The sequence below is a fragment of the Pristiophorus japonicus genome, chromosome 1 (assembly GCF_044704955.1).
Source record: "Pristiophorus japonicus isolate sPriJap1 chromosome 1, sPriJap1.hap1, whole genome shotgun sequence".
NCBI lineage: Eukaryota > Metazoa > Chordata > Chondrichthyes > Pristiophoridae > Pristiophorus > Pristiophorus japonicus.
This window is the reverse complement of record NC_091977.1, coordinates 159858904-159930992: the sequence shown is the minus strand read 5'-3', so window position 1 is coordinate 159930992 and position 72089 is coordinate 159858904. Positions and strand designations below refer to the sequence as shown.

At 45.9% G+C, this 72089-nt stretch overlaps 1 protein-coding gene across 6 annotated transcripts; it reads right to left on the bottom strand.

The window, feature by feature from the left end:
* Positions 1–22840: 22840 nt before the first annotated feature.
* pdzph1 (PDZ and pleckstrin homology domains 1) lies at positions 22841–54933 on the bottom strand. Of its 6 annotated transcripts, none has more exons than XR_011593750.1 (5): positions 54311–54784; positions 50247–50433; positions 43929–44170; positions 25890–26025; positions 22841–24782 (listed from the first exon to the last, which is right to left on the bottom strand). XR_011593750.1 is itself a non-coding variant. In XM_070884156.1 (5 exons), the coding sequence occupies exons 1-5, from the start codon at positions 54849–54851 to the stop codon at positions 24683–24685; spliced, it is 510 nt and encodes a 169-aa protein (XP_070740257.1). In that variant the 5' UTR covers positions 54852–54933; the 3' UTR covers positions 22841–24682. The 6 variants fall into 6 exon arrangements, 4 of the variants coding, with proteins under 4 accessions (XP_070740257.1, XP_070740258.1, XP_070740259.1 ...); XM_070884156.1 differs by lacking the exon at positions 43929–44170 and adding an exon at positions 54808–54933 and having other exon boundaries at positions 54311–54353; XM_070884157.1 differs by lacking the exon at positions 43929–44170 and having other exon boundaries at positions 54311–54353; positions 54493–54783.
* Between the last annotated feature and the right edge of the window lie 17156 nt (positions 54934–72089).

Genomic DNA, 72089 nt, shown 5'->3' with positions numbered 1-72089 from the left:
CCTTCTGTGTCATCTGTCCATCTTTTAGGGAATTGTCACTGTGTTGACTGTGATTAGTCTGTTACTAATGAGAAAGCTGAATCCAAACAGTTAACACAACATCACACCCAAATGACAATGATTTCATTCTTTATTTAAATGCAAGTCATGTCCTTACACCAAATCTTTTACAAGCAAACAAGAAACATTTGTCGAACGGTCTTAATAAAACAGGTATTTTTAAAAATATATATGACTTAATAAAGGACAATTGCGATTTTGACCTGAGATCTCTGCACTGAAGTCCTCTATACAGTACATTTGATATCCAAAATATGCAGTGCTGCAATTTGAATGGAGAAAGCTGATCTTGGAATTGGGGCAATCTAAGCCAGTTTTTAAACATAAGTGACAGAATAGGTATTAGTAAAGATAATTATGCAATGCTTTGCGTCAGCACTTGAACAGCATAGCCAGAGGTAATTTAATTTATAGGTTATATTGGGAAGTTCTATTAATTGATCAACCACATTTTATTTCATAGTTTTGATGTGGAGAGTTTTACACACATTTTACAATGCCAACAGCAATAATTGAGCCAACAATCCATACAACAACAGCTTGTATTTATATAGCACCTTTAACATCGTAAAACGTTCCAAGGTGCTCACAGGAGTATTATAAAGCAAAAATTTGACACCGAGCCACAAAAGGAGAAATTAGGCCAGATGACCAAAATCTTGGTCAAAGAGGTAGGTTTTAAGGAAATTCTTAAAGGAGGAAAGAGCAGTGGAGAGGTTTAGGGATGGGAATTCCAGGGCTTAGGGCCAAGGTAACTGAGGGCACGGCCACCAATGGTTGTGATTATAATCAGGTATGCTCAAGAGGGCAGCATTCAAGCAGTTTTGGGGGGGGGGGGGGGGTTGTGGGGCTGGAGGAGATTAGAGGTGAGGCCATGGAGGGATTTGAAATCAATATGTTGCTTAACCGAGAGCCAATGTAGGTCAGCGAGCACAGGGGTGATGGGTGAATGGGACTTGCTGCGAGTTAGGACACGGGTAGCCGAGTTTCAAATGATAAGTTTACATAGGGTAGAACATGGGAGGCCAGCCAGGAGTGCATTGGAATATTCAAGTCTAGAGGTAACAAAGGCATGGATGAGGATTTCAGCAGCAGAAGAGCTGGGCAGGGTTGGGCGATGTTTCAGAGGTGGAAATAGGCGGTCTTCGTTATGCTGCAGATGTGTGGTCGGAAGCTAATTTCAGGGTCAAATGTGACACAAAGTTTGCAAACAATGTGGTTCAGCCTCAGACAAATGCTGGGGAGAGGGATGGAGTTTGTGGCAGGGTCCGAAAACAATGGCTTCGGTCTTACCAATATTTAATTGGGGAACATTTCTGCTCATCCAGTACTGGATGTCAGTCAAGCAGTCTGACAATTTAGAGACCATGGAGGGGTCGAGAGAAGTGGTGAGGTAGAGCTGGGAGTTATCAGCATACATGTGGAAACTGACGCTGTGTTTTTGGGTGTTGTCACCAAGAGGCAGGATACAGATGAGAAATAGCAGGGGGCCAAGAATAGATCCTTGGGGGACACAAGATGTGACGATGCGGGAGTGGGAAGAGAAGCCTTGACAGTTGATTCTCTGGCTACAGTTAGATAGATAACTGGAACCAGGCGCATATAGTCCCACCCAGCTGGATGACGGTGGAGAGGTGTTGGAGGAGGATGGGGTGGTCAACCGTGTCAAAGGCTGCAGACAAGTGAAGTAGGATGAAAAGGGACAGTTTATCTTTCTCACAGTCGCAAAGGATCTCATTTGTGACTGATGAGTGCCATTTTGGTACTATGGCAGGGACGGAAACCTGATTGGAGGGATTCAAACATGTAGTTCTTGGAAAGAGATGCACATTGGGAGGCGACATTGCAAGGATAGAGGTGTCAAGGTTTGGTTTTTTGAGGAAGGGGTGATGACCGCAGATTTGAAGGAGAGGTGACAATACCTGAGGAGGGAGAGGGGGACATTTCTAATGTCCGCTAATGTGGGAGCCAGAAAAGGAAGTTGGGTGGTCTGCAGTTTGGTGGGAATAGGATCAAGGGAGCAGGAAGTGGGTCTCATGGACAAGATGAGCGCAGGGAGATCGGAGAGAAACTGGAGAAAGATGTGAGTTCAGGGCAGGGGGGAACCATAGGGGAGGTTTGGCCCAGTGGGTTATGGGAAGGAAGGGACATGGCAGAGGCAGCTGATTGGTCATCTCTATCTTAGCAACAAAGAAGCCTATGAGCTCCTCACACTTGTTGGAGGTGAGAGTGGAGGAGACGGGCGCGGGGTTTAAAAAGATGGTTAGCAGTAGAGATTATCTTTGTGTTCCAGAATGATTCCGGAATAGTGAGCAGTTTTGACATACCTAGAGCAGGAACCAATAATGTTTTATTTGGTCCAGCCAGATCTGATGGTGAATGGCTAAATAAATTGTCCACTATATCCGTTCAAGTCTCTGTCCCTTGGACTTAAGGGAATGAAGATGAGGGCCGTGCAAGGGGGAACAGCCAGGGTGAGGGAGAGTAATTGTTTTAATACGGATTAGGGCATCAAAGGTGGTGGTCAAAATTAATCGAGCAAAACGTCAGAATATTAATCATAGTTTACAACCCACACTATTAAGCTCTGACTAATTGCATTCTACAGATGACTCATTCATCATACCAGTAACCATTGTGTTCCATAAAGCCTTTCATCATCTATATCAATCTTTATCCTTATAACTTTGAGTACCATCTGAACCAGATATTCATACGGTTCCTTTTAAAGGCATTGCTTCACATAACTTATTCCGTTAAAGTCCTGAGTATACATTCACTGCTAGAGGGTTTCTTTTCATCTGCAGTCGTATTTAAGGTTTATTAAATTTGTACACGCATTCTATAGTTCTGTGATGACAGTATAAATTAAATAACCTGCTCGCACCTGCATTTTCCAAGTCTCATTATTTTAATGACTCGAATCATGTTCCCTCTCAATCTATTTTTGTCTTGTGTAAAAACATTCAGTTTTTCTTCAAAGCTTAAAATTTGTTACATTTTAACGGCTTCACTGAATTTTTTTCTCATATTCAGCATCAAAGATTATTTCAGTGAGTAAGCCACCTACCCACTCTCCAAATACCAATGTGCCAATGTCTGGTAGTAAAACAGAAACCCCTCTTGCTATAATTGGCTTGCTGAATTGGCACATGCCCATCTTTTGGATGAGATGTCAAACCTGAGGTCCCATTTTCTTGTTCTGGTGCATGTAAAAAAAATCCTGTGATACTATTCAAAGAGCAATGCTGCTGGCATCTTGGCCAACATTTATCCCTCATCCAACACCACCAAGGACAAAACTGATCAACTGGTCATTTATCCCATTGGTTGTTGTGGGTCCTTGCTTTGTGCAAATTGGCTGCCATGTTTGCCTATACAACAATGACTATACTTGACTGCGAAGATCCTGAGGAAGTGAAGAGCATTATTATTAGAAAATCTGTCAGTATTTATTCTTCTGCTATTCAAAGACTAGAAAGACAATCAGTCTATATGACGGGCATAAACTACAAATTAGGTTAATAAATCATTGGTTGAAAATCAATACATCAGATATCACTTGTTTACAGAATTTTTAACATTTGCTCCTTGGATATATAAAAATAATAAAATATAACACTTCACTAACTCCCTTAGTAATACTGCACTTAGATCAGCAGCTCTAATAAACTTATACATGAGGTTTCATCTGGCCACCATGGAGCTCTAGCCTCCATCTTAGTGACTTGTCTGCAGCCTTTGACACAGTTGATCACTCTATCCTTCTCCAACACTTCTCCACTGTCATCCAGCTAGATGGGACTGCATTTACCTGGTTCCATTCTTATCTATCTAATCGTAGCCAGAGAATCACCAGTAACGGCTTCTGTTCCTGCCCCTGCATCGTTACCTCTGGTGTCCCCCAAGGATCTATTCTTGGCCCCCTCCTACTCATCTACATGTTGCCCCTTGGCGACATCATCCGGAAACACAGCGTCAGTTTCCACGTGTACGCCTGGCACCCAGTTTTAACTCGCGATCACTTCTCTTGACCCCGCCACGGTCTCTAAATTGTCAGACTGCTTGTCCGACATCCAGTTCTGAATGAGCAGAAATTTTCTCCAATTGAATATCGTGAAGACCGAAGCCACTGTTTCAGATCCTGCCATAAACTGCGTTCCCTAGCCACTGACTCCATCGCTCTGCCCAACTCCTGTCTGAGGCTAAACCAGACTGTTCGCAATCCTGGTGTCATAGTTGACCCTGAAATTAGCTTTCGACCACATAGCCACAGCATGACCAAGACTGCCTATTTCCACCTCCAAAACATCATCCTTGTCTGCCCTTGCCTCAGCTCATCAGCTGCTGAAGCCCTCATCCATGTCTTTGTTACCTCTAGACTTAACTATTCCAACGCACTCCTGGCTGGCCTCCCACATTCTACCCTACGTAAACTAGAGGTGATCCAAAACTCGGCTGCCCATGTCCTAACTCGTCCCCCTCACCCATCACCCCTGTGCTCGCTGAGTTACATTGGCTTCAGGTTAAGCAACACCTCAATTTCAAAATTCTCATCATTTTCAAATTTCTTCATGGCCTCACCCCCTCCCTATCTCTGTAATCTCCTCCAGCTCCACAACCCCCCCCCCCCCCGAGATGTCTGCGCTCCTCTAATTCTGCCCTCCTGAGCATCCCTGATTATAATCATTCCACCATTGGTGGCCGTGCCTTCTGTTGCCTAGGTCCCAAGCTCTGGAACTCCCTGCCTAAACCACTCTGCCTCTCTACCTCTCCTTCCTCCTTCAAGACGCACCTTAAAACCTAACTCTTTGGCCAAGCTTTTGAAGACCTGTGGTAATTTCTACTTATGCGGCTCGGTGTCAAATTTTTATCGCATAATACTCCTGTAAAGCGCCTTGGGACATTTCACTATGTTAAAGGCGCTATATAAATACAAGTTAGTGGGTTGCGTAAAGCTGGGAACACATTGCCTGAGCTACTCCTCTGATACCCTTTGAAGTTCAACCTTAGAGATAGGAAAACAAAAGGTGTTCTCTACAATTGAGTACAGTTCATCAAATTAAACATCAAGCAGGTAATAAGCACAAAATAATTTGCATATGTTACAAAGCTCTTCACAAACTTATTCAGGACAAAACAAGTAGCCTGTGTTAGCTGGTTTCTACTTGCTAAACATATTTGCATATGAAAAGCGCAATGTCTCTCTGAGTTCTCTTCCACAATCGCAATTTCCAGAGACCCGTAAGAAATGTGGATTCTACCCCCAACCTAACCTTGCAGTAGAACAAATTGTAAGTAACTAGGCTCATCTCATAAATATAGATATTTTAAAATAAGGGGATTTACTTATGATTGAGAATAACATTAATCTCCCTGTCAATAGGAGGTGGGTGGGGGGCTTGACCCATCCACCTCCATGGCACGAACCTGGTATTGCAGTACTTCCAGGAACGGTGCTTGGGCTCTAGGCCTTTTGGCTAAGAGCAAAAACATTGGTGCAGAGTGATCCTTGAATGGGCCCAAGGTGACCTTTGGCGTTTATGATCTGACAAAGAATTGGAAAGATTGGCAACGAATAAAACATTTAAAAAAAAAATTAATCTCCCTGTCACATTCTAGGCCCTAGAACGACCATGCTTTTGTTATCTTTGGTCGTGATTTCTCCAACATCCTCATTACTGACCTTCCATTCTCCTCCTTCCATGTTAAACCTACAATATGAGTAACCGTCTGCAAACTCCTGTTAACTCGGGTCGATTATGCACAGAGTAACTTTAACGATCGAAAAAAGAAAGACTTGCATTTCTATAGTGCCGATCATGACCTCAGGACATCCCAAAGCACTTTACAGCCAGTACGCACTTTAAAGTGTAGTCACTATTGTATTGTAGGAAACGCGGCACATCTCACAAACAACAATGTGATAATGACCAGATAATCTGTTTAGTACTGTTGGCTGAGGGATAAATATTGGCCAGGCCGCAAGGCTGATAAGTGGCAAGTAACATTCGAGCCACACAAGTACCAGGCAATGACTATCTCGAACAAGCGAGAGTCTAACCACCGGACCTTGACCTTCAACGGCATTACCATTACCAAATCCCCCACCATCAAGGTCGAGGGACATACAGGGTAGGATAAAGAAAAAAAAGAGAGGCTTATGACTGATACTGAGGGCTAAATACTGCAGAATCTCTAGAGGAGTATAGAAACTCCAGGGGTGAAATTAAAAAGGATATTCATCTTCATCATAGGAAGTCCCTCGAAATCGAGGAAGACTTGCTTCCACTCTAAAAGTGAGTTCTTAGGTGACTGAACAGTCCAATACGGGAATTACAGTTTCTGTCATAGGTGGGACAGACAGTGGTTGAAGGAAAGGGTGGGTGTGGAGTCTGATTTGCCGCACGCTCCTTGTTTTCTGCATGCTCTCGGCGACGAGACTCAAGGTGCTCAGTGCCCTCCCAAATGCTCTTCTACTTAGAGCGGTCTTTGGCCAGGGATTCCCAGGTGTCGGTGGGGATGTTGCATTTTATCAAGGAGGCTTTGAGGGTGTTCTTGAAACATTTCTTCTGCCCACCTGGGGCTTGCTTGCCGTGTAGGAGTTCCAAGTAGAGCACTTGCTTTGGGAGTCTTGTGTCAGGCATGTGAACAATGTGGCCTGCCCAACGAAGCTGGCCGAGTGTGGTCAGTGTTTCGATGCTGGGGATGTTGGCCTGATCGAAAACACTAACGTTGGTGCGTCTGTCCTCCCAGGGGATTTGCAGGATCTTGCGGAGACATCGTTGGTGGTATTTCTCCAGCGATTTGAGGTGTCTACTGTATATGGTCCACGTCTCTGAGCCATATAGGAGGGCGGGTATCACTACAGCCCTGTAGACCATAAGCTTGGTGCCATGTTTGTGGGCCTGATCTTTGAACACTCTCTTCCTCAGGCAGCCGAAGGCTGCGCCGGTGCACCTTAATATCCTAATAAAGGATATTAGGAAAGCAAAGAGAGAGCATGAAAAATTCTTGGCAAGTAAAATCAAGGAAAACCCAAAGATGTTTTATAAATATATTAAGAGCAAGAGGATAACTAAAGAAAAGATAGGTCCTATTAGAGACCATGAGGATAATGTGTGTGTGGAGGTGGTATATGTGGATATGGTTCTTAATGAATACTTTGCGTCTGTTTTCACAAACGAGAGGGGCGATGCAGACACCACTATCGAAGAGAAGTGTGAAATATTAGATGAAATAAACATAGTGAGAGAGGAGGTATTAAAGGGCTTAGCAGCTTTGAAAGTGGATAAATCCCCAGGCCTGGATGAAATGTATCCCAGACAGTTAGGCGAAGCAAAAGAGGAAATAGCAGAGGCTCTGACCATCATTTTCCAATTCTCTCTGGCTTCAGGTGTGGTGCCAGAGGACTGGAGGACTGCTAATGTGGTACTTTGTTTAAGAAGGGAGAAAGGGATAGACTGAGTAATTACAGGCCAGTCAGCCTAGCCTCAGTGGTGGGAAAATTATTGGAAAAAATCCTGAAGGATAGGATAAATCTAAACTTAGAAAGACACAGATTAATCAAGGACAATCAGCACGGATTTGTTAAGGGATGGTTGTGTCTGACTAACTTGATGGAATTTTTCGAGGAGGTAACCAGGAGGCGATGAAGGCAAAGCGTATGATGTAGTGTATATGGATTTTAGCAAAACTTTTGATAAGGTACCACATGGCAGACTGGTCACAAAAGTAATAGCTCATGGGATCCAGAGCAAAGTGGCAAGTTGGATCCAAAATTGGCTCAGAGGCAGGAAGCAAAGGTTAATGGTTGATGGGTGTTTTTGCGACTGGAAGGATGTTTCCAGTGGGGTTCCGCAGGGCTCAGTATTAGGTCCCTTGCTTTTTGTGATATACAGCAATGATCTAGACTTGAATATAGGGAGTATGATTAAGAAGTTTGCAGATGATACTAAAATCGGCTGTGTGGTTGATAATGAAGAAGAAAGCTGTGGACTGCAGGAAGATATCAATCAACTGGTCAGGTGGGTAGAACAGTGGCAAATGGAATTTAATCCAGAGAACTGTGAGGTAATGCATTTGGGATGGGCTAACAAGGAAAGGGAATATACATTAAATGGTAGGATACTGAGAAGTGTAGAGGAACAAAGAGACCTTGGAATGCATGTCCACAGATCCCTGAAAGTAGCATGCCAGGTAGATAAGATGGTTAAGAAGGCATACGGAATGCTTGCCTTTATTAGCCGAGGCATAGAATACAAGAGCAGGGGGGTTATGCTTGAACTGTATAAAACACTGGTTAGGCCACAGCTGGAGTACTGCATGCAATTCTGATCAACGCATTACAGGAAGAATGTGATTGCAGTGGAGAGGGTACTGTGGGGATTTTCAAGGATGTTGCCGGGAGTGAAGCATCTAAGCTATGTGGACAGATTAGATAGACTGGATTTGTTTTCATTGGAACAGAGGAGGCTGAGGGGAGACCTCATTGAGGTGTATAAAATTATGAGGGGCCTAGATATAGTGGATAGAAAGGGTCTATTTTCCTTAGCAGAGGGGTCAACAATCAGGGGGCATAAATTTAAAGTAATTGGTAGAAGTTTTAGAGGGATTTGATGGGAAATTTCTTCATGCAGAGGGTTGTTGGGGTCTGGAACTCATTGCCTGAAAGGGTGGTAGAGGCAGAAACCCTCACCACATTTAAAAAGTACTTGGATGTGCACCTGAAGTGCCGTAACCTGCAGAGTTACGGACCTAGAGCTGGAAAGTGGAATTAGGCTGGATAGCCTCTTGTTGGCCGGCATGGACACGATGGGCCGAAATGGCCTCCTTCCATGCTGTAAACGTCTATGATTCTATGATTCTATTTACAACCTCAGCATCCCATTCAACCCTAAACTGAACCTGACCCTACATCCTCTCCCTCACAAAGACCGCCTCCATCCACCTTCTACCATTGCCTGCCTCCAGTCTATCCCATCCCATCTGCCACTGAAATCCTCATCCATGCCTTTGTCACCTTCAAAACTAATTATTAAAATGCTCTCCTTGTTGGCCTCACATCCTCTTCCCTCTGCAATCTTCAGCTCATTCAAAGCTTGTGCCATTGACCTATTGCCAACCAGTGTCTCAGTGGATAGCACACTTGGCTGCAAATCGGAAGGTTGTGGGTTTAAATCCCACTCCAGGGACTTAAGCATATAAATCCAGGCTGACACTCCAGTGCAGTGCTGAGTGAGTGCTGCGCTGTTGGCGGTGCCGTTTTTTGGATGAGCCATTAAACCGAGACCCCGTCTGCTCTCTCAGGTGGACGTAAAAGATCCCATGGCACTATTTTGAAGAAGAGCAGGTGAGTTATCCCTGGTGTCCTGGTCAATATTTATCCCTCAATCAACATAACAAAAACAGATTATCTGGTCATTATCACATTGCTGTTTGTGGGAGTTTGCGGTGTGCAAATTGGTTGCGGCGCTTCCCACATTGCAACAGTGACTACACTCCAAAAAGTACTTCATTGGCTGTAAAGTGCTTTGAGACATCCGGTGGTCATGAAAGGGTGCTAGATAAATGCAAGTCTTTTTATTACCCCCATCGAGACTCATTCGACCATCATCCATGTTCTTGTTGAAATTTCCTAGACTGCCAGTCCACCAATGCCTCAAATTTTAAATTTCCATTTTCCTCTTTAAAACCCTCTCTGGCCTCCCCTTCCTTTCTCTATAAACTCCTCCAGCACTATAATTCCCCTGAGCTCTTCATTCTCTGACTCCAACCTCTGGTACATCCTCCTCTCTTCGCCCCACCATTGGCACCTGTGCTTTCATCACCGAGGCTGCACACTCTGGAATTTCCTCTGTAAGCCCTTGTTACTCCACTCCCTTTTCTTCATTAAAAGCTATCTCTTTAACCAGGCTTTTGCCACCCTCCTCATATCTTTTTCTTCAATTTGACACTAATTTTTTTTCTTTACGTCTGAGTTCCAGTCTTTCAGATGCCTTGGGGCATTCTCTATGTAAATGGCACTATGTAAATGCAAATGTCAGATTTGTATGCAAATTCGGCCAATACCAAAGTTCATTGAATCATTAAACATGACAATAAATGCTACTTAGATTTTTTTTAAACAAGGCAATTTCAGAAAGAAAGGATGCTTTCCTTAAAATTTCAGAGCTCTGCAAATCCATACTTCTGTTATGTTGTTTAAATACTTTTTAAAATGATTGAACTCTGTTGTATAGCAAAGAGATTATATCATTTCCTGGTAATTAACCATCGATTAATTTGTCAATAAATTTCTAGTTATTGTCTCAAGATCAAAATCCTTTATTATAGACATTATCATACATCACTGACTGGGCAGTACACTGGCTAACCTTTTGGTAAGAAGTAAAAACCGAAGCTCAATGCATCACTGGAATTTTCATGGTATAGTATCATCTTAGAATTCACCTGTTAAATGCTCAAGTATCACACTCAGGTTTCATGATATTCCTTAGCATCCAGTAGACATGATCATTTATTCTGTTTCTCTCCCCTTTCTCATTAGGCAACTTTTTTATTTGTCTGCAACTCTTATTTTTTTAAATGTTATTTATTTCTTCATTTATTTTTTATTTTTCTTGCAATAAAAGCACAACCTGTTGTGTGGAGTTATCTCTGAGTTTTTGAAGTCTGTATCTGTGTTTAATGGATCTAAGTTGTGTCTGGACATTTCCTGTGTCAGCTTTACAGCTTTCGTTCAGCACTCAACTGGCCACATCTGTTTAACATGGCAGATTCACAAAGAAACATGTTTAATTTTTTATGAGATCGCTCTTCAAGTTAGCTGGAAAGAATGTTTTATTTTTAGCTATCCATGGCTTGAGAATTATGTACGAACCAATGTAACAGTGTATTATTATGTACAAATTGAAATGGATTTTACCGTCACCAATTTGTAAGAAAAAATACTTTATTGTTTTGTTACAATTAATGCATTTTAGCTCCGTGTGCTATCTTTAAAAATGATTACAGTTCCAACTTAAATAAAATGAATATTATTTTACATCAAAGTCTGTTTTAGTTATGCGCTGTGAATATTGCACTAAACCACACTGTTGAGCAATATAAGAGAAATAGTTCTAATGGGCTCAATTTCCCCCAATGCCGTTTTTTAGCATATTGCAAGAGTTATGTCCGTTTTTTTTGGCCCCGACTACTCCAAAAAAAAACTAGCAGTTTCCCTGTTCTAGTTTTTGAAATTGGCGCCACCCAGCCTTTCCTTTAGTTTCGGGGGTGGAGCCTAATGTCTGCTCTGAAAAAACGATGCCCCCCCCCACCTTCTGCGCATGCACGGGAAAGAAAAATGACGTTTTTGACGTGACTGCTATGGGCGTGCATGCCCAGTACACCTCCTGGTCTGCATTCAGCCATTTTTAAAGAGCCAATTGTGTGTGAGAACTTTAATTCTCATTGGAAAAATCAGAGCTGCAATACAATATGCAACGCGGCTCAAGGGCCAAAAATTTCTCACAGGATAAAGTGGAGGCACTGGTTACTGTAATTGAGGCCAGATGGCAAGAGCTGGACACCAGCAGAGGTCACGTAAAAGTTTCACCAAAAGAAATGAAGAAACGCTGGAACCAGAAGATTACTGTGCAATGGTGACCACCCGAGGTCTGGAAGCCAGTGCAAAAAGAAGTGGCAGGACCTTGGTCAAGTAGTTAGGGAAGTAATATTTTCATTTATTCAATGGAATTGCAATTGTAAATCTGACCATCTGTATATGTCTCACCAAGCAGAAAAGTTATATTTTCATCTTTGCAGAAGAAGGTGGCACGCAACAAAAGGGAAAGAACTCGAATAGGAGAAGGCCCGGAAAATCTGCACCCACTGGCACCCTTGGAAGACAGGATCACTGCTTTTATGGGTCATTTGATGGGTCATTGATGGGTCACAGCAGGCCGGGGCCATTGGAGGGAGCAGCGTGCAGCGGCCCGGCCCGGAAATCGGCGAGGTCCCGGCCTGCAAGACCATCAGTAGGCTGGGGCCATTGGAGGGTGCAGCGTGCGGCAGCATACCACTAGAGGGAGCAGCGCGTGCTACTGCGTGAAGGCGACAGCTAGGAAGCCAGGTCGCTGATTGCAGTGTGGGCAGGCACAGCAGGAGGGGTGAAGGAGCGGCAAGAATCCGTAGAGGGAAGTGACTGGGGCCCAGGAGAGGCATGAATCTGGGGCTCAGAAGAGGCGAGGGCCCAGGGGCAGCATGGGCCAGCCCACACTGCGATGTGTGTGCGCGCTCGGTCTGTGCAGTAAAGCTGGTCTCCAGTTAGTCTTGGATTATCCTTATCACTGGACGAAGACCTAGTTTTGTCAAACCCGTGTGGTGGCTGGTGTGCAACGGCCACCACAAGTTAAAAAAAATCCACGCACAGGCATCTTCCACCCTTCACAATGTAGTTCAGGACCTGGAATATTAGGTCCTTCATTGAAACACCTGTGAACTCAACCTTTTTTGGCGTGGAAACAAGTCATCCTCGTTTCGAGGGACTGCCTATGATGATGATTTGATGGGTCCTGCCTGAAGAAAAGCAACCACCACTGCACAAGCTGGGCCCACACTCGAGGAAGAGGATAAGTCCAGTAAATTCCAAAGTCTGGCTTTGCTAAATGTTAAATACTTCGCAGGGCTAGCCATGCTTCTGTTCCTGGGGATGTCTCCGTCAGCTACGCTTCGGTTGATGCAATGTGCCATCATCAAATAAACCCGATGCCTGTGCTGTGTGAGCCTACTCATGCCACCCTGCCCCCTCCTCTGCTGCTAACCATTTTTCTGTTCTGTTATATTTTGCAGAACTTGAGGCCAACCCCGACGAGGCTGAAGCCGATGCAGAAGTAGATTCAGACGCGGACAAGCCTGAAGAGGAGAATATCTTCCAATCCCACCTTCCAGACCAAGAGCATGGGGGTGAGGGAGAGTGGAAAGAGGAGGTGATAGATGAAGCCCCCACTGTTGTACTCACTCTGGAGGAGATGCTGGTGCCGCCCATTGAGATGCCAGGCCCTTTCCTGAGTGGTCCGAGTGTTGGGACATTCCATGGTTTCTCACCGTCCAAGGCTGCGGGTCCCGGTGCGATGAGCACACCCAGGGCCCCACTGTCTGATGCTGTGCGTCCCAGTGGGGTGCAGCGAACCACAACCAGGGCCCCACCGTCCGAGGCTGCAGGTCCCAGTGGGGTGCAGCGAGCCACACCCAGGGTGAGGAGGGGAAGGAGAGCTCGACAGCGCTCTCCTTAGGTGCAAGATCCAACAGATGTGGTTCGGATGATGGCAATGAATGTGGAGACCATTGAACTTACACAATCACTCCTGGACACCATCAGTGCGGTGGGTGTTGAGGTATCGGGACTGTCGGGAGAAGTAACAACATTCTCATGAGAAATGGGAACACAGTCTGGGCACATGAGGGAGGGAATGTCACAGGCAGCTGATACAATGTCAGTGCACATGAGGGAGGGACTGCTGCAGGTAGTTGAAACACTGTTGGTGAACATGAGGGAGGGAATGTTGCAGGTACTTGACACACTGTTGGTGAACATGAGAGAGAGAATGTCGCAGGTAGCTGATGCACTGTCAGCGAACATAAGGAAAGGAATGTTGGAGGTAGTTGAGACACTGTCAGGGCACATGAGAGAGGGAATGTCGGAGTTAGCTGCTGCAATAAGGGAACACGCCCAGACCACGCGCCCATTGACATAATCAACTGCCACACCCACTCCAAGCTGGGCGTTCCACATTACCGCCTGCTCCCCCCCCCCCCCCCACCACCATCAAGAAGTGCGCATTACCCGAGATGTTCGAAAGAATAAGCTTGGTACCAACCCAAGAAACGCTGCGCCACCGCCTGCGGGCAGGGGTGGAGTCACCAAGACCAAGCACAGTGGGTGGTCTTAGAATAAGGTGGAGGAGAGATGGGTGCAGCCTTTCTTTGCTGCTGTTGTTGTGGTTCTTACTATTATTGTTGTTACTGTTTTAACTGTTCTCAAATTAAAAGTTTTTTGTAAGTTATGTAAATTTACAAGTTTAAAAGTTTGTAAGTGATCTTAAAGTTTGTAAGTGATCTTAACTGAAAACTTTAAAGTTCGAAAGAAGAATATTTTAATTAAAGTTAAATTAAGTACAAACAAGTGTTTGTTAAACTTTTGAATAAAATATAATTTAAATTATAACTGAGTCATTTCCAGTATTTGTTCCATTAACACAACACAATATTACGGAACAGGTCCAAACAGTAAACATGGTCCATTTGGAATAGTTGCCGCTGAGCCTTCAGGCAGCAAAGCGTTGATGGATGATCTGCTGGTACAAGGCTCGAGCAATCGTTAAAGGGGCATGATGGCCTGTCTTCCTCCTCCGTCGTGCTCCGGGTTCAGGTAGTTGCATGGCTTTCTCGTCCTCCTCCTCATCATCTGCATCTTCCTCATCATCATCAGCCACTCTCACCTCAGGTGGGTCTTCTACTACCAGCTGCTGCTGCCTCATGATGGCTAAGTTAAGCAGCATGCAGCAGACAACAGTGAATTGATCGACAATCTCAGGGGAGTACTGCAAGTAGCCTCTGGAATGGTCCAGGCATCGGAAATGCTGTTTCAAGATGCCAATGGTCCTCTCTATGATGCTGCACATCGCAATATGCGACATGTTGTATTCCCGGTCAGCTTCCGTCTGGGTTACGCGTAGGGGCGTCATGAGCCAGGTGGTGAGGCCGTACCCTTTGTCTTCCAGCAACCCTTCTGACTGCTCCTGAAACATGGCAGATATAACGCTTTCGCATAAGATGAACGCATCATGGGTGCTCCCAGGGTATCTCACATCAACTGACATGATGTGATGCATGTCGTCACACACGAGTTGCACATTCATGGAGTGGAAACCTTTTCTGTTCCTGTACATCTCGGAAACCTCCAAAGGTGCTCACAAGGCGATGTGGGTACAATCAATGCAGCCCTGTACCTTTGGGAAGCCAGCAATCCTGAAGAAGCCCACAGCCCTGTTACGCATTGGCTGGGTGGTCATGGGGGACTTTATGTAGTCATTCCTCCGGGCATATAGTGCAGCAGTGACCTGCCGAATGCAGATATGTGTTGCATGTTGAGAGATGGTGCACACATCCCCAGTTGTAGCCTGGAATGATCCAGATGCATAGAATGAAAGTGCAGCTGTATCCTTCACTTCAACTGACAAAGCCGCCCTCCTGTCGTTTCTAGGTTGCAGGTCTGCTTTTACTAACTCACAGATCTCGGTCACAACTTCTTTGCGGAAAGGCAGCCTTATGACACAGTCTAAAACTCAGGTGCAGGTATGAATGCCCGATATACCTGATGTGGGTATGGCCTCCTGCCCATCATTCTACGTGCTCTGAGGTTCCTCATGGAAAGATGTCGAATTAATCGTCTCCTCCGCAGCACCACCATCATCATCATCATAGGCAGTCCCTCGGAATCGAGGAAGACTTGCTTCCACTCTAAACATGAGTCCTTAGATGGCTGAACAGTCCAATATGAGAACCACAATCCCTGTCACAGGTGGGGCAGATAGTCGTTGAGGGAAGGGGTGGATCGGACAGGTTTGCCGCACGCTCTTTCCGCTACCTGCGCTTGATTTCTGCATGCTCTCGGCGATGAGACTCGAGGTGCTTGGCGTCCCAGATGCACTTCCTCCACTTAGGGTGGTCTTTGGCCAGAGTCTCCCAGGTGTCAGTGGGGATGTTGCATTTTATGAGGGAGGTTTTGAGGGTGTCCTTGTAATGTTTCCTCTGCCCACCTTTGGCTCGTTTGCCGTGAAGGAATTCTGAGTAGAGAGCTTACTTTGGGAGTCTCGTGTCTGGCATGCGAACAATGTGGCCTGCGCAACAGAGCTGATCAAGTGTGGTCAGTGCTTCAATGCTGGGGATGTTGGCCTGGTCGAGGACGCTATCGTTGGTGGTCTCTCCTCCCAGGGGATTTGTAGGATCTTGCGGAGACATCATTGGTGGTATTTCTCCAGCGACTTGAGGTGTCTACTGTACATTGTCCATGTCTCTGAGCCATACAGGAGGGCGGGTATTACTACAGCCCTGTAGACCATGAGCTTGGTGGCAGATTTGAGGGCCTGGTCTTCAAACACTCTTTTCCTCAGGCGGCCAAAGGCTGCACTGGCGCACTGGAGACAGTGTTGAATCTCATCATCCGCAGCACAATCATGCAGAAGGCTTCCACAAGGTATGGCATTGTCAGTATTGCCCCCACGATTAAATTGTAACTTTTCAAGAAGGTCAAAACAGCAGGACAAGGAGTTAAAGCTTCTTTGTTCTCTCTCTCCCCAAGGTCGATGCCCTAGTATGGACCACATCCATGTCTGCGCATGCGCAATAGACTTGCTTAGCATGGGAAGCCAGGCATACAAATGAGGACATTGGGGCAATGAAGTCTAATGCAATTCTTTAAGTTTAGATTTATTTCATAGCACCACCCCACCACGGACCGAACATCTCCTCACCAGGCTCGAGGGTTGGCTGGCAGAATCGCTCCCTTGCCCGGTCACTGGGGCTTGGCAACACCCCGGACTTCTTTTGATACTGCTGCATAGTGTAAGGCTTCTCATGCCTTCAGTTCAGCTTACACCATCACCCCCCGGGTTTCTTTCGAAGCTGAGCCCCGAACCCCTGTGTCCGAGCGAGGGAGCGATTCTGCCAGTTGACGCTCTGATCCTCGAGCCCGGTGAGGAGACGTTCGCTGGTGGCGTGGCACTTTGAAAAAAATCTAAAAGTAAAGAATTGCATTAGACTTCCATTTTCTCCGTTTTATGTTTGAAAAAAAATTAAGCTTCATGATGCATATTTAATGTGTTCTTGACTCCCTCCAAAATTTTGCATAAAAACAATCGCGTCTTTCTGTGCCAATTTTTTAATGTGCGCTGGTTTTTCTTAAGTGCCCAGAAGGTTTTTTGGGAGTGGTCACATACGCCATTCTAGGAAAAATGTAAGTTGGCCAAACTTGCATAAAGGTGAAAAACTGGCGCAGACATCAGGTTATGCCCCCATGACACAAAAAAACCCACAAAGCAAAAAATTTAACTGAGTTACGCTGGTGCACAAACTTTGGGGAAACTTGGATATTTTAATTTAGGCCAAAAAAAGCGGCGCGCGCCAAAAGAACAGCACAGATAACTGGGGAAAATTGAACGCAATATGCTAGTTCTGACAAAAGGTCATCAACCTCAAATGTTAATGATGCCTGACCTGCTGAGTATTTCCAGCATTTTCTGTTTTTATTTAAGAGAAATTATATTTTTGTGAACAACCTGGGTTCCGTAATGATATTCTTCACAGTATTTGCAAGACAGGCTGATTGTCAGGTTGCCTGTTATGTGATGGATGGTGCTGTCATCGATGGATTAAAAGGGAGATATAGCCTGAGCAATGGAGACTTTGTGTCACTCAATGGAGTATAAGCTGGTTAATGCCAGTCAATGGGAATTAAAACCTTAGATTTTCAAGTGAACAATTTAAAAACATTTTTACTGATCTTTTTACATTATTGTAATTTGCACTTTTTATGTCTTTTTCTCCATCTTTTTAAGACCCACTCCCAATTTACCCCCAGGCGTTTGCCCATTGCGTTTTTTTTGTCTAGACACAAAAGGTGTATGAGAGGGCTGATTTGCTCTCCTGCGTTCCCACCCCCTGCCGATCTTAAGTCATGACCTCTGCTTGACACCTCACCTTGACAGTGCAGCTGAGACTGGGTACCTCCCATTCAGGCAATTCTGGTGCAGACTCATAATCCCCCATTTCATGCACCATCATTGACCAATTTATACAATCTTAAGGTGGATGCACTTTGTCAGACATATATTTATTATCTGTTTGAAATATATGTTATTATCTGTTGGAAATGTTATCTGTTTTATTGCTGTTTTACTGTATCTGTATGCCAAAGTAGCTTACATAATGTATTCCTACTATATTAGATTGTCATTAAAAAAAATAGGTTCTTAATACTTAAAATGTTTGAAAAGATATTTTTCCAGACATTGGGTAGAAATCAGTCTTATCCAATGCCACTAATATGTTTAGTGTCCTGTCCTGCTCAGTTCTTTAGATTTTCTGCAATTGATGGAGCATCATTTACTTTTCAATGCTATTGACTTGTCTTCAATTTCCTATTTTAATTGTAAGTAATATCTCCTGTAACATGGAAACCACTGTATGCCATTCTGAACTGAGAACAGCCCTGTTGTAACCAATTCTTTTCCTGCTGACCTCATCACAAACCACTGCTGTTTATGTATGAAAATCTGACCATCTGTTCATATCTATTTCTGTCCATCCATCATTGTTTAATGTATCAGGATTCCATTACATTTGTTACATTTCTGCCAGTATGAAGTCTATGATAAACCGACCCTTTGCTTCTTTTATAATTGAAAGAAACAATTAAGAGGATGAGGTGAAAGGATAAAAACTGTGAACATTTAATTCTACCATTGAATCTGAGCTTCTTACTGAACATATCTGACCTGAGCTATACGTTTGTTATCAGACCCTTGCTCTAAATAACCTAGTTGCTCAGTGTTGCCATTTTTCTTATTTCATCAGTAATATGATCCGACTATATCAAGCCACGTGTTTGTTTAAAAACGACTTCAGTTTAATTGTTATAACAAGAGTCTTACTTTTTTTTTAAATAGCTGTCCATCAGAACCCAAACAAATGCTTATTGAAAGTGACAAAACAAGGTCCACAATTATTAAAATATTGTGGAATCAATAGTGTTTAATAGATTTGACTGTAATTGTGTTGGTGAATAACTTCTCATCCATGTTTTCAAATCCCTCCATGGCCTCGCCCCTCCCTATCTCTGCAATCTCCTCCAGCCCCATAACCCCCCGAGATATCTGCACTCCTCTAATTCTGCCCTATTGAGCATCCCTGACTATAATCGCTCAACCATTGGTGGCCGTGCCTTCAGCTGTCTAGGCCCTAAGCTCTGGAACTCCGCCTCTCTACTTCTCTTTCCTCCTTTAATACGCTCCTTAAAGCTCTTTGACCAAGCTTTTGGTCATCTGCCATAATTTCTTCTTATATGCCTCGGCGTCAAACTTTTGTCTTATAATACTCCTATGAAGCGCCTTGGGACGATTTACTATGTTAAAGGCGCTATATAAATACAAGTTCCTGTTGTTGGTGTACTGTGCCTGCAATGCCACTGTGCTCATTGTAACAGTCATCTTCTGTCAGTGGATATGCAAGTGTGAACATTCACCCCTTTCACAAGTGTGAACATTCACCCCTTTCACAAGTGTGAACATTCACCCCTTTCACAAGTGTGAACATTCACCCCTTTCACAAGTGTGAACATTCAGCCCTTTCCTTTTACAGATGCAGGCTGACCTGCTGCAGAAGTTCTAGCTGGTTCTTTTTTTATTTCATGATCAAATGTATCCTTGTGGCTCTCATTGCCAAATCATACCTTGGTCTACACCTCCGACAATTTCTCCTCCTTTAAACATCTCGCCTTATTCCATTTCTCTCACTTCTCATTTAAAATTCTCGTTCTCTACCGCCCACCCAAGTATGATAAAAATGTTATCACTGATATGTCCTCACTGCTTTCCTCCTTCAGCCTCTGCACCGAGCAAGTTCTCATCCTCAGTAATTTCACCCTCCATCTCAATTCATCGTGCTCTCTCTCCTCTGAGTTCACTCCCCTCCTATCATCCATTAATCTCTGTCTCCATGTGAATTCCTCAAACCCATATTCACGGCCACCCCCTTGACCTTGCCATCTCTCGTGGCCTCGCTATTCCTACCGTGTCAATTGCAGATAAGGCCATCTCTGACTATTTCCTTGTATTGCCCTCTGCCCACATCCCCCTTCCCCCACCCAAACCTACTTCCTTCTACATCCGCCCCAGGAAAAAACTCTCTTACAACTGTACTTAGCAACTCCAAACTGTCCAGCCTTTGGCTCTCCTTCCACTATGACATTTCTGCAGCCATCAATCTGCTCAACCGCACCCTCATCACCACCTTTGATGCCCTAGTCCCTATTAAAACCATTATTCTCTCTCATCCTGGCCGTTCCCCCTGGTACGGCTCTCATCTTCGCTCCCTCAAGTCCAAGGGGCACAGACTTGAACGAATGAGGCGGACAACTGGTTTAGCCATTCACCGCCAGATCTGGCTGGAACACATAAAGCATTATCGGGTCCTGCTCTTGTCTGCAAAAACTGCTCATTATTCCAGGATCATTCTGGAATGCAAAGATACCACCCGACTAATATTCTCTACTGCTAGCCGTCTTCTTAAACCCCTCTCCCCTGTCTCCACCGCACTCACCTCCAACAACAAGTGTGAGGAGCTCATGGACTTCTTTGAGACCATCAGATCAGCTGCCTCTGCCAGTTCCCTTCCTTCCCCTAGCCCACCGGGCCAAACTTCCTCTGAGGTTCCCCCCTGCCCTAGCCCTAAACTTGCATCTTTCTCTAGTTTCTCTCTGATCTCCCCTCTTGACGTCTCCAAGCTCATCTTGTTCATGAGACCCACCTCCTGCTCCCTTGACCTTATTCCCACTAAACTGCTGACCACCCAACTTCTCTTTTGGTTCCCATGTTAGCCGACATTGTTAATGGTTCTCTTTCCTCAGGTACCGTCCCCTTCTCCTTCAAATCTGCCGACTTTACCCCTCTCCTCAAAAAACTACCCTTGACCCCACTGTGCTTGCAAGCTATCATCCCAGCTCAAACCTCCCTTTCCTCTCCAAAGTCCTTGAATGTGTTGTTATCTCCCAAATCCGTGACCATTTCATAAAAATCACAAATGACATCCTTTGTGACTGTGACAAAGGTAAACTGCCCCTCCTCACCCTCCTGGACCTGTTTGCAACCTTTGACACAGTTGACCCCTCCATCCTCCTCCAACGCCTCTCCACCATCGTCCAGCTGGGTGGGACTGCACTTGCTTGGTTCCATTCTTATCTATCTAATTGTAGCCAGAAAATCTCCTGCAATGGTTTCTCTTCCCACTCCCGCATCACTACCTCTGGTGCTCCCAAGGAGCTATCCTTGGCCCTCTTCTATTTCTCATCTGCATCATGCCCCTTGCAGATATCATCCGAAAACACTGAGTCAGTATGCTGACAACACCCAGCTCTACCTCTCCACCACTTCTCTCGATCCCTCCATGGTCTCTAAATTGTCAGACTACTTGTCCGACATCTAGTACTGGATGAGCAGAAATGTTTTCCAATTAAATATTGGGAAAACCGAAGCCATTGTCTTTGGTCCCTAGCCATTGACTCCATCCCTCTCCCTAGCATCTATCTGAGGCTAAACCAGAGTGTTCACAATCTAGGCATCATATTTGATCATGAAATGAACTTCCGGCCACATATTCACGTCATAACTAAAACTGCCTATTTCCACTTCCGTGACATTGCCTGTCTCCGCCCCTGCCACAGCTCATCTGCTGCTGAAGCCCTCATCCATGCCTTTGTTACCTCTAGACTTGACTACTCCAACACACTCCTGGCTGGCCTCCAGCATTCTAACCTACGTAAAGTTGAGGTCATCCAAAACTTGGCAGCCCGTGTCCTAACTCGCACCAAATTCTGATCACCCATCACCCCTGTGCTTGCTGACCTACATTGGCTCCCAGTTAAGCAATGCCTTAATTTCAAAATACTTATCCTTCTTTACAAATCCCTCCATGGCCTCGCCCCTCCCTAACTCTGTAATCTCTTTCAGCCTCACCATGCCATAAGATGTCTGCACTCCTCAAATTCTGCCCTCTTGAGAATCCCTGATGAGAATTGCTCAACCATCAGTGGCCGTGCCTTCAGTTACTTGGGCCCTAAGCTCTGGAACTCCCTCCCTCAACCTCTCCACCTCTCTATCCTCCTTTAAGACGCTCCTTGAAACATACCTCTTTAACCAAGCTTTTGGTCATCTGCTGTAATTTCTTCTTATGTGGCTCGGTGTCAAATTTATCTGTTTTGTCTTATAACACTGCTGTGAAGTGCCTTGAGACGTTTTACTATGTTAAAGGTGCTATATAAATACAAGTTGCTATTGCCTCTCAGTTTAACATGCTCTGGTATACCACATGTTCTCGGGAATAAATTGACAACACCAAACATTGATTTATTCATTCAAGCGGTTGTAAATTTGAAAACAATTGTCCCTCTCGAGCAGAGAGAGGCCTTATCGATATATGTTAAACATTAGTCATTTTAGTTTTCCAAACAAGCCATTCCCATCCTCTGGACACTGTCAGCAACTGTTGTTGGTAGTCTCTGAAAGGGTAATTTCAAAAAGCTTTAAGCCAGAGACTTTTTCTGTCAGATCCAAGAATCTTCACTCTCATTACTCTGTTTAACTGAACTGCAATCTTTCCGTAAGCTGCCCTACCTGTGGGAAATTCAGATACTGTGAGTAGACAGACCTGCTGGACAGTAAACAACAACTGAGCCCACAGGCACCGCTGTGACTTGAAGGGTGTTTCTTCCACAGCAAGGATAGCATGAACAAATGTGAACCAATTATATTTACTATGAAATATGGGAGATTAATATTACAATGGTTGGCAATTTCACTGATCTCTGTTGTGGCCCCACTTGTCATGACAGGCATGAATTGGGTTAAGATCTCCAACTACTGTGCAGAGAAGTTGATTAATCTGTTTTTATAGTGAAGAAGTAAGTCTTCTTGGCATTATGACATTCAGTCTGATTGTTCAAGAAACAAACATTGACATTCCATTCAATTAAGATTTTATTGAAGTTCTAAAATCTAAGTCATCATATAGATCAACACAGGAAGAAAGCAAAATAAAGGCGAAAAATGTACAAAAAATCATCTTATGTACAAACTGAAACATAAACAATCACATACAATCTCGGTGCAATCATCTTTCTATCCTATTTTCACAAGAAACACTGCATTGCCACAATTTTTTTGGAACTTATTAATTTAATCACTGCTTGTATCCTCACCTCCCACAAATATGTCTACTTTAAATCATCTCTCACACTGTCAACCATGTGCAGTTTTGTGAGCAGACTTTGCCCTTTATCCAAAAAACTTCTTTGTAGTCTTTCAACCTCCCATTACTTATTGATCTGTTGATTGATATTTGGTGGCTCTCAGCTCTCCCCATATTGTAGCACCTTTACTTGGTCAATATTAGTGCCAAGGACAGAAACTGGCACCTCCCCTTCTTGGATTTCATTTCTAATATCAACATCTTCATATAGGTGCATAAAAGATGCTTCCCAAAAGAGTGAATAGTCGTCCCTGAAACAGATTGCTGGGCAGCCCCAGGGAGTGTGCACAAACTACTATTCTTCTCAATACATCGTCAAAGGAATGCTAAGAATAAGCCTCTACATGACTTTATCCTCCAAGTATTCATCTGAAAACTATACATGTCTCTATAATTTTAAAAAATACGTCAATACATTAAAAAAATCTCACTATGATGGCAACTGCTCTCCCTATTCAGTCTGTCAACCTTCATTAATATATTTGCAAAGCTAGAAGCTGAAAGGAGTTTTGTTGCTTTGTCGTGATTCCTTGCACCTCTCCCTCTGAAAACATTGAGCAATGCTGGGAACATTATGTTTCTGAGCTTTGTTTTAGGAACAGGTTGCATGTCCCAGCCTCAAGGTCAAATGATTCATAGTTTCTTTGGTAGACATTTTTATAAGGGTCATTGACCTGAAATGTTAACTCTGTTTCTCTCTCCACAGATGCTGCCTGACCGGCTGAGTATTTCATACACTTTCTGTTTTTATTTTTATTTTACTTATTGTTTTTAATCAAATACTTAATTGGATAATGGCCTCCTATTGAGAGGGCCTGTCCTAGGTTTGAATCTCAACATTGACTATCAGTTAACCTTCCTGGTGCTTTTACATTTCAAAACAAGTGAGAACAGTCTTAATGTTTCACACATTCTTCTACTCACTATGGGTAGGCTTTGCCCGTTTTCAGCCAGGTGCTAGATGGAGTTTTGCAAAGTGCTGGAGTATTACATCTTTTTTTTGCTGGGAAGAGAAGGGAGAAGAGATGGAGAAACTCTCACGGTGTGGCAATGTGATAAATTATTTAGTATAAGTTGTTTGTCTATTGTTTATCCCCACTACAAATGCACAGAAAGAATGATAATAATTTTCACAACACAGATAAAAATGCCAATCTGTGAAATAATGAGTGAGATTTGTTCTGCAACACTGTGTAAGATTCTGTGTGTTCGTTTAGCATTTTACACAATACATCCAATTGATGCAGACTCACAAACACTAATAGCAAAGCAATCAGTTCTATAGGAGCGCAGGAAATTTGGCCCTTGAGCCTGTTCCGTCATTCAATTAGATCATGGCTGATCTGTATCTTAATTCCAACTACTAGCCTTGGTTCTGTAATCCTTAATACCCTTGCCTAACAAAAATCTATCAATCTAATTTTTGAAATTTTCAGTTGACTGAGTCTCAACTGCTTCTTTAGGGGAGAGTTCCAGATTTCCACTACCCTTTGTGTGACAAAGTGCTTCATCATTTACATTTATTGGTGGAAGACTGCAGTTGAGTAGGGATTCCTCTTCACATCCGTGTCTCCTCTGGAGGATTGGTCATGAAGTCATGGATGGCTTGGTGTAAGGGCAACCATTTACTTATAGATGCTTTTAATGCCACAATCCAGCTGGAGGGACAAACTCAAATATTAGTTTTCTTACAGTTTTATTTCTGCAGTATCTATTAAGCCACGTTCTAAGCAGCAGGCTGTTAAATGTCATGGCTTTTTTAGAAAAATAAAATTTACTGTAAGGGTCAGATGTATATTACTGTCAATACCTGACCACTACTAACAGCATCATTAACTTGTGCCTTTGTAAAACAGCAAAGTTCAAACTACCAGCCAAATGACCTCATGAAAGGCCATCGTAAAGCAGTGGTGCTTTTCATAAAACTTTTAATGGTCTGATAAACAACTGTACCAGGATACAAAGCTACTGCTAAAAGGCATTGGGACCGAAATTCAGTCTCCCGAAGGCCACGTGGTGGAGGCGAACGGCCGCCGATTTGGAGTCGAATGGCGGCCGCTCGTGAAATTCTCCTCGGTGCTTTTTCCGGTGGACCCCACTTCTGCTCTGCCGCTGCCAACCCCTCCTAAGTGCGTCATCAGAGCGCACACCGCCGATCTCCCGCACCTCAATCCAAATTCAGCTAAAAAAATCTTCAGGCCGCCGAGCGGTGCCCCTGACAGTTTTTTCTGTCGCTGCACTGTGTTCGCTGTGTGCGACATGGCTGTGTGGTGGCCATTCAAAGGGAGGGCGCACTGCTGCAGCCGCCATTTTATTTTTTTTTGACGGCCAACTGCCAGGTTGGCCCAACAACTATGCCCAGGATACCAGGCTGCTGGCCCGGCCAAAACCCTTCCTGGTGGCCCAGTGGACCTGATTGAAATAATCGCAGAGCTTGCAGCGGCTCTCCCCTTTAAGTGAAGGGGAGAGACGAGGTGAAACATTAAGTGCCATGACGTCATCAGCACTATGCTGATGACTGACAACGGCTGAGACTCCGCCCCTCTAGTGTGTTCACCACCGCATTACCGCCTTCATTATGATCGATCTCTGGTCCGCTTGAAAAAAATGACAAAGAGCTGAATTTCTTGCAAGAGGCCACCTCATCCAAAGCGGTGGAGAAAACACATCAAAAGCGCTAGATGCGACCCGTTTCAGGCAGACCTGAATTTCTACTCCATAAGTTGCACTTTAGCAGGTTTGTACATCAGGTGGACTTGACTTACCGCTTGTTGTCAGCTGCATTGTCTGCACACAGGTAGAAGGTTTTACATTCTTCAGAAGGTGGCTTTGCTTCGATCACAGTGCGCTTTGACCCAAGGCTCTGCTCACTCACTGTGTAACCCTGCAAGTAAATCCCTCCTGTTGGTGAAGAGCAGAAAATAAATTAATACAATTGGGTCAATCACACTATAGTGGTGCAACATTATAAACTATTATGTAAGCGCCACAAAGAATATTGTAATGTCGAGGACACAGTACCTCTCGAAACCTGAGCTAGATGTAGATTCCATCACCTGTATGTTCTTACCTAGAGTGGTGTCAATTCTACATGATGCAATGTAGATTTTCCTCTTTGATATGCTAAGGCAATGCTCAGTTCCCTGGTGCAGCAAAAATGGAAATGGGGGGTGGTGGACATTCTTAGTTATCGTAGACCCAGCATTGGGATGCTAATGAGGTTCTTCAGCCTCAATTACCTCAGTGCATGAATGGGATGCCCAGACAGTGAAATTGTCCTAAAATAGCTGGCAGTGGATTTGTGCTGGATCCTCCTTGGACCTGAAACACCTGCAAAAGCTTCTATAGATATGTGAAGAGAAAAAGATTAGTGAAGACAAACGTAGGTCCCTTGCAGTTGGATTCGGGTGACTTTATAATGGGGAACAAAGAAATGGCAGACCAATTGAACAAGTACTTTGGTTCTGTCTTCACAAAGGAAGACACAAATAACCTTCCGGATGTACTAGGGGACCAAGGGTTTAGTGAGAAGGAGGAATTGAAGGATATCCTTATTAGGCGGGAAATTGTGTTAGGGAAATTGACAGGATTGAAGGCCGATAAATCCCATGGGCCTGATAGTCTACATCCCAAATAACTTAAGGAAGTGGCCCTAAAAATAGTGGATGCATTGGTGATAATTTTCCAGCAGTCTATTGACTCTGGATCAGTTCCTGTGGACTGGAGGGTTGCTAATGTAACACCACTTTTTAAGAAAGGAGGGAGAGAGAAAACGGATAATTATAGGCTGGTTAGCCTGACATCAGTAGTGGGGAAAATGTTGGAATCAATCATTAAGGATGAAATAGCAGCGCATTTGGAAAGCAGTGATAGGATTGGTCCAAGTCAGCATGGATTTATGAAAGAGAAATCACGCTTGACAAATCTTCTGGAATTTTTTGAGGATGTAACTAGCAGAGTGGACAAGGAAGAACCAGTGGATGTAGTGTAGTTGGACTTTCAAAAGGCTTTTGACAAGGTCCCACACAAAGGATTGGTGTGCAAAATCAAAACACATGGTATTGGGGGTAATGTACTGACGTGGATAGAGAACTGGCTGGCAGACAGGAAGCAGAAAGTCGGGATAAACGGGTCCTTTTCAGAATGGCAGGCAGTAACTAGTGGAGTGCCACAGGGCTCAGTGCTGGGAGCCCAACTCTTTACAATATATATTAATGATTTAGATGATGGAATTGAGTGTAATATCTCCAAGTTTGCAGATGACACTTAACTGGGTGATGGTGTGAGCTGTGAGGAGGACGCTAAGAGGCTGCAGGGTGACTTGGACAGGTTAGGCGAGTGGGTAAATACATGGCAGATGCAGTATAACGTGGATAAATGTTAGGTTATCCACTTTGGGGGCAAAAACACGAAGGCAGAATATTATCTGAATGGCGGCAGATTAGGAAAAGGGGAGGTGCAGCGAAACCTGGGTGTCATGGTTCATCAGTCCTTGAAAGTTGGCATGCAGGTACAGCAGTCGGTGAAGAAGGCAAATGGTATGTTGTCCTTCATAGCAAGGGGATTTGAGTATAGGAGCAGGGAAGTCTTGCTGCAGTTGTACAGGGCCTTGGTGAGGCCCCACCTGGAATATTGTGTTCAGTTTTGGTCTCCTAATCTGAGGAAGGATATTCTTGCTATTGAGGGAGTGCAGCGAAGGTTCACCAGACTCATTCCAGGGATGGCTGGACTGACATATGAGGAGAGACTGGATCAACTGGGCCTTTATACACTGGAGTTTAGAAGGATGAGAGGGGTCTCATAAAAACATGTAAGATTCTGACGGGACTGGACAGGTTAGATGTGGGAAGAATGTTCCTGATGTTGGGGAAGTCCCGAACTAGGGGACATCGTCTTAGGATAAGGGATAGGTCATTTAGGACTGAGATGAGGAGAAACCTCTTCACTCAGAGTTGTTAACCTGTGAAATTCCCTGCCGCAGAGAGTTGTTGATGCCAGTTCATTGGATATATTCAAGAGGGAGTTAGATATGGCCCTTACGGCTAAAGGGATCAAGGGGTATGGAGAGAAAGCAGGAAAGGGGTACTGAGGTGAATGATCAGCCATGATCTTACTGAATGGTGGTGCAGGCTCGAAGGGCTGAATGGCCTACTCCTGCACCTATTTTCTATGTTTCTATGATCATAGACAGTCCGTCGAATCGAGGAAGACTTACTTCCATTCTAAAAATGAGTTCTTCGGTGACTGAACAATCCAATCCGGGAATTATAGTCTCTGTCAGACGTGGGACAGACAGTCGTTGAAGGAAAGGATGGGTGGGAAGACTGGTTTGCCACACGCTCCTTCCGCTGCCTGCGCTTGCTTTCTGCATGCTCTCGGCGCCATGACCTGAGGTGCTCAGCGTCCTCCCGGATGCTCTTCCTCCATTTAGGGCAGTCTTTGGCCAAGGATCCCCAGGTGTCAGTGGGGATGTCGCATTTTATCAAGGAGGCTTTGAGATTGTCCTTGTAACGTTTCATTGAGAGTGAAGTATTGTTGACAGCACCCGTGAAGAACAACATTCCAGCAGCAATAAACAGTAATAGCTGGCAGTGGATTTGTGCTGGATCCTCCTTGGAGCAGAAACACCTGCAGTTGCAGGTCAGCACCTCTGGTTCACTGCCACACTCTATCATGCAAGAGAAGTCATTGGGTCCAAGTTTCGGGCCGTGTCTAGAACGGCGCAGCCCCGACCTGGATGCTCGTTTTTCGCACTGGAAAGTGCGCCAAAAAATACTTGCATATCATGCGGCTTCCTGGAGGTCTTCAGCAGCTTGGCGCGGCGCGCACAGAACAGCTGGGGGCGGAGCAACAGACTCGTGCCAATTCTACAAGTAGTGGGGGTCGGGGCTAATTTAAATAAGGCAACGTCGTGCCGGCAACCCTGCGCGTGCGCATTGGAGCGCGTGCGCACGCGCAGTGGCACATAAACATTGGCACTCGGCCATTTTTAAAGGGACGAGAGGAAAAGTGAAGATTTGTCTCGTGGACCCCTGGAAAGGCTTGTGATTTAATTTTAGTGATTTTTTTTGTGTCTGAAGGAGTGCTTTTAGCAGCACTGTTGAATAAATCACCTGCTGAAATCAGTGAGTGCAGCTTTTCGCTACTAAACTTGCAGAACAGGTGCTGCATTGGTGCATGCAAATTAAGGACTGTGTGTTTTGAAAAATAAGAGTGTCAATTCAACTTTGCAATGGAACAACATCCACCAAGAACAAAGAATTTCTTGCATGAGGAAGTGGAGATATTAGTCAACGTCATTGAGCAGAGATGGCAGGAGCCAGATACCAGCAACAGAGGTCGCATAAAAGTGCCACCAAAAGAAATGAAGAAACGCTGGAACCAAGTTGCAGCAGATTACTGCGCAGTGGTGCATACCATGAGATCTGGAAGCCAGTGTAAAAAGAAATGGCACGACCTTGGTCAAGTAGTTAGTGTAAGTAATATTTTCCATTTTTAATGTAATCGTAATTGTAACGTGACTATCTGTATGTCCCACCTTGCAGAAAGACGCACTCTGTAAAAAGTTATATTTTACTCTTTGCAGAAGAAATTGGCCCACAACAAAAGGGAAGCAACTTGGACAGGAGGAGGCGTGCCCAATCTGCATCCACTGACACCCTTGGAACAAAGGGTAGCTGCTATGATGAGTCGTACATGGAGAAAAGCAATCTGTACAGCACAAGCTGGGCCCGCACACGAGGAAGAGGGTAAGTCCTGAAAATGCATCGTGGCCCTTCAAATCAACCTGCTGCCTGGCCTGCTATGTGTGAGAGTACTCATGCCACCCATCCTGCCCTCTCCCTTGCTGTTAAACATTTGACTGTTCTGATGTATTTTGCAGAACATGATGATGATGATGTTGATGATGATGATGCTGCTGCTGCCAACCCTGAGGATCCTGAAGATACAGAACAAGAACCAGTACAACCAGATGCGGACGATCTAGACTGGATGATGGCAGCGATGACTGAAATGTCTGCAGGGGAGAGCTTCCAATTTAATGTTTATGAGCCCCCATCAAGGGGCATCAGAGTTTCAACCCCTAGCATAGGTCTTGGTCCCACCATCCATGGTTTCGCTTCCGATGTTGTGGGTCCCAGTGGTGCTGCTGGTGTAATGCAGCAGTCTACAGTCAGTGCACTACCGTCCCAGCCTGCGCCTCCCACTCGCATAGGTTCTGGTTCCACCTTCTATGGTTTTGATTCCGACGTTGCGGGTCCCAGTGCTGCTGGTGATATCATGGAGCAGTTTACACCCATTCACCCACCATCCCAGCCCACGGCTCGCACTCGAGTGTTGTCGTCTGGAACACCGAGCGCCCCACCTTCCCAGCCCGTGCCTTGCTCTCTAGTACTGCTGTCTGGAACACAGAGTGTCCCACCATCCCAGCCTGAGCCTCTCTCTCTAGTACTGCCGTCTGGAACACAGAGCGTCCCACTGTCCCAGCCCGCGCCTCCGTGTAGTGGTGCCGCTTGCAACACCGAGCATCCCACCGTCCGTGCCCGCGCCTCCCAGTGTAGTGGTGCCATGAGGCAGACCCAGGCAGAGGAGAAGGAGATTGGAGACACTCTCTCCTGAGATGCAGCGTGCAACAGATGCGGCTCAGGTTGTGTCATTGGGTATGGAGACCAATGAGCTTACCCGATCACTCATCGGCAGCGTCAGTGCAGTGGGTGAAGAGGTAACAGTACTGACGGGAGAAGTAGCAGTAATGACACGGGAACTTAGGGAGGGAATGTCCGAGAGAGTGCAATCGACGGCACAGGCCGTCAGGGAGGGCATGCAAGTGTCGGCACAGGCCGTCATAGAGATAGATGCTGCAATAAAGGCACACAGCCCCGCCAATCAAATGACACCCCCATGAAGAAGTGAAGTGAACATTCACTGAGATGTGGATGAGACATGGTTGCAGTCTTTCTTTGCTGCTTTTGTTTTTTGGTCTTGATGTAGCTGTAGTAGTGTTTTTCCACATTGAAATTGTTCTTAAAGTTTTGTAACTTTACAACTTATAAGTGATCTTAGGGTTTTTAAGTGATCTTATAGTGTAAATGCTCTCACATTTTCTATCTTATTTAATTTTGCACCTAAAAAGTGATCCTGAAGTTTAAGTGTTCTTGAGAGTGTAAGATTTTTCAAATTGGAACTGTTTTGTAAGTTTTGTAACTTTACAAATTTATAAGTGATCTTAAAGTCTTTGTGATCTTCAAGAGTCATATTAAAAAGTAAAGTTTGATACAACAAATATTTTATTAGAGTGATGTTAACTTTTCAATAAAATATTTTTTCATTAAAACTGTTTCATGTTCCATTAACACAACACAACGCAGGAACAACTGCAAAGAATAAACATGTCCAGGCGCAACTGTTGTCGCAGAGCCCTCAGGCATCAGTAGTTGAAGCGTTCACGGATGAGCTGCTGGCGCAAGATTCGAGCAATCGTTAAAGGAGCATGATGGACGGCCCTCCTCCGACCTCGTGCTCCGGCATCAGGCACATGCATGCTTTCCTGATCGTCGTCATCATCCACATCCTGCTGTTCTGTAATACTATCATCATGCACTGGACCCTCACATAGGTCTTCTGGTTCCACTACCAGCTCCTGTTGCCTCATGATGGCTAAGTTATGGAGCATGCAGCACACAACAGTGAAGTTACCGACAATCTGAGGAGAGTGTAGCAAGTGTCCTCCGGAATGGTCCAGGCATCGGAATCACTGTTTTAATATGCCAATGGTCCTCTCAATTATGCTGCACGTCGCAATGTGCGCCATGTTGTATTGACGGTCAGCTTCTGTCCGTGTCATGCGTAGGGGCGTCATGAGCCAGATGGTCAGGCCATACCCTTTGTCTCCCAGTAGCCAGCTCTGCCCTTCTGGCTACTGCTCAAACATGTCAGATATAACGCTGTCGCGTAGGATGAACGCATCATGAATGCTGCCAGGATATCTCGCATCGACTGACATGATGCACTGCTTGTCGTCACACACGAGCTGCACATTGATAGAGTGGAAACCTTTCCTATTCCGGTACTGCTCAGAATCCTCCACGGGTGCTCGCAAGGCTATGTGGGTACAATCAATGTAACCCTGTACCTTTGGGAAGCCGGCAATCCTGAAGAAGCCCACAGCCCTCTCATGGATCACTTGTGCGGTCATTGGGAAATTGATGAAGTCATTCCTTCGCGCATACAGTGCAGCCGTGACCTGGTAAATGCAGGCATGTATTGCACGTTGAGAGATGGCACACACATCTCCAGTTGTAGCCTGAAACGATCCCGAGGCATAAAAAGAAAGTGCAGCTGTTACCTTCACTGCAACAGACAAGGCAGTTGGCGTTCTGCTTCTGGGCTGCAAATCTGCTCTCAGCATATCACAGATCTCAGCGACAACTTCTCTGCGGAAACGCAGCCTTTTGAGACAATCAGCCTCACTCATGTCCAGGTACAAGCGCCTGGCTCGATATTGTCGATGTGGGTAAGGTCTCCTGCCCATCAACCTGCGGGCTATGACGTTCCTGGTGCGGTGAGCTCTAATCAATTCTCTCCTAGGTAGTGAATTGATGGCGAACCATTGCATAATCCGTGGTGTAGAGAATACAGCACCCATTCTGCAAATTTAAGTTTAAAAGTGTCTAGCTGTCTGCCTCTCCCTGTCCCTGGCTGAATGGCCTCAGTCCCCTTCGCAGCTCGAAAGCTGCTTGGTATTTCCTCGGCTGCCATCCAGCCACTGACGCCGCCCCTATCCCGTGGCCGAATGGCCTCAGTCCCCTGCAGCTCGAAAGCTGCTTGCTCTTTCTTCGGCTGCAGTCCAGCCACTGATGGAAGGAAGTCCTGCCTGAAGCACCGCAGCTCGAAGGCTGCTGCTGCTTCACACAGGTAGGAACATGGAATATTTAATCTTTGCTTTCTTTATAAATTTTTATTCAGGTTGGATCTTTATTTGTATAAGCATGACTGTTGAATGATTGCAGAATTTAATTACTTCCTTCCCCCCCCACCTCTCTCCCCCCCCCCCTCGTTCCCTACGCCTAATTTGTAACCTACGCCTGATTTGTAAAGTGTAGGCAAGGTTTTTCTGAGCGTACAAAAATCTTCACTTACTCTATTCTAAGTTAGTTTGGAGTAAGTTTTCACTGTCTAAACTTTCAAAACAGGCGTAAGTGGCTGGACACGTCCCCTTTTGAAAAAAAACTCTGTTCCAAAGTGAAACTGTTCTAACTGACTAGAACTGGAGCAAACTAAATGGCGAGAATTGCAATTTCTAAGATACTCCATTCTAAACCAGTTGCTCCAAAAAAACAGGAGCAACTCAGGCCCCATAGAGAGGAAAACTGGCCCTACAAGTTCTCAGTCTTCAAATCTGGTTGTAGATTGTAAGGCTTGTTAATATCTCTTATGGATTGGTTTTAAATTTCCTGGTCTGTGAATTTTTATCTTTAAAAATAATGACAACAGTTTACTCATAAAAAATGCACTAACGCTTTTTATAATTATATCTGCATGAATTCTAACTGGGATGATATCATCCTGATGACATTTGTACTTTCTGCAGAATTTTGTCTCATTTTAAACTATATGATGTCACTGTGTCTATGGAGTACTGTCGGAAAGAAAAGCAACGACGTTGTTCTGGTTACAATTGAGGCTTGTTCCCATCACACTTTGCTTATGCTCACTGTAAAGTCAGCTTCCATGAGTGGGTCCTTGCTGAATGGGATGTAGCATGCTTCAGGATTTCTGGATTATATTGACTATTTTATGGATGTCTCACCATTAACTCCTGATCTCTCTGATGAGGTCAGGGGCTCTCACTTCACTGAGAGACCATGAAGTTCATACTAAACTATGAATTGAGACCTTCATTGTTTTTGCAGCCAGTGCATAATTGCTGTTGCAATTTAATATGCGATGCCTCTAGTAGGAGTTGTATATTTGATTTGCCTGCAGATCATAAAGCAAAAGAACAACAACTCTTAACTGAAGCAGCAGTTAACAGAAATCAGTTTGGAATTGGCAATTGTGGTTCAGCTACAATCTTATTAAAAATGTCCAATATTCCAATTTTTATGACTGAAACAAGACTAACTCCATTCCTTTGTTGTCCTTCTAACCATAAACGGTGTGATTATTTGCAACAGATTTTTGAGTTTCCTTCTACGCACGACCGCCCTGGACTTCACCTCCACTCTGTCCCACACATGCGCAGACTACTTGAACCCGAAACCGGAAGTGGGTCCTGTATCATGAGGAGCCCAGAACTGCTGCTGATCACGTTGCTTTGCAGAGGAGCCCGGAGTTGCTGTTTTGCAGATTTAGACTTTTGCCTAAAATATCACTATGATGATCCACATGAACATTTTCATGGCCTTCATGGGAGTGAAAAAAATCGTAGGTAGTGAGAGACTGGGGACAGAAAGACTGGGGGTGGGGAGAAGTGAGAGGGAGACTTGGGCCGGGGTGGGTGGGGAGGGGGGACAGCCCTGAACTTGGGCTAGGATGGGGCCATGAACTTGGGCTAGGATGGGGCCATGAACTTGGGTTGGGATGGTGCCATGAACTTGGGTTGGTGGGTGTCAGGAACTTGGGTTGGTGGGTGTCAGGAACTTGGGCTGGGGGATGGGGAAGGAATTTTTGGAGGTGAGGGGGGGGGAGGCAAGGTCTTAACCTGTGAGTGTGAGCTCTCCTGTCTAGAGTCGGCAGTCAGAATGGCTCGAATTACACTTTGCAAAGTCATAGATTACATAGGCAGGGTAGTTCAAATTACACATTCCAGAGAAACTGCTGGGTGTGGGTTTCTAAAAAGAAAGAGAGTAGCTAAAGTAAACGTTGGTCCCTTAGTGGACGAAACTGGGGAATTAATAATGGGAAACAGAGACTTTGAACAAATATTTTGTATCAGTCTTCATGGTAGATTGAGGAAGGACATTCTTGCTTTTGAGTGAGTACAGCGAAGGTTCACCAGATTGATTCCCGGGATGGCAGGACTGACATATGAGGAGAGACTGGATATACTGGGCTTGTATCCACTGGAGTTTAGAAGAATGAGAGGGGATCTCATAGAAACATATAAAATTCTGACGGGATTGGACAGGTTAGAGGCAGGAAGAATGTTCCCGTTGCTAGGGAGTTCCAGAACCAGGGGTCACAGTCTAAGAATAAGGAGTAAGCCAATTAGGATCGAGATGAGAAGAAACTTCTTCACTCAGAAAGTGGTTAACCTGTGGAATTCTTTACCGCAGAAAGTTGTTGAGGCCAGTTCGTTAGATATATTCAAAAGGGAGTTAGATATGGCCCTTACGGCCAAAGGGATCAAGGGGTATGGAGAGAAAGCAGGAAAGGGATACTGAGGTTGAATGATCAGCCATGATCTTATTGAATGGCGGTGCAGGCTCGAAGGGCCGAATGTCCTGCTCCTGCACCTAATTTCTATGTTTCTAAGTTAAGACACTAAAAGCATCCCAATAATTGATAATCAAGGGGCTATTGGGAGGGGGAGCTTAAAACAATCACTATCACTAGAGAAAAAGAACTAGGCAAACTAATGGGACTAAAGGTGGAAAAGACCCCTGGACCTGATGGCCTGCATCATAGGGTCTTAAAAGAAGTGGCTGCAGAGATAGTGGATGCATTGGCTGTAATCTACCAAAATTCCCTGGATTCTGGAGAGGTGCTAGCGGATTGGAAAACCGCAAATGTAACACTCCTATTTAAGAAAGGATAGAGACAGACAGCAGGAAACTATAGACCAGTTAGCCTAACATTTGTCATTGGGAAAATGCTGGAGTCCATTATTAACAAAGTAGTAGCAGGACATTTAGAAATTCATAATACAGTCAAGCAGAGTCAGCATGGTTTTATGAAAGGGAAATCATGTTTGACAAATTTGCTGGAGTGCTTTGAGGATGCAACAAGCAGGGTGGCTAAAGGGATAACCAGTAGATGTCGTGTATTTGGATTTCCAGAAGGAATTCGATAAGGTGCCCCATAAAAGGTTACTGCATAAGATAAGAGCTCACGGGGTTGGGGGTAATATATTGGCATGGATAGGGGATTGGCTAACTAACAGAAAACAGAGAGTGAGGATAAATGGGTCATTTTCAGGTTGGCAAACTGTAATTAGTGGGGTGTGCTGGGATCAATGTTGGGGCCTCAACTATTTACAATCTATTTTAATGGCTTGGATGAAGGGACCGAGTGTAATGTAGCCAAATTTGCTGATGATACAAAGAAGGGTAGGAAAGCAAGTTGTGAGGAGGACACAAAGAATCTGCAAAGCAATATAGATAGGCTAAGTGAGTGGGCAAAAATTTGGCAGATGGAGCATAATGTGGGAAATGTGAGGTTATCCACTTTGGTGGCAAAAAATAAAAAAGCAAATTATTATTTAAATGGGGAGATATTACAAAATGCTGCGGTACAGAGGGACCCGGGGGTCCTTGTACATGAAACACAAAAAGTTAGTATGCAGGTACAGCAAGTAATTAGGAAGACAAGTGGAATGTTGGCCCTTATTGCAAGGGGTTTGGAGTATAAAAGTCGGAAAGTCCTGCTACAACTATACAGGGCGTTGGTAAGGCCACATCTAGAGTACTATGTATAGTTTTGATCTCCTTATTTAAGGAGGGATATACTTGCATTGGAGGCATTTCAGAGAAGGTTCACGAGTTTGATTCCTGAGATGAAGGGGTTGCCTTATGAAGAAAGATTGAGCAGGTTGGGCCTATACTCAAAGGAGTTTAGAAGAATGAGAGATGATCTCATTGAAACGTATACGATTTTGAGGGGCTTGACAGGGTAGATGCTGAGAGGAGATTTCCCCTCATGGGGGAATCTAGAACTGGGGGGCATAGTTTCTCCCTCCCTCCCTCCCTCTCTCCCCCTCCGTCTCTCCCCCTCCCTCCCTCCCTTTCTTCCTCCCTCCCTCTCTCCCGGGGAGCCCTGTACATCCCCAGTGTGCCGTACAGGGCCAGGGAGGAGGGTGGGAATCATTCCCTTTCAAATGTGGAGAATGTCATGTATTCAACCAGCATTGTAACCCATGTATAATCTGACCTAAGTTGTACACTGTGAGAACAATGACCACTAGGTGGGAGACACTCCTAACCTGGACCTTCAGGTATAAAAGGGGAAGCTCCACCCACTTCCTGCACTTGAGTGCTAAGGAATAAAGGACAGGTCACAGACTGACCTTCTCTCAAGCATGGGCCTCGTGTGCATTTATACTGTATAGTAAGGACGTATCAATGGCGACAAGAAACTGGGATTTGAACCACGCGAGCATGGCCACTAGCAGAACAGACGAGAGGTACTGTGTTAAGGAATGGTTGCGACAGAGATTCAACATTGTTAAAGCAGCACACAGTTCTCCAGGCAGACAAGGGCAGTCGGGCATGCCCCAACATGTAGTCGAACCCAGAGGGGGAGTTCGACAGAGACAATGGCAAGCTGAACGGCGATTCACGCCATTGCAAGGGACAATGCGGCCAGTAATGGGGCCATCAACACCTGTTAATGGCGCAATCAAGGGCAATAACAGGGGCAGTCAGGGACGATCGACTGGCAAGGGACCTTTTGTTCCAAACCGCAGCTCATGCTGGAGGCGTGGAGGCACACACTCAGCCGGAGTTTGCAGAGGTGAGCAAAATACCTGCAGAAATGAACTCTGGGGGAAATCCGCTGGAAGCTGAAATTCAGCGAGTTCATGTGGAACACGTATACAGTTCATACACCAGGACACCACCGATAATGATGAAAGTGCTCCTCAATGGCATCCCAGTATCAATGGAGTTAGACACGAAGGCCAGCCAGTCCCTGATGGGTATCAAACAGTTCGAAAAGTTGTGGGCGTCCAAGGCCAGGAGGCCAAAATTATCGCCGATTGACGCACAGCTACGGACTTACACAAAGCAGATCATTCCGGTACTAGGCAGCGCCACGCTAGTCGTGACCCACAAAGATTCGGAGAACAGACTGCCACTCTGGATTTTCCCAGGGGACGGTCCCGCACTACTGGGGAGGAGTTAGCTTGCTGTCATGAACTGGAAATGGAGCGATGTCAATGCAATTTCCTCTGTGGAGCGAGTATCATGCTCACAGATCCTGGACAAATTTGACTCATTATTTCAACCCGGCATTGGCACTTTCATGGGGGCCAAGGTAGTGATTCACATAAACCTGGACGCCAGGCCAGTACACCACAAGGCCAGAGCGTTGCCGTACGTGATGCGGGAAAAGATAGAAGGCGAATTGGACCGTCTGCTGAGGGAAGGCATCATCTCGCCAGTTGAATTCAGTGATTGGGCGAGCCCGATTGTGCCGGTGCTCAAGGCGGATGGGTCGGTCAGGATATGTGGCGATTACAAGGCCACCATCAATCGGGTGTCACTCCAAGACCAGTACCCGCTACCGAGAGCGGAGGACCTCTTTACAACGCTATCCGGTGGCAAACTTTTTTAAAAATTGGACCTGACCTCAGCTTACATGACCCAGGAGCTGGCGAGTGAGTCGAAGAAGCTGACCACCATCACGACACACAAGGGGTTGTTTGAGTACAACAGATGTCCGTTCAGGATTCGCTCGGCCGCCGCGATCTTCCAACGAAATATGGAAAGCCTCCTCAAGTCGATTCCAGGGACGGTGGTTTTTCAGGACGACATCCTCATTTCGGGTTACGATACTGAAGAATACCTCCACAACCTTGAGGAGGTGCTACGCAGACTGGACTGGGTAGGGCTGCGACTGAAAAAGGCGAAGTGCTTCTTCCTAGCTCCAGAGTAGAATTCCTGGGGATGAGGGTAGCAGCAGACGGGATCAGCCGTACTGCGTCCAAGACGGAAGTGATCCAGAGAGCACCCAGACCCCGTAACACGACGGAGCTGCGTTCGTTCCTGGGGCTCCTGAACTACTTTGGTAACTTTCTTCCCAAATTGAGCACGCTGCTAGAGCCACTACACGTGCTCCTAGGCAAAGGTCGCGAATGGGTCTGGGGGGGACAGCCAGGAAAGGGCTTTTAATAGAGCACGCAATTTGTTATGTTCCAACAATCTGTTAACGCTATATGACCCATGTAAGAAACTTGTGTTAACGTGCGATGCGTCGTCCTATGGTGTCGGGTGTGTGTTGCAGCATGTCAATGCCAAGGGTCAGTTACAGCTGGTAGCTTATGCCTCCAGAAGTCTGTCCCAGGCAGAAAGGGGCTACGGGATGGTAGAAAAGGAGGCGCTCGCATGCGTATATGTGGTGAAGAAAATGCACCAGTACCTGTTTGGCAGGAAATTTGAGCTGGTTGCAGATCACAAACCCCTAATGTCCCTTTTGGCCGACAACAGGGCCATAAATGCAAACGCATCGGCCCGCATACAGAGGTGGGCACTCACGTTAGCCGCCTATGACTACACAATTCGGCACAGACCGGGCACCGAAAACTGCGCCGATGCACTCAGCAGGCTCCCACTAGCCACCACTGAGGGGGCTACCGAGCATGCAGCTGAGATGGTCATTGCTGTTGAAGCTTTCGGAAGCGAAGGCTCACCCGTGGCAGCCCGTCAGATTAAAGTCTGGACAAAGAGAGAACCACTATTGTCTCTAGTCAAGAAATGTGTCCTGAATGGTGACTGGGCAGCCAGGTACAGGGCATGCCCTGAGAAATTTAAACCATTTCACTGGCGCAGGGATGAACTCTCGATTCAGGCCGATTGCCTACTGTGGGGAAACCGTGTAGTCATGCCCCAGATGGGCAGAGAGGTGTTCATCAGAGAACTCCACAATGGGCATCCGAGCATTGTCACGATGAAGGTAATTGCCAGGTCACACGTTTGGTGGCCGGGGATAGATGCAGATCTGGAACTTTGTGTTCGCAGGTGCAACACGTGTGCCCAGCTGGGCAATGCGCCCAGGGAAGCCCCCCTTAGCCCCTGGCCATGGCCCGCCAAGCCTTGGTCACGCATCCATGTGGACTACGCAGGTCCTTTCATGGGGAAAATGTTTTTGGTTGTAGTAGACGCCTACTCCAAATGGATCGAGTGTGACATTTTAAATTCAAGCACATCCTCTGCCACGGTAGAAAGTCTACGGGCAATGTTCGCCGCCCACGGTCTACCGGACATCTTGGTCAGCGACAATGGCCCGTGCTTCACAAGCACTGAATTCCAGGACTTCATGGCAGGCAATGGAATTAACCATGTTAGAACGGCACCGTTCAAGCCGGCCTCAAACGGCCAGGCAGAACGAGCAGTGCAGATAATCAAACAGGGGATACTCAGAATCCAAGGCGCCTCCTGTTGGCCTATAGATCCTGACCACACTCGCTCACAGGGGTTCCAACCGCAGAGCTGCTAATGAAAAAGACGCTCAAAACCCGGTTATCCCTTATACACCCCACCATGAAAGAAATTGTCGAGAGCAGAAGCCAGTCACAATATGACTACCATGACAGGAATGCGAGGGCGCGATGTATTGATGTAAATGATCCTGTTTTTGTCCTCAACTATGCTGCAGGGCCCAAATGGCTTGCAGGCACTGTGGTTGCCAAAGAGGGAAATAGGATTCTGGTAGTTAAACTTACCAATGGACAAATCTGCCTCAAACATGTGGATCAAACAAAAAGGAGATTCAGCAACCCCATAGAAGAAGCAGAGGAAGAACACGATGTAGAGTTCACTCCACCACAGTTGACCGAACACAGGAACCAAAGGGAGGAGAGCCCAGTCACTGTGGGCAGTCCGGACAGGCCTGAGGCACTGCAAACAGCAGACACTTAGGCCAGCACCCAACAACCGGAGCCCCAACTCAGGCGCTCTACAAGGGAGCGTAAACCACCAGAGAGACTCAATCTGTGATCCCAATAAGACTTTCGGGGTGGAGGTGATGTCATGTATTCAACCAGCATTGTAACCCATGTACAATCTGACCCAAGTTGTACACTGTGAGAACAATGACCACTAGGTGGGAGACACTCCTAACCTGGACCTTCAGGTATAAAAGGGGAAGCTCCACCCACTTCCTGCACTTGAGTGCTAAGGAATAAAGGACAGGTTACAGACTGACCTTCTCTCAAGCATGGGCCTCATGTGCATTTATACTGTATAGTAAGGACGTATCAGAGAAGGAATCCTTCACTTTTAAATGTACAGAAGGAATATCTTCATCTTGGGTCTCACTATCTGTCCCTCTCTCTCTCACTCACTCTCTCCCCTTTCTCTCTGTTGTACACTCTCTCTATCAGTCTCTCTCTTTCTGCCTCTCTCTCACTCTCTCTCTCTCCCCGTCTCTCGCTCTCTCGGACTCTGTAACAAGTGTCCTCGTGCAAAATGGCTGCTCAATTTCACCCAAACTAATCCCACTGCCCCGCTCTCTCCCGATAGCCCTGTATCAATCCCCAAACTAATCCCATTGCACTGCTCTCTCCCCATAGCCCTGTATCAACCCCAAACTAATCCCACTGCCCCGCTCTCTCCCCATAGCCCTGTATCAATCCCCAAACTAATCCCATTGCCCCGCTCTCCCCCCATAGCCCTGTATCAATCCCAAACTAATCCCACTGCCCCACTCTCTCCCCATAGCCCTGTATCAATCCCGAACTAATCCTACTGCCCCGTTCGCTCCCTACAGCCCTGTATCATCCCAAACTAATCCCACTACCTCGCTCTCTCCCCATAGCCCTGTATCAAATCCCAAAACTAATCCCACTGCCCCACACTCTCCCCATTTAAAATGGAAATGAGGAGGAATTTCTTCTCACAGAGGGTCGTGAATCTTTGGAATTCACTACACCAGAGAGTTGTGGAGGCTGGGTCATTGAATATATTTAAGGTGGAGATAGACAGATTTTTGAATGATAAGGGAGTGAAGAGTTAGGGGAGCAGGCTAGAAAGTGGAGTTGAGGCCAAGATCAGATCAGCCATGATCTTATTGCATGGCGGAGCAGGCTTGGTAGGCCAAATGGCCTACACCTGCTCCTATTTCATATGTTCTTATGTTCTTATGTCTTATCCTCCAAGGGGACCAATAAGCAATCTGGTCATGTGATCAAGGGGACCCATTCAGAGCATTTTTCTGTTGCAAATAATCTTCCACAACAGAGCTGCAAGTGTTTCAGTTTACATGGTAGATAATGTTTTTGGTGAGTAAACTACTGGTTATGTTTAGTTCTTTTTCTTTTTAGCTCTTTTCTCTGACCTTTATATGCCTCAACATCGATTTACTCTCAGTTTTGTCTCTGCAACAAGCTGCAACCAACTGAATCACAGTAATTCTGCCATGCTCCTTTACATGAGTGTCTAATTTACTGTGAAATATCAGGAGCTCTTAATATTGTTTATCATTGTTATCTTTGTACAGTGCCTTTTTAATCTATTCCTGTCATCTTTTGTTTCTCTGATGTGATAGCTTGATTGATAGCTTGCATTTGGCTAGAAGTTTAGAATTGACAATGACTGGTCAACGTTGTAATATTGTTACTGAGTTACTCCATAAGACATTTATGCAAGAGTGCTATTAAGCTAAGTTAATACATTTTAAGCCAAATAAATATATTTTAGATACTGACATTGCTATATAATTACATTTCCTATTATTACTGGGTGATAGAAGACTAAACAAAGACAAGAGGCAAACCAGCTGTTGGTTACTAGGGTTTCAAGCCTCCATATTTGAGAGTTTAATTAGTGGTTGTCGGGTATTTGCAGTACCCAGCTGACTACACAAGCACAACTCAACACACAGAAATTGGAAATAAAAAGGCTAAAATGTGGATTTTGGAACTACTTGTAATCATAAAAACACATGGAAGGGGTCAAATAAAGTTATAGTTAACTTCGTTAGCAACAGATTAGCCACCAAGTCTTGGGAGATAATAAAGAGATGTATATTTTCTCCCTATATGTTTTTAAGTTAATGAAACCAACTTTATTTAATGGGTTGAATTATGCAACTTTGCGTAACTTTACCTAACGGGAACTTGGGGCTAGATTTTCCACTTTTTTTTGCATGCTTAACGCCCACTTAACGACCATTTTACAGCTGAAATGACGTATAACGCCCATATATTGCCCATTTAGCCACAAAATGGAAACTGACGGGCATTTTTCGGAAACTTATCACCGAGCGTTACTTTCCCCATGTGCGTAACGCCGGTAAAAAATAATACTGCCCGCCCACGTTTTTTGGGTGGAATCATCAGAATGGGCGAAATCAACACCCATAATATCGCCCAGCGTTACTTTCCGCACGGAATTAACGCCGAGATTCAATAATACCGCCCGCCCATTTTTTTTGTCGTAAGGAGCTCATTTGGCGAAACTAACGCCCAGGAGATCGCCCACCGTCACTTTCACCACCTCGCACACATATCGCCTCAATATCGCTCACCCAAAAAAAGGCCCAGAAAAAGTGGAACTGTTCTATACTAAAGCCAGCGGTGTGGCTGCCATTTTTAAAATCGCAGTTCGTTTCATTCAAAAGGCTGCTTCAACTTCGGGGGAGTTTGCATTGACTCTGGAGTTCTTCTCAGGTGAAGTGACCATCTCAACAGACATATTTTCAGACTCTGGACTATTGGGGGTTTACTCTAGGTGTATTTTAGTGAGGAAATTATTGCTTCTGATCAATCGCTATTATACTTTCATTGCAATGGGGCCAGCCATTTCTCAGCCTACATCGATTAATACGCAGATGCACATCATTATGTCCCCAATTTAAGACATGCAAGAATGAGGAGGAAGGCCAGACTATACACACCCCGCACGTACAGGGAAAAGAGGACTTACTTCGACGTCTCCGACCACACCTGCCTTCGGAGTCTGCGCTTCCACAAGGTGGTGATCAATGAAATATAGCAGCCTGCCATCAGGACATCAGTGTCGGTTGAGGTCAAGGTCACCGTGGCACTGTCTTTCTACACGTCTGGGTCCTTTCGGGCCTCCGCAGTCGAAATTTGCCCTCTGCAGTCGAAATTTGCCCTCTGCCTCACCATGCAACCCATTGCTGCATTAGACAGGTCACGGAGGCTCTGTACGCGAGAAGGATGGACTTTATCAGCTTCCCCATGACCACGGAGGCTCAGACTGACAGGGCTGGAGCATTCTATCACATTCCTAAATTTCCCAGGGTGCAGGGAGCTATACAGTGCACTCACATCGCCATGCGGCCACTGTCATGTATCTCACACTACTGTACATAACTGTATCTTACCATGCTATACATGACTGTAACTAGAGATGACCTGTAACCACTAGCTTACCTTACCACCAGGGGTGCACTTGCAGGAGACACTGGATACCTGTCCCACACAGGTATATAAGGACAGGTCTCAGGCAAGTGTGGCATTCGAGAGCTGTGTAATAAAGGTGCAGGTCCTGAGTGACCTTGACTTCAACATGTGCCTCGTGTGAGTCTGCATTGCAGGGACAGGACTTTACAGCCACCTTCTCAGGACCCGCAGTATTTTCGTAACAGAAAAGGATTTCACTCTCTGAAGGTCCAACTAGTTGTCGACCACAACCAGATCACCATGTCAGTGAATGCCAAATGTCGGGGCACCTTTGATGAGGCTCACATCCTGCGTGAGAGCGCTGCCTCTGACATAGACACATAGAAACATAGAAAGTAGGTGCAGGAGTAAGCCATTCGGCCCTTCGAGCTTGCACCACCATTCAATATGATCATGCAACTTCAGTACCCCTTTCCTGCTTTCTTTCCATACCCCTTGATCCCTTTAGCCGTAAGGGCCATATCTAACTCCCTCTTAAATATATCCAATGAACTGGCATCAACAACTCTCTGCGGTAGGGAACTCTCTGAGTGAAAAAGTTTCTCCTCATCTTGGTCCTAAATGGCTTACCCCTTATCCTTAGACTGTGTCCTCTGGTTCTGGACTTCCCCAACATCGGGAACATTCTTCCTGCATCTAACCTGTCCAGTCCCGTCAGAATGTTGTATGTTTGTATGAGATCCCCTCTCATCCTTCTAAACTCCAGTGAATACAGGCCCAGTCGATCCAGTCTCTCCTCATATGTCAGTCCTGCCATCCCGGGAATCAGTCTGGTGAACCTTCGCTGCACTCCCTCAATAGCAAGAACGTCTTTTCTCAGATTAGGAGACTAAAACTGAACACAATATTCAGGTGAGGCCTCACCAAGGCCCTGTACAACTGCAGTAAGACCTCCCTGCTCCCATACTCAAATCCCCTAGCTATGAAGCCAACATACCATTTGCCTTCTTCACCGCTTGCTGTACCTGCATGCCAACTTTCAATGACTAATGTACCATGACACCCAGGTCTCGTTGCACCTTCCCTTTTCCTAATCTGCCGCCATTCAGATAATATTCTGCCTTCGTGTTTTTGCCCCCAAGTGGATAACCTCACATTTATCTGCATTATACTGCATCTGCCATGCATTTGCCCACGCACCTAGCCTGTCCATGTCACCCTGCAGCCTCTTAGCATCCTCCTCGCAGCTCACACCGCCACCCAGCTTAGTGTCATCTGCAAACTTGGAGATATTACACTCAATTCCTTCATCTAAATCATTGATGTATATTGTGAATAGCTGGGGTCCCAGCACTGAGCCCTGCGGCACTCCACTAGTCACTGCCTGCCATTCTGAAAAGGACCCGTTAATCCCGACTCTCTGCTTCCTGTCTGCCAACCAGTTCTCTATCCATTATCCCCAATACCATGTGCTTTAATTTTGTACACCAATCTCTTGTGTGGGACCTTGTCAAAAGCCTTTTGAAAGTTCAAATACACCACATCCACTGGTTCTCCCTTATCCACTCTACTAGTTGCATCCAAAATTCCAAAAGATTTGTCAAGCGTGATTTCCCTTTCATAAATCCATGCTGACTTGGACCGATCCTGTCACTGCTTTCCAAATGCGCTGCTATTTCATCTTTAATAATTGATTCCAACATTTTCACCACTAACCGGTCTATAATTCCCTGTTTTCTCTCTCGCTCCCTTTTTAAAAAGTGGTGTTACATTAGCTACCCTCCAGTCCATAGGAACTGATCTAGAATCGATAGACTGTTGGAAAATGATCACCAATGCAACCACTATTTCTAGGGCCACTTCCTTAAGTACTCTGAGATGCAGACTATCAGGCCCTGGAGATTTATCGGCCTTCAATCCCATCAATTTCCAAAACACAATAAGGATTTCCTTCAGTTCCTCCTTCTCACTGGACCCTCAGTCCCCTAGTATTTCCGGAAAGTTATTTGTGTCTTCCTTCGTGAAGACAGAACCAAAGTATTTGTTCAATTGGTCTGCCATTTCTTTGTTCCCCATTATAAATTCACCTGAATCTGACTGCAAGGGACCTACGTTTGTCTTCACTAATCTTTTTCTATTCACATATCTATAGAATTTTATATGTTTCTATGAGATTCCCTCTCATTCTTCTAAATTCCAGTGAATATAAGCCTAGTCAATCCAGTCTTTCTTCAAATGTCAGTTCTTCCATCCCGGGAATCGGTCTGGTGAACCTTCGCTGCATTCCCTCAATAGCAAGAATGTCCTTCCTCAGATTAGGAGACCAAAACTGCCCACAATACTCAAGGTGTGGTCTTACTAAGGCCCTGTACAACTGCAGTAAGAGCTCCCTGCTCCGATAGTCAACTCCCCTCGCTATGAAGGCCAGCCTGCCATTTGCCTTCTTTACTGCCTGCTTTGAGAGTCAGCCACAAGGATAATGCTGGATGCTTGGTGATAACCAATATGGCCTAGCCACCTGGCTGATGACCCCTCTGCGTGACACCCAAACCGAGGCCGAGAAGCGATACAACCAGAGCCACAGAGTCACATGCAATGTGGTCCACAAAACAATAACTGTGCTTAAGCAACGCTTCAGATGTCTGGACCACTCAGGAGGGGAGCTACAATACAACCCTGAGCAAGTAGGTAAATTTGTGGTCGTATGCTCCATACTGCACAATCTGGCTATCAGGAGGGGCCAAGAATTGTCAGAAGAGACTGATGCTCCACCTCAGGAGAGAGAGGAAGAGGACGAGGGGCTGGACGCTGGCCAGACAATCAGGCTGACTATGCAACCATGCCCACGACCCCGTCCAGACCGCAGGAAAGGCCCCATGGTGGCTACATAGCTGCAAGACTCTTTTGTGAGGAGCTGGTATCTGAACGATTTGCCTGAAAGAACGTTGCTGTGAGTGACAACGCTGACACACCGCTGTGTGTGCAGCTCAGACATCAATGGTGCCCATTACCTTGGTACTAATTAAAGTTTACATTGATTGAAGTTAAGTTTTATTTAACCCTTTCATGTTAAGGAATCACCAGTGTGTTACGGTCCAGCTATCTGAGACAATGTGCAACAAGGTTATGTGCAATAAAACATTTTTTACACCAACATTGGTCTGAAATCATAAGTATCACAGGCAAAAACACCCAACCGCTGCCCACACCTCATTTTTTCCACCATTGACATTAATCAAATGTTCAACATGACCAGCAACACAGAATACAAAGGCAAAGCAGGAGGGTGGTCCCCTCCCCCCATACATTACAACAAATTGCATACACCAGATAGAAATATAACACAGCCATCACCTGCAGACATGCACCTCACTTTCCTTCCCCCCTCCCCTTCTTCTCCTCACCTCTACCCCTTCCCTTCCTTGTTCCACGGCGCCTGGCCGAGGAGCTCCAAAGGCGGTGCTTCATTGGGGGGGGGATGAAGGCAAATGCGGTGGTTGCACGGGTACGGGAGCAGGGGATGCCGAGGGGGCAACATTCTCTGATGCAGAATCAGGATCTTGGTCCTTGCTCTCATCTGTCATTCGCAGTGGTGGTGCGGAACCTAGGGGTGGAGTGCTGTGCTCGGGGACCACTGGGAGGCCTGTGCCAGCAGTGTTCCTAGCTATTGCATCCAGGGCCTCCGCCATCCGCGGAATGTACTGAGTCATGGTGGCCAGCTGTTGGGATATGCCTCCCAATGCTTTGAGGAGCTGGTCACCGATGTCAACAGTCCTCCTGGACAACTATTCCATCTCTCCGCTCTCATGTGGCGCTCGTCGACCAGACCTGCTGCGTCCACAAAGCTTCCGCTGGGTCGGCGTCGTCTTGGGAACAAATGGGGTGCCCTGTGGCGAGGTGATTGGGGCCAGTACCTCCAGAGTGGAAATGGGAATGACCGGAGGTGGAATGACTTCTGGAGCGTGGCGATGCAGGTTCCTTGAAGTCGGCACTCTCATCCGTGGAGCACAGACCCAGTGGAATGACAGGCGAGAATTGGAGCTCCTCAGCATCAGATGTAGAATCGTCTGGAGAGTCAGGCCCTGCGCCCCCACCTTCTGGCCTCTGTGGTCTTGCCTGGGGCCGCGCTGCTGGCTGAGCTGCAAAACACAAATGAGGTTATTAGAGGAGAAGGGGGTGCTCGGGTCACAAAGTGAGTCCAGCGCTACACACAGCATATGCACGACAAAAGCACCACCGCTATCAAAATCATCACAGACATCACATTTCATTACCATCAACACATTGTCCATTACAATGATTTTTATTTGGCCAGCATTATTTCTAGGACAATTTTAGAAATCATCTATCATATATGGTTGTTTGGATAAGAGTGGGTGTGCCATCTATAGACATTACATCACATAATGGTGTAAGCTTTACTCACGTGGCATCATTTCAGGGTCTGCAGATGCATCTGTGGCTGTCCGGGGGTGCTTTCCCACGAGTGCGAGCACCCACTCCTCCATGTCAGTGATATTGCTGGAGACTGGTGGGCCCCCCACTCTTTCGCCTCTGCACTGACCTCATCGTCGATAGCTTCTTCTGTAAAAGGTGACAGGATGTCATGGCATGAGATCATTGTGTGATATCATTGCTAAGTACTGTCACAGAGACTGATACAACACATAACCGACAGATGTAATCATGATTATTATGATATTATCATTGTTTACCTAAAGACGTACACCGTGACTGCAGGCTTTGAGTAAAACATTCCCGGTAAAAGTGGAAGACTTCACATCTGCTGATAGTCACTCATGACTGTTACAAATCAAATTATATAAATATATAAGTACATGTAAATAAATGTAATACTTACTCTTGCGGAACCCACAAGGTCGTTCCATCGTTTGTGCCATTGGTTGCCCTCACGCACCTCGTTGGTCGCCAACGAGACCACCTCTGTTATTTCGGTCCATATCTTCTGGTAGGCCTTTGGGGTGGGCTTCCCACGCCCTCCCTGTGTCAAATCACCCCAGCGTAACTCGACCTCCTACAGGAGGGAGGCATTTGCCTCGTCTGAGAACCTCCTCGCTCTTTTGCACCCTCCAATATGCTCCTCTCCCACCTCACTGCTCTCTCCAGCATCAGTCTCCACAGTGTACTGTGATGCCTCTTCCTCTCCCTCCAGTATAGGCCAAATTTAGGCAAATATGTGGCTGCAGCAGCTAATTTTTGTTTCCCTATTTGCTGTAAAGTTCTAAAGTCTCCCTCCTTCCTCCCAAAGCAGCCACACCACACCCAGACACGTCTTCTGTCCCTCTCAGCTCCCTCTCTCTCTGTCTCCTCTTCTGCGCATGTCATGATGACCCTTGACCTCCTGAATCGCGATAATCGAGCGTTACCATGCCGTTGCTAAGGACGGTGACAATTTACGACAGAAGGTCAGCGAGATTTAACGCTACCGCCCATTTCATATCGCTCGTGGTAATGCCCAATTTCAAAAATGGAGACTAGATGTTTTGAGAATGGGCGAGAAGCCGGCGATCTAAAAACCCATTTTTACCGCCCACACCGGAAATAACACCCATTTTTGGGCGATAAGCACAAAAGTGTAAAATCTAGCCCTTAGTCTCACTTCTACTGTGCAACAAAGCTCCTTAAATATGCTTTGGATAAGTTCAGAGGGTATCAAGAATCTGAATGGGTTGGGGGAATGTCTATCGGCCAGACTCATGACTTCAGCTCTCAATTTTTGGCAGATAAGGTGCTGAAGGTATAGCTATAGAGCACTAATACATATATTTATTTTTGACCATTTCAAGCATATCACATCTTACTGTTTAAAATGCATAACTTCTTAATTGTTTTCATGTAACATTGCCTTGCTCACCCAGTGCATGTGTAGAGCGAATGCCTGCATAGAAATAAATACAGCCATCCTTCAGCACACAGTAATGCTGAACCCATACGTCCTTGTTCCTATCCACCTGGTAAAGGAGGCCAAGACATTCTGGGCTCTTGATAGCCAAAGGTGGAAGGTTGGCATTGTGGCGGGTCACATCCACCCAGACGTGATGCTATAAATGAAGGGAACTCCTTGTTAACACATTGGTATTTATTAATGTTACAGTCCCCACCACGAACATCATCCGTGCTAGGTTTGCCAACCCTTGAGGACTGTCCTAGAATCTCCAGGAAATGTAAATTAATCTCCATGACAAGGCAGTGAGCAACCCGGGAGTAAAATAGAGGCAATTTAATTTTTGGGAAAATAAATGTACATATTTTAAAGGGTCTAGAAATAAACTTACCTATTTAACATAATTTTAAATGTTTAAATTATTTTTAAAAAATTTATTTTTCTGTACTTTAAAAGTTTTACACTGATAAAAGGAGGCCATAGGAATTTGAAGGACATTCTCTGGGCAGAAGTTGGACAAATAGCCCGCCTGCGGAGGCCCTTTAGTTTCTGATGCACTAGATCTATCAAGCGAATTCTTGACAGATCACAAGTTCCGGGTTTAGGCGCATGTGCTTCGCATACCTGAACCCGGAGCTTGTGGGGCTCCTATGGGGGCACGCGCACCTCGTACACGCCCATGGGGAGTGTGAATTCAGGCCCAATGTGTTTTTTGCCTTTTCTTTGAACACTTTAATTTTTGATTGTAAAAATGTTGAAGATGGAAACAAAAAGGCTGTTTGATTAACAGTCAAAGTCTGTTCACTTTCTAATTGGCATGGATAGGCGGTGTGGATGGTGGATGGACCAATGGCGGAAGTGTGGGGGCGGGACAGTTTGTGACAGGAGGTCATGTGATGAAACCTTCAGGAATACACCTAGCCAGATTTGTCATCCCTAATCCACGCTTATCCCGGGCAGCTGCATATATCGGGAAAATGGCTAACCAGCTGTCATCGTCATAGGCCTCAAAGTATTAAAGGCTCCAGCTATTTTTGTGCAGTTCAGTACTTACCCGATTGAAGCTGCCCATATATGAATCCGTCTTCTCTTTTGGTTTTGTTGCTGTGTTCGCAGCTGAAAATCATCATGGAGAGAACTGGCAGTGGACATTTCTCAATACACACAGTGCGAACAGCTGATGGAGACTTCGGGCAGGCTCAATCAACCTTTCGCATTGTTAACTACTACGAGAAACAGTTGGAAAATGGAGACTTCAGGCGGCTTCATTCACATGGTTTAACCACCACCACGCACAGCGGGTAAATTGCAGCAGCACGAACATGCCCGCTATATGAGGTAGGGAATGTAATACATTTAATTTCACGGAGAAACATCAACAACATTTGAAAACACAAAGGATAACATGAGTGGAAGCTTTCAGAGCACCAACACCTAACAAAACTTAAGTATGCAAATAAACCTAAATATGTGGCATTAGCTATTGTATTATTTTTAAAAAAAACACTAGAATGGGCAAATTACAAAGACTTAAGCAGTACACACTAATATAAATGGTTGATGGAACCTTTGGCCTTACAATTCCACGACGTCGCTCCAAGTATCCCGTCAGAATTATGGCAGAAACCCCAGAAAACTCCTATAGAATTTCATGGCCTTTAAACTTTCTGTGACACAGTGATTCCTTGTTGAAAGTTTTACTGATTTTTTTTTGGTGATATTTTATAGGAATAAACATTTAATATGTCAAAATATTATGTTATGTTTACAGCAACTTAAGGAATTTGACTTATAAGACTTACAGCACCAAAATGAGCAAATAGGTTAAAAATAAATGAGCAGGTTAACATTTAAAATAGCAGGTATTGATGGCTGAAGTACTGTGTACTGCCATGAAGGGGGAGTTAGGTTTGATCTCTCCCCAACCCAAAACATTTGAGTTCCAGACCTCCACTGCATCACTGTAATGTGGAGACTGGGTGCTTTCCTATGGATAGGGAAGGAGAGATGCCAGAGGGAGAGTTATTCCCACACTGCTCTGTTAACATCTTCTAGTGTTAGTTCAGAGCAACATTCCTAGAGAGCTGGAGCATCTCACCTTCCTACCTTCTGCTTATACTTGTGTGTGGCTTGGGGAGGCAGAGATAAAAGCACAACGGGGGCAAAAATGCATGGGAGATGCAACATGGGATCGGAATAAGGCCCACTACTTTACATCCTATTGGAAAGAGTCCACGTTACTAGGGGTGTATCTGGAATATCCACCAGGAGGCAGGAAAGTCTAACGCTAGTTGCTGTTTCTGAAGGGGAGGGGTGCAAGGTCCCTCCTGGAAAGAACTCAGATTGTTCCCAGTGGCTCCTTTGAAAAAGAAGTACATTTAATCTATGCGCTGAAAATTGCGGCCTCGCCAAGTGTGTATGCACCCTGTGAAGCCTTGCACATGCCGGATCTTGGCGCACAATGCACACGTGCCGAGAACATCCGTGCTAGGGTTGCCAACCCTCGACGATTGTCCTAGAATCTCCAGGAATTGTAAATGAATCTCCAGGACAAGGCAGTGAGCAACCCGGGAGTAAAATAGAGGCAATTTTAATTTTTGGGGAAATAAATGTACATATTTTAAAGGGTTTAAAAATAAACTTACCTATTTAACATGATTTTAAATGTTTAAATTATTTTTTTTAAATGTATTTTTCTTTGACGATGACAAATGGTTAGCCATTTGTCCAATATATGCAGCTGCCCGGGATAAGCGTGGATTAGGGATGACAAATCTGGTTAGGTGTATTCCTGAAGGTTTCATCACATGACCTCCTGTCACAAACTGTCCCGCCCCCACACTTCCGCCATTGGTCCATCCTCCATGCACACCGCCTATCCATGCCTATTAGAAAGTCATCAGTCAAAATTTCTTTTGACAGATCCAACACATCTGTGGGAGAAGGACATTTGCGGAGCAGAGATTGGGCTATTTGCCCAACTCTTGCCCAGCGAATGTCCTTCAAACTTTTATGCCTAGTAAAAGCAGGCGTATAGTCTACTTTTACCAGTGTAAGAGTTTTAAAACCTAGAAAAATTAAATTTAATCACACATTTTTATATTAAAAACTCTGTCCATTATTTTTAACCCTGTTAAAACACATTAAAAAAAATTCTCCCCCATTTTTTTTTCTAAAACATTTAATTTCATTCAATTTCAATTAATTTAAAATATGTGTGGTGTTGTTTTTATTTATTGTGTTGTGTTTCTTGTTTTAGGGGGGTGGTATTCTCATTGATAGTAATGGGAACTCGTAAAAGCAGAGCTCCCATTATTATCAATGAGAATACTACATAGTGATTGGTGGTCTAGGCCCACGTGATTCCAGGATACGAATATGTACCCGGAAGACATATTCTGTAAGCTGCACAGTGAATGAAGGCCTCTGATCGGAATCCTACGTTCCGCTGGGATCATCAGGTATTTTTGTAATTTTTTGGGGGGGGGTCAGAGGCGTTTGTCCAAAGGAAGCCTCCGACCGCAATAATCCCCCCTATATTTTTAAATTACGTTTCTCCTTAGGGCAGCTGGGATCCTCTGAGGGCTGGGGGTGCAGGAACTCCCAATGTAGTGAGTTGCTGCTCCACCCCACCCACTCCTATGTTGATTGCCTTATTTGGGCCAGCAGAGGCTCTACCACCAGTAGGCCATCTGGGAAACACCTGTGCAAAATTGGAACCTGGCATAACCAGGTCCTGGACTCATTTACAACTCTTTTGATGTATTCCTATGCAGGAGCTCCAATGGAAGTGGGTTGGAAGTGCTGCAGATTTTGGGCACCCAAGGAATTTACCTTCAAGTTAGAAAAGACAGGACACTCAATGTACTGTAACAAGCAAACGTGTACAAGTTGCAGATACACATTTAAGAGGGGAAGACCAATTAGCTTACAGAACAAAATGTATTAAAAAGATTTTACTTGCTCAGATGATTTTATCAGGCAATTAACAAAAAAGAGAACTATGTTTCTATTATGATTCTTGTGCTAAGTACCTGATGAACAGGATGTACTGCTCGCTCCATCGCTTCCAGCCACCTTCAGCAAGTAGGAAATAAATGAACATACTTTCATTTAATTAGAAGAAAAAGGATAAATCAAAGACAAGGCAATTAAAAATACACACAAGTGCAGGCTTCTATATTACAATATACTGGCAATTACAATATTAAGCTACATTTGTTTCTTCCCAGTGGGCATGCGTAAAGAAACAAAATTGGATTGGAGGCCCAAACCAATTGAGCTGCCTAGTTAACAAGAGATCCCAAACATCCAAGTTATTCAGTGATGAAACTGTGGCCCCGGAATAACGCCAGGGTATACTGGCATATGGCTGCTTAATGTATTCATCTGAAATCCTTTGTTCTGCTGATTTAGCTATTTATTTTAATGCAGTAACTATTTGTACGAAGTCTGACTTCTGCGCATGTGCAGAAGCGAGAGTTAGGACAAATATCACTGACTCCGCCCCCACAGCGCAATTCCCATTAACCCTTTTCTGCACATGCGTCCAACATCACGTTGGCTCTGATCCATCCAGCAGCAGCCCTGAGGCCCGAGTAGCCGAACGCATCCGCCGAGCCTCCCATAGCGCCGAACCCCGATCGGGCTGCGGGCTCCGAGCCTCCCACAGCCCCGAGCAGGCCCCGACCCTCCCACAGCCCTGATACCCGAGCCTCCCGCAGCGCTGGGGAGAGCGGGCAGCGGGGAGAGAGAGAGGCAGGCGGGAAGAATGGGGAGAGAGAGCTTGAGGGGAGGGGAGGGGAGGGGGCAGAGAGAGATAGAGAGAGAGCCTGGGGGTGGGGTGAGAGGCAGAGAGAGAGAGAGCCTGTGGTGGGGGGGGAGAGAGAGCCTGGGGGTGGGGTGGGAGGGGGAGAGAGCGAGAGCCTGGGGGGGGAGAGAGAGAGAGAGCCTGAGGGTGGGGTGGGGAGAGGAGAGAGCCTGGGGGGGGGGAGAGAGAGAGAGAGCCTGGGGGGGGGGGGGGGGGAGAGAGAGAGAGCCTGGGGGTGGGGTGGGAGGGGGAGAGAGCGAGAGCCTGGGGGGGGAAAGAGTGAGAGAGCCTGGGGGTGGGGTGGGAGAGAGAGAGAGAGAGAGCCTGGTGGCGGAGAGAGAGAGAGAGAGAGAGAGCCTGGGGGTGGGGTGGGAGGGGGAGAGAGAGAGCCTGGGGGTGGGGTGGGAGTGGAGGGGGGGAGAGAGAGAGAGCCTGGGGTGGGGGGGGAGAGAGAGAGAGAGAGAGCCTGGGGGTGGGGTGGGGAGAGGAGAGAGCCTGGGGGGGGGGGGGGGGAGAGAGAGCCTGGGGGAGAGAGAGAGAGAGAGCCTGGGGGGAGGGGGAGAGAGAGAGAGAAAGAGCCTGGGGGTGGGGTGGGGTGGGAGGGGGGAGAGAGAGAGCCTAGGGGGGGGGGGGGTGTGAGAGAGAGAGCCTGGGGGGGAGAGAGAGAGAGCCTTGGGGGGGGGGGGGGGGGAAGAGAGAGAGAGAGAGAGAGCCTGGGGGTGGGGAGGGAAGAGAGAGACACAGCTGGGGGGGATCGGAGGGGAGAGAGAGAAGACGGATCACGTTCTTTCTACCTCCTGGTGCGTGCAAGTTACAAAGGACATCATTGGGGTGGATGAAATCCAGAAGTCACGACACTGTCACTATTCACTTCATACCCAATAAACAGGTTAGCAATCCACACACAATGCCCCATCTGGGGGGGTGCGTGTTAAGGTTGGGTAAGGGTCTTCAGCTAGCAGAGGGATTGCTGGGGTAAGGGTCTTCAACTGGCAGAGGAATGCACTTACACTGGGGTAATGGACTTCAGCTGGGGGAGGGATGCAAATAACTGGGAGAAATTTCACGTAAATGTATTAAGTGTCAGCCTTGGCTCAGTGGTGTCACTCTTACAACAACAACAACTTTTATTTATATAGCGCCTTTAAAGTAGTAAAATGTCCCAAGGCACTTCAAGCAGTGATATAAGACAAAACAGATAAATTTGACACCGAGCCACATAAGAAGCTGTTACAGCAGATGACCAAAAGCTTGGTTAAAGAGGTAGGTTTTAAGGAGAGGTAGAGAGACGGAGAGGTTTCGGGAGGGAGTTCCAGAGCTCAGGGCCCAAGCAGCTGAAGGCACGGCGTCTGATGCTTGAGCAGTTATAATCAGGGAGGCTCAAGAGGACAGAATTTGAGGAGAGAAGACATCTTGCGAGGCTGGAAGAGATTACAGAGATGGGGGGGGCGGGGTGTGAGGCCATGGAGGGATTTGTAAACAAGGATGAGAATTTTGAAATCGAGACATTGCTTAATCGGGAGCCAATGTAGGTCAGCGAGCACAGGGGTGATGGGTGATCGGGACTTGGTGTGAGTTAGGACAAGGGCTGCTGAGTTTTGGATGACCTCTTACGTAGGATAGAGTGGGAGGCCAGCCAGGAGTGCGTTGGAGTAGTCAAGTCTAGAGGTAACAAAGGCATGGATGAGGGTTTCAGCAGTAGAAGAGCTGAGGCAGGGGCAGAGGTGGGGGATATGTAACGGAGGTGGAATTAGGCGGTTTTATTTATGCCACGGATATTACCTCTGAGTCTGAAGGTCACAGGGTCGAGTCCAACTTCAGGGACCTGAGCAGGTAGCTTAGGCTGAAACTTCATTGGAGTACTGAGAGAGTGCTGCACTGTCAAATGTGCTGTCTTTCGAATAAAATGTTAAACTAAGGATCTGCCCTCTTTGGTGGATGTAAAAATTGCAATTTTGAAGAAGAGCAGGTGAGTTCTCCCAGTGTCCCGGCCAACATCCCTCAAACCAACATCACTAAAAGCAGTGATCTTAGGTCATTTATTTAATTGTTGTTGTGATACCTTGTGTGCAAATTGACTGCACATTTCCCTACAATACACTTCAAAAATACTTCATTTAGGATGTGCTGAGGCTGTGAAAAATGCTGTATAAATGCAAGTTATTTCTTTAAGCGTTCATAAAGTAGAATCTCACTGCGTAATTTTAGTAATAGAAGAGATCAAAGTAAGTAAAGTCCCCACTGCACTCTCAATTCAGTACAGAGCAGAATTTTTTTATTTCTTTACCTTTTCATTTCCTGATTTGAAGTTGAACAGAAATAGAACACCCTGTTTCTTGTCTGTAGAGTACATTTAAAGACAAATGGTTTCCCCAGGCTTGTGTCAACTGAAACGTCGGCCCCTTCCAGCTTCATTACATCAAGTGGCTGGCACTTTCCTTCGTCCTACGTAAAAATATTGTTGAAACAAGATTAAATCCGAATCTAATAGCTCAGTATTCAAACTGATATATTTAATTCCCAGCACATTGCCTTTGTTGAGCTTTATTTCCCCTACTGAAAAGATATCTTCTTGAATGGAGAAGGTTTGACGTGTAAAATCATTTAAAAATCAGCTTCACAAGAAGAGTTGTTTTTTCTGGGGCTAAAAAGTATGGCAACAGGATGTAAATAAATGTACTTTAATGCTCAGTATTAGGAGCCCAAATGTGTATAGATATAAAATTCTTGGATATTTTGAAAACAAAATGGCGTTAATTGTGTTCATGTTGATGATGATGATGATGTTAGGTGATCAAGTTTGTGGCTTTGACACTTTTGCATTCCAAGTGGCAACAAATTTGAAATAACTCCAATATTTTGGGGCCGAAAGCGGCGGCCACAGGCCGGTGACGACTGGCCGTCGAATCTCCGCGGAGGGGGCCGCCATTTTATAAATTGCTCTTCCTCAGTTTTGGAGCGGTGTCCAGGACCACGTCACCCGTTTTCCTGTCATGTTGTGCACATGCCGACCCCTTACTGACTGGTGGCAACCCCCTCCCGTAATTGCCCAGTGGGAAATTGCCCCTTTTGTAAAATGCGCCGCAGAAGCGGTGCTGCCACTGGTCAGTGCCCCCGACAGCTTTGCTGTCAGTACCCTTTCTGTGGCTTGGTGGTGCAGCCATCCTTAAAGGGGAGGTGGCGCTGCCAGTGACTCTATGTTTTTTTTTTGTTGGCCGATTGCCAAGTCGGGCCGACAATTATGCCCGTGGGTTCGGCTGGGCTGCCAACAGGCTGTCTGGCACCCCCTCTTGGGTGCCAGGCTGCTGGCCCAGCCTAAACCCTCCCTGGTGGCCCAGTGTTTGCCACTGTAGTGGCTGCAGAGTTCGTACCGGCCCCCTCAAAAAAAAGCACATAGTATTGAATTTCTCCGCATTGGCCGCCCCATGCACTGCGGCGGCCGGAACAGTTCAAGAAGGGGAGGTGCAACTCATTTCGGGCAGTGGGCAATTTCGGTCCCTTTATTTGTGAAATTTGATTGCTGAGTTCAAGATCTTCAGTGCGAGAGGAAAGGTAAAGAACGGACTTGTTTTCGTTTTCTTTTAGGTAACAGTCCCAATTTTTGAGTTATGTGCTTAATAAAAACTATAATTAAAAACATGCTGCAAGAATTGATAGTGTGATACCTCGTTGTCAGCTAACCATGCTCCTGTTTGATAAATAAAAATACATCAATTTGTAATTTATGATGGTCATCATCCATAACCCTGATATAAATTACAGACCTCTAAACAGTAGTAGTGATGTTGGGGAGGGCATCAAACAGGAAATTAGGGGTGCATGCAATAAAGGTGCAGCAGTTATCATGGGAGACTTTAATATGCATATAGATTGGGCTAACCAAACTGGAAGCAATACGGTGGAGGAGGATTTCCTGGAGTGCATAAGGGATGGTTTTCTAGACCAATATGGGGAGGCCATCTTAGACTGGGTGTTGTGTAATGAGAGAGGATTAATTAGCAATCTCGTTGTGCGAGGCCCCTTGGGGAAGAGTGACCATAATATGGTGGAATTCTACATTAGGATGGAAAATGAAACAGTTAATTCAGAGACCATGGTCCAGAACTTAAAGAAGGGTAACTTTGAAGGTATGAGGCGTGAATTGGCTAGGATAGATTGGCGAGTGATACTTAAGGGGTTGACTGTGGAAGGGTAATGGCAGACATTTAGAGATCGCATGGATGAACTACAACAATTGTACATCCCTGTCTGGCGTAAAAATAAAAAAGGGAAGGTGGCTATCAAGGGAAATCAGGGATAGTATTAAAGCCAAGAAAGTGGCATACAAATTGGTCAGAAATAGCAGTGAACCTGGGGACTGGGAGAAATTTAGAACTCAGCAGAGGAGGACAAAGGGTTTGATTAGGGCAGGGAAAATAGAGTACGAGAGGAAGCTTGCAGGGAACATTAAGATGGATTGCAAAAGTTTCCATAGATATGTAGGTCCCCTGCAGCCAGAATCAGGGGAAGTCATAACTGGGAACAAAGAAATGGCAGACCAATTGAACAAGTACTTTGGTTCGGTATTCACTAAGGAGGACACAAACAACCTTCCGGATATAAAAGGGGTCAGAGGGTCTAGTAAGGAGGAGGAACTGAGGGAAATCCTTATTAGTCGCGAAATTGTGTTGGGGAAATTGATGGGATTGAAGGCCAATAAATCCCCAGGGCCTGATGGACTGCATCCCAGAGTACTTAAGGAGGTGGCCTTGGAAATAGCGGATGCATTTTCCAACATTCCATAGACTCTGGATCAGTTCCTATCGTGTGGAGGGTAGCCAATGTAACCCCACTTTTTAAAAAAGGAGGGAGAGAGAAAACAGGGAATTATAGACCGGTCAGCCTAACCTCAGTAGTGGGTAAAATGATGGAGTCAATTATTAAGGATGTCATAGCAGCGCATTTGGAAAGAGGTGACATGATAGGTCCAAGTCAGCATGGATTTGTGAAAGGGAAATCATGCTTGACAAATCTTCTTGAATTTTTTGAGGCTGTTTCCAATAGAGTGGACAAGGGAGAACCAGTTGATGTGGTATATTTGGACTTTCAGAAGGCTTTCGACAAGGTCCCACACAAGAGATTAATGTGCAAAGTTAAAGCACATGGGATTGGGGGTAGTGTGCTGACATGGATTGAGAACTGGTTGTCAGACAGGAAGCAAAGAGTAGGAGTAAATGGGTACTTTTCAGAATGGCAGGCAGTGATTAGTGGGGTACCGCAAGGTTCTGTGCTGGGGCTCCAGCTGTTTACATTGTACATTAATGATTTAGATGAGGGGATTAAATATTGTATCTCCAAATTTGCAGATGACACTAAGTTTGGTGGCAGTGTGAGCTGCGAGGAGGATGCTATGAGGCTGCAGAGTGACTTGGATAGGTTAGGTGAGTGGGCAAATGCATGGCAGATAAAGTATAATGTGGATAAATGTGAGGTTATCCACTTTGGTGGTAAAAACAGAGAGACAGACTATTATCTGAATGGTGACAGATTAGGAAAAGGGGCGGTGCAAAGAGACCTGGGTGTCATGGTACATCAGTCATTGAAGGTTGGCATGCAGGTACAGCAGGCGGTTAAGAAAGCAAATGGCATGTTGGCCTTCATAGCGAGGGGATTTGAGTACAGGGGCAGGGAGGTGTTGCTACAGTTGTACAGTTGGTGAGGCCACACCTGGAGTATTGTGTACAGTTTTGGTCTCCTAACTTGAGGAAGGAAATTCTTGCTATTGAAGGACTGCAGCGAAGGTTCACCAGACTGATTCCCGGGATGGCGGGACTGACATATCAAGAAAGACTGGATCAACTGGGCTTGTATTCACTGGAGTTCAGAAGAATGAGAGGGGATCTCATAGAAACGTTCAACATTTTGACGGGTTTAGACAGGTTAGATGCAGGAAGAATGTTCCCAATGTTGGGGAAGTCCAGAACCAGGGGTCACAGTCTAAGGATAAGGGGTAAGCCATTTAGGACCGAGATGAGGAGAAACTTCTTCACCCAGAGAGTGGTGAACCTGTGGAATTCTCTACCACAGAAAGTTGTTGAGGACAATTCACTAAATATATTCAAAAAGGAGTTAGATATAGTCCTTACTACTAGGGGGATCAAGGGGTATGGCGAGAAAGCAGGAATGGGGTACTGAAGTTTCGTGTTCAGCCATGAACTCATTGAATGGCGGTGCAGGCTCGAATGGCCGAATAGCCTACTCCTGCACCTATTTTCTATGTTTCTATTTTTCTATGGCAAGTGACTGCACGATTGAATTTCAGTAACTGCTAGAAATGACATCAATATTGTTAGCTGGTAAATGCTTTTGATGATGTGGAGTCCATTCTGGTTTATTCTGAGTAGGTAAGGTGTATTACAGGTGCAGCGCATAAAATCCGGAACCCTTGGGACCAAGGCCGTTCCGGGTTCGGGATTTTCTGGATTTTCGATTTGTTTTCTGACGTCACGAATCCGGAAACACCTGAGCCCAGGTTCAGGTTTTTCTGGATTTCGGAACGTCAGAAAGGAGGGGAGGGGATTGCCGCCAAAGATGTGTTCGAGCCGTCCGGCCCCATCGAGGAGGATGTCGTCGGGTGGGCGGGCCCCGCCAAGCATGTCGTTGGGCGGGCCCTGCCAAGGAGGTTGTCAGCAGGCCCCCGCTGAGGATGTCGTCAGGTGGGCAGGCCCTGCCAAGGTTGTTGTCGGGCGGGCGGCCCCCGCCAAGGAGCTTGTCGGGTGGGCCCCGTAGAGGAGGTGTTCGGGTGGGCCAGCGAGGAGGCCCCAAGGTAAGGGTAGCGGCGGCAAGTGGTGTGGGGTAAGGCGAGGGTTGTTGAGGCGAGGCCCGAGGTCAGGCAGCGGTGACGTCCCGAGGTCGGCAGGGTTGACTGGTCTGGATTCCGAAACATTCTGGATTCTGGAACTCCGGATTCTCGACACTGCACCTGCATTGTGAGTTCTAATCTATCTGGTATGATGATGCCAGATTTCTCCATCACCATCCCTGGGTAATACCTGTCCTACTGGTAGGACAGACTCACCAGAGGTGGTGGCACAGTGGTATACAGTTGGGAGGGAGTGGCCCTGGGAGGCCTCAACATTACCCACATTACAACAGTGACTACACTTCAAAAAGTACTTCATTGGCTGTAAAGCATTTTGAGACGTCAGGTGGTTGTGAAAGGTGCTATATAAATGCAAGTCTTTCTTTCAACACTGACTCTGGACGCCATGCAGTGTACTCAATCAAATATGGACAAGGAAACCTCCTGCATGCTACCATTACTGCCCTCCCTCAGCTGATGAATCAGTTCTCCCCCATGTAGAACACATCTTCGAAGAAGCACTGAGGGTAGCAAGGGCACAGAATTAGGGAAAGGGGAGGTGCAACGAGACCTGGGTGTCATGGTACATCAGTCATTGAAAGTTGGTATGCAGGTACAGCAGGCGGTGAAGAAGGCAAATGGCATGTTGGCCTTCATAGCGAGGGGAGTTGAGTATAGGAGCAGGGAGGTCTTAATGCAGTTGTACAGGGCCTTGGTGAGGCCTCACCTGGAATATTGTGTTCAGTTTTGGTCTCCTAATCGAAGGAAGGATGTTCTTGCTATTGAGGGAGTGCAGCGAAGGTTCACCAGACTGATTCCCGGGATGGCAGGACTGACATATGAGAAGAGACTGGATCGACTGGGCCTGTATTCACTGGATTTTAGAAGAATGAGAGGGGATCTCATAGAAACATATAAAATTCTGATTGGACTGGACAGGTTAGATGCAGGAAGAATGTTCCCGATGTTGGGGAAGTCCAGAACCAGAGGTCACAGTCTAAGGATAACGGGTAAGCCATTTAGGACTGAGATGAGGAGAAACTTCTTCACTCAGAGAGTTGTTAACCTGTGGAATTCTCTACCACAGAGAGTTGTTGATGCCAGTTTGTTAGATATATTCAAGAGGGAGTTAGATATGGCCCTGATGGCTAAAGGGATCAAGGGGTATGGAGAGAAAGCAGGAAAGGGGTACTGAGTTGAATGATCAGCCATGATCTTATTGAATGGTGGTGCAGGCTCGAAGGGCCGAATGGCCTATTCCTGCACCTATTTTCTATGTTACTATGTTTCTAAGCTTTTACAATCTGTTTTTATGTCTCTCGCTCGTCATAGTCTATTTTCCCTTTCTTTATCAATTTCTTGGTCCTCCTTGCTGAATTCTAAAATCCTCTCAATTCTCAGGCTTATTGCTATTTTTGGCAACATTATAAGCCTCTTCCTTTGATTTAGTACGAACTTTAACTTCTCGTTAGCCACGGTTGGATCACTTTTCCTGGGGGTTTTTGTGCCCAAAAGGAATATATATTTGTTGTAAATTATGTATTAATTCTTTAACTGCTTGCCATTGCTTGTCTACCATCAGGAGAGTTGGCTATGGTAGATTGGGAAACTACATTAAAATGTAGTTTCCCAATCTACCATAGCCAACTCTCCTCTCATACCTACGTAGATTGATTTGTTTCGATTTAAGACCGTAGTTTTGGATTTGACTAAATCACTTTCAAACTTAATATAAAATTCTATTATATTATGGTTATTCTTCCATAAGGGCTCCTTTAGTACAAGGTTATTAATTAACCCTTTCTCATTGCACAATATTAGATCTAAAAGAGTCTGTTCTCGAGTTGGTTCCTCAACATTCTGATTTAGAAAACTATTTTGTATACATTCAATGAATTCATCCTCCACACAATTACATCAAATTTGGTTTGCCCAGTCTATATGTAGATTAAAGTCCTCCATGATTATTGTATTACCTTTCTTACATGCAGCTCTAATTTCCTGATTTATACTGTGTCCTACATTACCACTGCGGTTTGGGGGCCTTTAAACAACTCCCACCAATGTTTTCTGCTGCTTGCTGTTTCTTAGCTCCACCCAAACTGATTCTACTTCTTGATTTTCTGAGCTAAGATCCTTTCTCTCTACTGTTTTTATCCCATCCTTTATTATCAGGGCTACCCTCCCCCTTTTCTATTTTGCCTATCTCTTCTAAAAGTTATGTATCCTGGAATATTCAGTTCCTAACCTTGGTCACTTTGCAACCACGTCTCCGCAATGGCTATTCGATCAAGCCTATTCATTTCTATCTGTGCTATTAATTCATCTATTTTGTTGTGAATGCTTTGCGCATTCAGATATAGGGCTAGATTTTACACTTTTGTGCAAATCGCCCAAAAATCGCTGGCTTGTCGCCCATTCTCAAAGCCCCTATTTTCCATATTTGAAATTGGGCGTTACCGCGAGCGATATGAAATGGGCGTTGGCATTAAATCTCTCTGACCTTCTGCCATAAAGTGTCGCATCCTTAGCAACGGCATGGCAACGCTCGATTCCCGTGATTCAGGAGGTCAAGGGTCATCATGACATGCGTAGAAGAGGAGACAGAGAGAGAGGGAGCTGAGAGGGACTGAAAGCGTGTGTGGGTGTGGTGTGTGCTTGTTTGGCTATTGTGGGAGGCACGAGGGAGAATCACCAGCAGCAAAAAGCCTACTGAGCACCAGAACATAGTTGGCACCGAGTTTTTGTCCAACAAATAATATATAACATGGAAGGGATAGAGGAAGCCCTGGAGCTGTTAGCCAGGAACACTGGTGGCAGAGGGCTCCCAGTGGTCCCGGAGCGTGGCACTGCACCCCGAGGTGCCGCACTCCAATTGCCAATGACACATGAGAGCCAGGAGCAACATCTTGCTTCTGGCTCGGAGCACATTTCCACCTCCCATATCCGTCCAAGCAACAGTTCGGCCATCATCCGCCACCATCCCACCAATGAAGCATTGCCTGAGGAGCTCCTTGGCCTGGCAGCATGGAGTCAGGAGGGGAAGGGGAAGGCGTAGAGGTGGGGAGGAGATGTGGGGGGAGGTGGGGGGGGAAGGGTTGTTTTTTACAGAAATACTTATGATTTCAGACAAATGTTCAGTTTAAATGTTTTTTATTTAACAAAACCTTGTAGCTCATTGGCTCAGATAGCTGCACCGTTACACGTTGGTGATTCCTTAACATCAAAGGGTATAATTACACTTAATTTCAATCAACTTAAACTTTAATTGTCACCAAGGTGATGCCCACCATTGATGTATGACCTGCACACCCAGCAGTGTGTCAACCTTGTAAATACCACCAACGTTCTTTCAGACAAAGCGCTCATTTATGAGCTCCTGACGTAAGAGTCTTGCAGCTATCATGCCACCATGGCCCCTTTCCTGTGGTCTACAGGTGGACAGGGACATGGCTTCAGCATCAGCCTGATTGTCTGGGCCGATATCAGCTTCCACCTCCTCGTCCTCCTCTTCCTCTCTCTGCTGAGGTGGACTGTCAGACTCTTCTGCCAATTCTTGTTCCCTCTTGATAGCCAAGTTGTGTAGCATGGAGCACACCACCACGAATTGAGCTACCTGTTCAGGGTGGTATTGCAGCTCGCCTCCTGAGCGGTCCAGACATCTAAAGCGCTGCTTAAGCACTCCAGTGGTTTTTTCCACGATGTTGCGAGTGGCTCTGTGGCTCTCGTTGTATCGCTTCTCGGCTTTGGTGTGGGTGTCACGCAGGGGGGTCATCAGCCAGGTGGCGAGGCCATATCCTTTGTCACCAAGCATCCAGCATTGACCTTGTGGCTGATTGTTAAACAAGTCAGATACAGTGCTCTCACGCAGGATGTGAGCATCATGGATGCTGCCCGGAAATTTAGCATTCACTGCCATAATAATTTGTTGGTGGTTGACAACGAGTTGCACATTCAGGGAGTGGAACCCCTTGCGGTTCCTGAAAACCTCTGCATCCTGAAAAGGTGCCCGCATCGCAATGTACATACAGTCTATTGCTCCCTGCACCTTAGGGAAGTTAGCAATTTGGTAGAATCCTAAGACACTCTCAGTCTCAGCCTCCCTAGTCATAGGGAAGCTGATTAAGTCCATCCTGTGTGCATACAGGGCTTCAGTGACCTGTCTAATGCAGCAATGTGTGGCATGCTGAGACGGAGCACAGATGTTGTCAGCTGAGGCCTGAAAAGAACCCAACGTGTAGAACGACAGTGCCACGGTGACTTTGACCTCGACAAACAGTGCAGTACTGACGGTGCTGGCAGGCTGCAGATCTCCCCTTATGAGCTGGCATACCTCAGTGATAACCTCTTTATGGAAGTGCAGTCTCTGATGGCAGGTGGTGTCGGACAAGTTGAGGTAAGACCACTTCTCCCTGTACTTGTGGGAGGGGTGTAACGTCTGGTCCTGCTCATCAGTCTGGCACGTCTTACATTGGGCACATGATGCTGTGGAGCGTACCTTCTGCCATCTTGAGTCTTTAGCTTGTAATTGGTCATCAAGAGAGGGTGAGAAAGGACAGGCCCCATTCCAATAGCTATCTGTTTTCCACCAATTGGTCACAAAGAATGAATATCCCGACAAAGACACCTATTAAATTCCAATCGCCACAGTATCATAAAGATGTTTGTTCAGGTGTTCACATTGTTATGTATGAATAAAGAGTCCGACCAGATACTGTGAGCTCAAATTAAAGTGTGACCTTAGTCTTTTATTACAGGTCTCCAGAGTGCCTCTCCAGCCTGTGAGGCCTCCTTAAGTACAGGTGCTCCCAAGGGATTGCGGACGTGCAGCTGCAGGCATGTGAGGCCTGCCCTGTACATTGCGATTCGAAAACAACATTACTTTATTCACAGGACTTGTAGCAGCACTCGTGTGCTGAGAGATTTGCTTAGTATTGTCACTGGTGGCAATGAACACCTGGGCTATCGCTATGGCTTTACTCAAGGTTGGGGTCTCTACAGTCAAAAATTTGCGAAGTGTCACTTCATGGCCAATGCCAAGTACAAAGAAGTCCCTGAGCATTTGCTCCAAATGTTCTTCAAATTCGCAATGTCCTGCAAGGCGTCTTAGCTCGGCGACATAGCTCACCACTTCCTGGCCTTCAAACCTTTTATACATGTAGAATTGTTACCTCGCCATCAGAACACTTTCCTTCGGGTTCAGATGCTCCCGGACCAGTGTTCACAAATCATCATACGATTTCTCTGTGGGTTTCGCTGGAGCAAGCAGATTTTTCATGAGGCCATACATTGGTGCCCCGCAAATGGTGAAGAGAATCGCCCTTCGTTTGGCAGTGTTCGCTTCTCCCTCCAGCTCGTTGGCCAGGAAGTATTGGTCGAGTCGTTCCACGAAGGTTTCCCAATCATCTCCCTCCGAAAATTTCTTCAGGATGCCCACTGTTCTTTGCATCATTGGGTTCGTCATCTGTATCTCGTCGCCAGTTGTTGTGTATGCATAAAGAGTCTGACCAGATACTGTGATTTCAAAGTAAAGTGTGACCGCAGTTTTTTATCATAGGTCGCCAGAGTGCTTCTCCAGCCTGTGAGACCTCCTTAAGTACAGGCGCTCCCAAGGGATTGTGGGATCCCTTGGGACTCCAGGGGATGAGCCCTCTGGTGGTTACATAAGGTATTTGCAGGTTTACATATATAACACACATCACCTCCAAAGCCTTCCAGAGTACATCCGAACTCCCCCGAGGTTGAAGCAGAGCAGCCTTTTAAATGATGCGATGTGTGATTTCGAACATGGCATCCACAATGATTTGATTCATTCAGAACAGTTCCACTTTTTCTGAGCGGTGTTTTGGGTGAGCAATATTGTGGGTAAGATGTATGTGAGGTGGTGAAAGTGATGCTGGGCAAATGTGATCTTTACGACAAAAAAATGTGAGCGGTCGGTATTATTGAATCTCGGCGTTAATTACGTGTGGAAACTAACCCTGGGCGATATTATGGGTGTTGATTTCGCCCGTTCTGATGATTCCGCCCCAAAAAAGTGGGCGGGTGGTATTATTTTTTCCCGGCATATGCACATGGAAAAGTAACGCTCGGCAATAAGTGTCTGAAAAATGGGCGTCAGTTTCCATTTTGTGGCTAAATGGGCGATATATGGGCGTTACACCTCATTTCAGCGGTAAAATGGACAAGTTGGTGCTATACATGCAAAAAAAGTGGAAAATCTAGCCCATAGTGCCTTTAGTTTTGACTTTTTTGTATTTTTCCCTGATGTCACCTTAGTCAGTAATACCTTTGTTATTCTCTCTACCCCTTCCTGACCCATTCTGCTTATTTTTACCCAAAACTCTGCTCTGCTCTAGAGCCTTGACATTTCTCTTGTTGCTTTTAAATTTACTCTTTCCTGAATCCTCCCCCTCCCCCACTCCAATCCCTTCATTAGTTTAAAGCCCTGACTACTGCCCTAGTTATTCGATTCGCTATTGACAGAACTGCCCGAGTCCTGAAGGATAGCTGCCAGACTGGGCCTGTACAGGTGGTGAGAGAACCAACACAAGGGAAAAACCTACTAGACCTCATCCTCACCAATCTACCTGTCACAGATGCGTCTGTCCATGATAGTGTTGGTAGTAGTGACCACTGCACAGCCCTTGTGGAGATGAAGACTCTTCTTCACACTGAGGACGACCTCCATCGTGTAATGTGGCACTACCACCGTGTTAAATTGAATAGCTTCAGAACAGATCTAGTGCTCAAAACTAGGCATCCATGAGGCACTGTGGGCCATCAGCAGCAGCAGAATTGTATTCCACCACAATCTGTAATATGATGGTCCGGCATATCCCTCACTTTACCATTACCATCAACCCTGGTTCAATGAGGAAGAGCATGCCAGGAGCAGCATCAGACACACCTAAAAATGAGGTGCCAACCTGGTGAAACTGCAACACTGGACTACATGCATGCTAAACAGCGGAAGCAGCCTGCCATTGACAGAGCTAAGCAATCCCACAATCAATGGATCAGATTAAAGCTCTGCAGTCCTATCACATCCCCACTTGAATGGTGGTAGACAATTAAACAACTAATGGGAGGAGGAGGCTCTATGAATATCCCCATCCTCAATAATGGCAGAGCACAGTACGCAAGTGCAAAAGTCAAGGCTGAAGCGTTTGCAACCATCTTCAGCCAGAAGTGCCGAGTGGATGATCCATCTCAGCCTCCTCCTGACGTTCCCACCATCACAGAAGGTAGTCTTCAGCCAATTCGATGCACCCCATATGATATTAAGGAACAGCTGAGCACACTGGATACAGCAAAGGCAATGGGCCCCGACAACATCCTGGCTGTCGTACTGATGACTTGTATTCCAGAATTAGCCGCATCCCTAGCCAGGCTGTTTTAATATAGCTGCACCACTGGCATCTCGCCGACAAAGTGGAAAATTGCCCAGGTATGATCTGTCCACTAAAAGCAGGACAAATCCGAACCGGCCAAATACTGCCCTACCAGACTAATCTCAATCATCAGCAAAGTGATAGGAGGTGTCGTCGACAGTGCTATGAAGCAACACTTACTCACCAATAACCTGCTCACCGATGCCCAGTTTGGTTTCCGCCAGGACAACTCGGCTCGAAACCTTATTACAGCCTTGGTACAAACATGGACAAAAGAGCTGAATTCCAGAGGTGAGGTGAGAGTGACTGCCCTTGACATCAAGGCAGCATTTGACTGAGTGTGGCATCAAGGAGCCCTGGTAAAATTGAAGTCAATCGGAATCAGGGGGAAAACTCTCCACTGGCTAGTGTTATACCTAGCACACAGGGTTCATAATTAGAGGTATAAAACACAAAAGTGTGGAAGTTATGATGAACCTGTATAAAACATTGGTTTGGCCTCAACTGGAGTACTGTGTCCAATTCTGGGCACCTCACTGCAGGAAAGATGTGAAGGCCTTAGAGAAGGTGCGGAAAAGATTTACGAGAATGATTCCAGGAATGAGGGACTTCAGTTACGTTGCTAGACCGGAGAAGCTGGAGTTGTTCTCCTTGAAGCAGAGAAGATTGGGAGGAGATTTGATAGAGGTGTACAAAATCAAAAACAGAGTTGATTTGGAAAGCTGTTCCCATTGACAGAAGGATCGAGAACCAGAGGAGACAGATTAAAGAAGATTGGCAAAAGAACCAAAGGCGACATAAGAAAAAACTTTTTTTTACGCAGCAAGTGGTTAGGATCTGGAATGCACTGCCTGAGGGAGTGGTGGACGCAGACTCAATCTTATCTTTTAAAGGGGAGTAGGATAAGTATCTGAAGGAAAATAAATTTACAGGGCTACGGGGAAAGGGCAGGTGAGTGGGACTAGCTGAGAGTCGGCACAGGCTCAATGGGCCGAATGATCTTCTTCTTTGATGTAACCATTCTATGATTCTATTCTATGATTCTATGAAAGGAAGATGGTCGTGGTTTGTTGGAGGCCAATCATCTCAGCCCAGGACATTGGTGCAGTGTCCTGGTCCAACCACCTTCAGCTGCTTTATCAATGAAACTTCCCTCAATCATGTCAGAAGTGGTGATGTGGCCAGCTTCAGGGACACATCAGTCAGGCCCTAACAATAGAAGTTGATGTTACCAGCCTTTGCCACTTTGGTGTAAGTTCAAATGGCTGCCATCTTGACTCTGAACTCCACCTTGGGGATCTGGTGGACTGAATAGAATAGGGCTTTCAAGCATCATCTCCTGCAGCCTACTGTCCCACAGACTAGTGGGAATGATGAGACACAACCCCATGGGAGCAGCAGTGACACAATGGGGGCAGTACATTTTGCCCTTTCTCGGAATGTCAGCATGTCTGCTCCCTCGCCACTCCAGGGATTTTCCCAAGGGGACAGTGCAGGGGTGAGAAGAGAAGCCATTGATTGTGGTGATCTGGTAAGGAACCTAACGGGGTCAGTTCCAATCAGCTGGACAGTGGAACAGAGTTGGTGTGATCATCCTGTACCGTTGACTGTAAAGATATGATTAAAAAAATAAGAACATAAGAAATAGGAGCAGGAGTAGGCCATACGACTCCTCGAGCCTGTTCCACCATTCAATAAGATCATGGCTGATCTTCGACCTCAACTCCACTTTCCCATCATATTTCCATATCCCTTGATTCCCTTAATATCCAAAAATCTATCGATCTCTATCTTGAATATACTCAAAGACTAAGTTTCCACAGCCCTCTGGGGTAGAGAGTTCCAAAGATTCACCACCCTCAGTGAAGAAATTTCTCCTCATCTCAGTTCTAAATGGCTGACCCTTTATCCTGAGACTATGCCCGCTAGTTTCTAGACTCTCCAGCCAGGGGAAACAGCCTCTCAGCATCTACCCTGTCAAGCCCTCTAAGAATTTTATATGTTTAAATGAGATCACCTTTCATTCATCTAAACTCCAGAGAATATAGGCCCATTCTATTCAATCCTCATAGGAAAGCCCTCTCATCCCAGGAACCAATCTAGTGAACCTTTGTTGCATCCCCTCTCAGGCAAGTATATGCTTCCTTAGGTAAGGAGACCTTCTTCTTCTGAGGCAGTCCCTCAGAGTCGACGATGACCTGCTTCCACACTAACATGAGTTCTAAGGTGGCTGATAAGTCCAATGCGGGATCTACAGACTCTGACTCAGGTGGTGGTTGAAGGGACGGTGGGGTACTTGGTTTGTCATACGCTCCTTCCGCTGTTTGTACTTGACTTCCGCGTGCTCCTGCCGAAGAGACTCAAAGTGTTCGGCGTCTTCCTGAATGCTTCATCTCCACTTTGAGCAGTCATGGGCCCAGGATTCCCAAGAGCCAGTGGGGATGTTACAATTTTTCAAGGAGGCTTTGAGAGTGTCCTTGAAGCGTTTTCTCTGCCCTCCTGGGATTCACTTGCCCTGACGGAGCTCGGAGTGGAGTGCCTTTTTTGGGAGTCTTGTATCGGGTATGTGGACTACGTGGCCTGCCCATCGGAGCTGATTGAGCATGGTCAATGCCTCAATGCTGGGGATGTTGGCCTGAGAGAGAACACTGATGTTGGTGCACCTATCCTGCCAATGGATTTGCAGGATTTTGCGGAGGCGACGTTGGTGATACTTCTCCAGTGCTTTGAGGTGCCTGCTGTACATGTCTCTGAAGCAGAAAGGTGGG

Coding starts and splice junctions, on each gene's coding strand:
- pdzph1 (XM_070884156.1), bottom strand. CDS start 54,851: ATGGATCAGAGCCAACGTGATGTTGGACGCATGTGCAGAAAAGG. Junction 50,434..54,310: donor CAGTACATCCTGTTCATCAG/GTACTTAGCACA, acceptor CTTCATTTATAG/CATCACGTCTGGGTGGATGT. Junction 26,026..50,246: donor TCGCTCTACACATGCACTGG/GTGAGCAAGGCA, acceptor CTTCACCAACAG/GAGGGATTTACTTGCAGGGT.